This window comes from Pygocentrus nattereri, chromosome 4 (assembly GCF_015220715.1).
Source record: "Pygocentrus nattereri isolate fPygNat1 chromosome 4, fPygNat1.pri, whole genome shotgun sequence".
Lineage (NCBI taxonomy): Eukaryota > Metazoa > Chordata > Actinopteri > Characiformes > Serrasalmidae > Pygocentrus > Pygocentrus nattereri.
Window position 1 is genome coordinate 31,328,959 of NC_051214.1, and position 55,354 is coordinate 31,384,312.

General features: G+C 40.0%; 2 protein-coding genes across 2 annotated transcripts; both read left to right on the forward strand.

Annotated features, from left to right (window-relative positions):
• Positions 1-2,267: 2,267 nt before the first annotated feature.
• On the forward strand, positions 2,268-30,294 carry pinx1 (PIN2 (TERF1) interacting telomerase inhibitor 1). The gene is made up of 7 exons (XM_017710514.2): positions 2,268-2,332; positions 4,321-4,430; positions 6,041-6,133; positions 6,269-6,350; positions 8,259-8,348; positions 12,918-13,000; positions 29,320-30,294. Exons 1-7 carry the CDS (start codon positions 2,314-2,316, stop codon positions 30,010-30,012), a joined length of 1,170 nt encoding a protein of 389 aa, XP_017566003.1. The 5' UTR covers positions 2,268-2,313; the 3' UTR covers positions 30,013-30,294.
• Positions 30,295-39,866: 9,572 nt separating this feature from the next.
• Positions 39,867-43,533, forward strand: sox7 (SRY-box transcription factor 7). Its single transcript, XM_017710513.2, has 2 exons — positions 39,867-40,411; positions 41,701-43,533. The coding sequence occupies exons 1-2, from the start codon at positions 40,177-40,179 to the stop codon at positions 42,660-42,662; spliced, it is 1,197 nt and encodes a 398-aa protein (XP_017566002.1). The 5' UTR covers positions 39,867-40,176; the 3' UTR covers positions 42,663-43,533.
• Positions 43,534-55,354: the final 11,821 nt, after the last annotated feature.

A 55,354-nucleotide genomic window follows, 5' to 3' on the forward strand; every position in this document is an offset into this window, starting at 1 on the left:
TCTAGACACAGGGCAGATGGATCTTATCACAGTACATTAAGTCTGGTGTAAGGATATTCAAGGTTGCAGCTAGATGTGTGTGCAGTCTCCAGATCTTGGCACAGAAACTGGCATGTTGGGTCTGTTCCTACTTTATTTACAATTAAGAGAAAACAATTAAGAAAAAATATAAGTCATTACACTGACAGTATTTGTCCATCACAAAGTTCACCTCATTACTGCTGTTCCGCATGCCAGTCTTTGGGTCATTCTACCACTGAAGTGACAAACCGGGTATCATTTGTTTCAAAATGTTGACGTGTAACGTTTAATAGTCTGATATATTCAGCAACATTTCATCATGGTAGATCTAGAAAGAGGGGAGACTACCCCACACAATGATGCACCTACATCATATCCATACAAGCAAATATGGAACAGCTAAAACAACCTCCACAAGGCTTTCCACAAGATTTTGGAAAGTGTGCCCATTCAGTTAAAATAGTATTTGTAAAGTCAGACACTGATGTTGGATGAGAAGGCCTGGGTTGCCATCAATATTCCAATCAGTTTCAAAGGTGTTTAATGTGGTTCAGTTCAAGGCTCTGTGCAGGCCCCTAGACTTCCTCTACATCAAATCTCTGTCTGAGCACAGGTGTACAGTCATGCTATAAGAGGCATTACGCCTCCTCCAGCACACTTTACTGTTGGCTCTATGCATTTCAGCAGGTATCATTCAGCCACCAATTACCAATCCCTCATACGTCCAGAAGACTTGAATTCATCACTCCAGTAAAACATTTCCACTGCTCCAGAGTCCAGTTTGGAACTCTGTAGTGACTGATGCAGAGGATAGGCACTACGCACTTCAGCAGTCAGTGGTCCTGCTCTGTGAGTTTGTGTGGTCTTTGTGGTTGAGCTGTTGTTGCTTTTAGTTTTTCTTCTCCAGTTGAGAATAATAGCACTTACAGTTGAGCAAGGGAGATCGAGTCAAACAGAAATTTCACAATCAAGCTTGTGGAAAAGGTGACATCTTATGACAATATCATGTTCAAAGTTACTGAGCTCTTCAGCACAACCCATTGTACTGCAGTCTATGGCATTGCTTGGCTGAAACACTTGACCTCAATAATAATATTTACATCTATCAATTGTTTGCACATGGAAAAAGCAATATTTTTAATTAATCAAATTGTTGTTTTACATAATTAATGCTACAGTGTCTGTGACATGCTGTTTTTCAACTGTTGGTTTTCAATTTTTAACAAAATAACAATTACTAAAATTACAGTCCAAAGAAAATGGTTCATTTAGGATAACAGAACAAAAATGCATATAATTCAGCAATATGTGGCTCACAACATACAAATACAAGATTTTATAACTGCAAACTAGAATCTTAAGATTAAGGTTTGTTTACATTAACCTCTGAACTATGCAGACATTTTGAAAAAGTCAGTGGAAATCCCCTTTAAGGTTTACTTAAAAATAGCATTTATGTTTAATGCCTGCCTCAGAAATGCAGCTTTTAATTAATGATGCCTTTTAATAATTATTATTATTATCATTATTATTATCATTATTTATTTTTATATAGCACTTTATCAAGGACCCAAAGACACTTACAATTCAAAGTACATAGATAACACACTTAACACAGACAACAAGAGCACAGTAATACATACAAAAAGACAAGGCGGTATATGGGCCGGTCTAATGAAGGAGCATAACTGGGGGCAGGTTATGAGTGTGGTGAGGCAGAGCAGTTTACATAAGAAATGCTGTACAATAGCAGGGTCAGACACTGAAGGTATGAGGGAGGTTATAGGCAAAATATAAGATTTCAGGTTAGATTTGAATATGGAGAGTGAATTGGATTGTTGGACCAGTAGTGGAAGAGAGTTCCAGAGTCTAGGGGCAGATCTTGAGAAGGCTCGGTCACCAAAGCCTTGGAGGTTAGATGGAGGCCTTTTAAGATTAAGATTCGAATAAACCAAAGCAAAGTTAAAGTAGCAAACTGAATCTTTCTTAAGGAACTATATGAGTATGAACTGCCAGGCGCAGGCTGCAGAAAATAAAACGCTACTATGGCGCCCTCTAGTGATACCACGTTTACCGTAAATATAAAGGTAATTCTCTAAAATATCTTTAAATTGGTTAGTCCATGTGAACAATATTTGAATACGATACATGTTATACATGCATCTTACATATTATATACATATCTAATATATAAACGTATTTTTGTCAGTTGCAAGAAAAGTAACAGCCAATGCTGCGCAGGCAGGGGAAGGGCAGTCCAGCGGCTCCTGCCACGTGTTGCAGGACCCCAAGATGTCCATGCTTGCTGAACGTGAGTAAATAGTCTGCTTTACTTTATTTTAGTGTTTGCTGATATTTGTGTTTTATTACCAGTATAGAACGTGTGTGTGTGTGGTGACATGCTTTAGTCGAATCGGTTTCCTTTTAAAAACCATTCAATCTGTCCGTCTGTTCAGGTTAGCCTGATATGCTAACCTAGCTAGCTAGCGAGAAGTAGAGCTGTCTGTCTTTCTTTCCTGAGCATTTCGTGCTTTTTGTCTATGCGAGTATCTTAGTTTGTACAACGTCTGCTTTACTTTGTTCTACTCGAATTTACTAGTCATGCTTTAGTCCAGAGCTGACGAGCTCATCCCGCATGGCAGCAGTGCTGAGTTTGCACGGCTGGATCGACTCATGAACGCGTAGAGTTTAAAGGGGTAATCCGTCCATGTAGGTTAACAAAAAGTCTGCGTAACTCACTTGTCGAGATGTAAACAAAGACGTTCAGATTGGCTGATGTGAAATGGTTCACTATAAAGTAACTTCCCCAGTCAGATTTCTTTACAGTGGTAGTGATGAGAACCAGGAGTCGTGATTAATACAACGCAAATGTAGCCATTTTGTTTACTATCCGAACCGACCGGTGAACCCGTCTTGAGTTTTTACTGTAACGACAGTGACTGGGTACTGGTTTGCCCTACGGCGCGCCTCATGTACCTCACAGACCACAGTCTTGAACCTTGACGAGATGACCTAAGATTTGTTTTTCTCGAGTTAATTATCTCAAGATAATGAGAAATTATCTACAGATACACTGTATTGCCACACTGTATTCACTCACCCATCCATGCAAATAATTGAACTCAAGTGTTCCATTCACTTCCATGGCCGCAGGTGTATAAAACTGAGAACCTAGGCCTGCAGGCTGCTACTACAAACATTTGTGAAAGAATAGCTCAGGAGCTGAGTGAATTCCGGTGAGGTACCGTGACAGGATGCCACCTGTGCAACAAGTCCAGTCTTGGAATTTCCTTGCTACTAAATGTTCCACAGTCAACTGTCAGTGGTATACTTTCAGTGGGCTTTACCCATTCCGCCTCTGCCCTGCCATTCAGGTAGCATTCCACTCACCATCTCCTCAAGTCCCACTGTTCGTGTTTTCTAGTGCTGAAAGTTGTAGATCATGATTGGACCTATTTTAATGGAAACTGACTGCAATATACCACTTTATTTTGAGCTTGGTCTCAAATATAAAACATTTGTTTCAGGAATTTATCTGGAGAAAACTCATATCGCATGCAAGAACTTTTAAAATAATTTTTTTTAAAATGTCATTTTTTCCCCCCATGTTCTTTCAGAGGGCTTTATAACTTTCTGTGAGGTAGATTTCAGAGGCATTAAACTCTTTCAAATGTATGGTTTCTGTCGTGACCTCTGAACAGTTTTGATTCTGTAGGTTTTGTACAATGGACTATTTTGTATCAAACTGCTCTTATTTTTTTTTTACATCTTGCTTACATCTTAAGGATTTAATTTTGGAGAGATTATGAAAAAATCTTGGAATTCCCATTTAAATTAAGGATGTCAAAATTGGAACAAGTGGGTTTGAGCTTTAGGGAGGGGTGAATGTGCATTGCTGTAAAGGAAAGGGGCACGCAGGACTTTTAACACCAGACAAACGAGAGCATCATTACAAAGTGTGAGGCACCGTAGTTGTTATATCTCAGTTGTTTTATCTCAATTGTCTTGTTTTTGTACTTGGAAACCAAAGTCAGCATCGAAAATGAAATTCGATTAGTTGTTCTCCTCTAGTTTGAGCAGTGACAAACTGTGCTGTACACTGACCTGAGTACTGGGACTGACATTTCCTCCTGTCTGATAACTTGACATGATTTAGGTTGCAGTTGCATCTGATCTAAACAAACTTGGAAGTTTCAGAAGTTTCTTGCTGTAGTCAGCTGTTTATAGGTACATATCTTGCCCAGTTACGCAATGGTTATTAAACTGAGACTGCTAGCTACTCATCTCTGTTTTTATCAGCTCGCCGTAAGCAGAAGTGGTCTGTGGACCCGAGGAACAGCGCATGGAGCAAAGATGAGTCCAAGTTTGGCCAGAAGATGCTGGAGCGAATGGGCTGGTCTAAAGGAAAGGTAATATATATTTGCTTATAACATCACCTTAATCTACACAGTAACTGCTGTTTCTTTTAACACACTACATTATGCATTATATACGCATAAACTTGTAGACACCTGCTTATCCAGCATTTCTCCTGAAAGCAAGGACCCTTTACAGCAGTAACAGCCTCTGCTCCTCTGGGAAGGTTTAAACTAGATTTTGGAACATTTGCTATGAGGACTGATTGCATTTAGGCACAAGAGCATCAGTGAGGCCAGGTTTTGATAGCAGTATAGCACTATAGCAGTTTTCCCATGAGTTGTCTGGGAAGAAATTTGAAGCTGGTTTCTCAGTATTATTGAACCAAATTGTTTGCCCATTATTGCCTGCAGGTTGTAACTGTTCAGTTACAGAATATATAAATTATAAATTGGTTAAAGAGACTCCGCAGCAGCTAACAATGCTTGACTGACAGTTCTTTATTTAGTGGTATTTTATAGACAAGGAATTCATAAATAATGACAGGATTTTTCACAAAGTGAAATGAAGTACAGTGAAATACATATGTTGAGATCAAGTTTACTAATAATTCTGTGAGTTTTATTATTTAAAAATGGTTTTTAAAATCACTTTCATCTAACGTAGGGGTGGGAAACTTTTCCTGGAGGGCTGGTGACCAGCACAGTTTGGTGATTATGCCCTTCAGTAGAACAAATCGCTATTCCAAATCTTTTATTCCTTCTGCTATCAAGCTATTAAATGCAGATAATAGTCTTTTAAAATGATTGTTATATTGTTTTTGTGTGTATATATGTATAGTTGTGTGTGTGGACGAGAAGGCTGCAAATGAATTGCCCTTTTGGGACTAATAAAGTACTGTGAACTGAACTGATGTACATGCTCTTAACACACCTGGCAAATAACTACTGAGTTGAAACAGGTTTGCTTAAGTAGAAAAATCTAATATAATTGCCTTTTTTATATTTATTTTATTTGTTTGTATGCTGGAAAACAGTATTTTTCATATGATTGGTTGTTCAGCCAATACATCACCAAGGGGTAGCTAAGTGGTTGCTGTGGCCTTCTTGGTTGGTATGTTGATTGCAGATTATAAAAATAGTTATACTATAAAACAATTTAATAGCTGATGAATAAAGTTTTCAAAAGCTATTCTAAACCTTCACTGAAAGCATGGCCCTGATTGGTTTGAGCTGTCTCCAGTCTAAAATTAATCTGCCCCTTAGAAAATTAGGCATGCTGCATACGTTGCTGTGGCAGTGTATCCTGGTAAAAAGTAATCCACTGTTGCATGACACAAAATCTGGCCTTCGATTGAACCATGCTTAAGGTTATGTGGCAAAGCAAGAAATTTTGCTGTGTGAAACCTTGACCGGTCAAATTCACTGTTGGTCTACAGAGTTTATTGCTTACCCTGCTCCAACATGGCCACTTTTTCACAAGAACTTCATAGCTAATGAATTGACTCACTTGCTTTGCATAACTGAAAGTTAAGATAAATGCTAATTTATTTGTTTAATCAGAAAACAAGCTCTTGCTCAATCTGCTCAGATGAAGACCATTAACTGTGTAAGGCAGTGATGTAATATGGATAATATTGTTGTGTTCTTTGTTGATCTTATAGGGTCTTGGCAAAAATGAACAGGGTGAGACAGAACACGTCAAAGTTAAAGTGAAGAACAACAGTTTGGGTGTAGGTGCCACAGTCTACAATGAGGTGAGATTCTGTGAATCTTCTGTAAATCCTGATTCTTGTATTTTTTTTCTAAGCATTTTAATCACATCAATAATTTAATTTTAAGGCTGATTACTATTTAGGCTGATTAATATTAAAGCTGATTGTGGTTTCTAGGATAACTGGATTGCCCATCAGGATGATTTTAATCTGCTTCTTGCTGAACTCAACAACTGCCATGGCCAGAACAACGCTGAAGGTAGCTCATTTATGGCATTTTGGCTAACTCCTGTTGTCAAGTCATCATGAAGATTATAAAGAAAAATATTAATAAAAGATGCATGATCCATCCATCCATCCATCCATTTCCTAAGCCGCTTCTCCCTCAGGTTCGCGGGGGGTGCTGGAGCCTATCCCAGCAGTCTTCGGGCATGATATTTGATTTAAAACGGTTACATGTTATTTTTTTAAAGGATTATATTTTTGTTTATTTCTCCCACATTCTCAGTCTGCCACTTGGTGGTGCTGTTGTAACGCATGGGACTCGGTGGATGGGGTCATTTACTGTGCATCACGCTGTGAACTGTTTTACGGTCTAGTTATTAAAATTAATAATTCAGTCAAAACAGATTTGCAAACTCCTAATTACCATTCAGTTTAATGTTCAGCCTGCTCTTTTCCTCTTGGTTTAGTTTATTAGGCAGTTCTCAGGACCTTGAGATGAAATCAAGGTTTTTTCTCTTCAGTGCTGCACTATGACACTTGAAGTAATGAATAATGCCAAATACAGTCCCTTGAAAAGGATTCAACCACCTAAAGAGACAGATTTATTTTGATTACAAATGATGCACTGATTGTTCCAGCTGGTATTAGAATTGCAAACCGATATGCTCTTAAAGTTTAAAAGTCAAAAAATTCATTTTGTCCTCAGGCTAAAAAATAATACACTTGAAAATGCAGCTTGCTTAAGTGTTTAAACCCTTCAGACTGGTACTTGATAGAACTTCTTTTGCTGCAAAAACAGCAACTTATTGGGGTTTCTACCAGTTTTTGCACACTTTCAGCAGTAATGTTTACTCGTCTCCCCCCCCCCCCCCCTTCAGGATTTACTTTGGGTTGTTCAGGTTAGTTGACTGCTGCTTGTAGACTCGATTTTCAAAGTGCTGTAAATTCCTGATTGAATTGAGATCCAGACTCTAACTTAACCATTGTAAAACATTTCACTTTTTGGTTGTTCATTGTTGTTGTCATCCACTCTTGTGCTTCTTTAGCTTAGTGCCTGTGATCGTTCACTCAAAAGTGGAGTTCTTCCAAGTTTTAGTTTTTTAGCAGACCAAACCAGGTCGCATTCTAGTGTCTCCCTGTGTTTTGCACAATTAATTTGTTCTTAAGTTGTAACATTGCCCAGTCCTGTCTGTGGAAAAGCATCCCCACAGCATGATGCTGCCACCTTCATGCTTCACTTTTGGGATGTTTACTGAGCAATGGGCTGTTTTTATCACACACAGCATTTAGAATTTTGGCTTAATTCTTGTCTCATCTGACCCTAAAGCCTTATCCCACATTTTAGCTGGGTCACTCTGGTACTTTATGGCAAGCTCCAGACGTTGCCTTCCTTCAGCAGTTGCTTCTTTCTAGCCACCCTCCCATACTGGCCAGTTTTATGCTGAGCTCTTGATATCATTGACTGGTGCACATTTACTCCAGTCCCTTCTTCCTCTCATGGTGAGTTTTGAGGTACAGCCGTGCTTGGGCAGTGCCTGGGTGATATGGTGGAGCTTCCTTTTCACACAGTTGAACCAGCAATGCTCACTGGGATATCCAAACACTTGGATGTTATTTTATAACCTTTCCATATCTTGTGCATGTCTATAACTTGATTTCTGTTTCTATCTATTGTAAGCCTACTGTGTCCTTGTTAGGACAATATCTTCCATCTGTGAAAACGTGGAGCTTCCACAGCACAATGATTGAATAATTATGCAAACAGCATTTTTCAGAAGTACTTTCAAAATGAAAATTACAGCACAAAATGTCATGGTGTCCGTTGTAATCCAGATAATGCTGATGGCTTAAGAGTTGCATACATGTGCTAGTCATTATGTATTTACTTATTGTGACAGCACAGTTCAATTTTGCATAATACAGTGTCATATTCTGTGTTTAGAAGCTGCCAAGGAACAGACACAAGGATTCAATCTGGAGGAGAAATCCAAGACCTCCAGAAAAAGGGTCCATTATATGAAATTTACCAAAGGTATGACAATCATACTGTCTGTATTATCAGTGCACTTGGCCTATATTAATGAGCATTGTTTTGCTGGGCCCAAAGATTGAGGGTTTTTTTTTTTTTTTTTTTTTAACCCTTTTACCTGCAGGTTTGCTTTTCAAGTCCTAACAAAACATCCTACTCAGTCTTTTTCCTTCAGTAAGTACTAGGCCTTGGTGATATCTTAAAATAATTAGCCCAGTATTTTCTAGTTAAAAATCGCTATCGCCATCATGCTGCTTGTCCATTATCATTGATTATGTGATTTCATCAGCCTATCACCCAGGCTTTCTGATTGCTATGAATTATTTGGTAACTACTGTGAAAATATGTAGCTGTGAGAGTGAGGACTTATAAGCCTATTCCTCATATAAACTGAAATATAAGATGTTAGGACATGTTTTTAGTGAATAATAAAATTGCTGGCTTTGTGAAATGGGTGTATCTTGTAGTAGGGGAGTTCTCATAATTCCATCTGTATGTAGACACTAGAAGTGTATGAGGTGCGAAGTTTATAAGACAACAAGAGCAAGTAACCTGAACAGAATGGAGGCTGTAATAAAGGTAAAGGATGGGCATACTGAATACAAAAAAAAGTTTAGTTGTTGGCTTCTGTGTAATTTTGTTCAGTGTTAACATTGTCAGAACTAAACCTTAAATCTCCACTACTGTTGTTTTTTTACTGTTGCATTTTAATTATGCAATATATGTAAATGTTAGACTTTGAAAATGCCAGCTGCTCTTTGTCTTGATATTTCAAGATGAATGGAAATCCTCTAACATAATGCTTTAATAAATCTTATGTTCAAAAGAATGATTTTACTTCTCCTGTACAGTACTGTGCAGCACTCACCTCTGACTAAACCTTTTTGGTTAATGACCTGCCCCTTCTCCCTCCTTCTGTGCGTGTGAGAGCTTGAACCTGGAGTTCTTTGGCAGCAGTAGGAGCAGCTCATGGGTCAGTGCTGCAGTAGGTCAACTTGCCAGCACTGTGCGGTCAGCTTAACCAGAGAACAACCTCTGGAATAGAGAGTGGCTTACAACCCACCTGGACAATTAGCTTGGAACGTGCCAGGAGCTTCTAACCTTCACCAGTTGCATAATGATAAACACACTTGTGGTGTTCCATTAATTTGAATGTTTAAAATTGCTGCGCTTGGTGATGCATAAGTGTGTCTGTCTTCATGACAGACATGATTTTCACTGGTCATATTTTTAGTGACTTTTTTTTTTTTTTTTTTTTTTAAATCCCAGGAATGTGGGGAAAAGTGCTCTCATCTCTTATCACCTGACAAGTTACTGTTGCACAAGGCTTAAAAGCATGACTTCCTGTTTCCTGTGAGGAGTGCTGGCCGATACATTTGCAGCTCAAAATGGCCTCAATCAGTGCCTGATGAGTCTTGCAGATAATGCAGAGCATGGGTGCATGCTGCTGTTGTTGTCTGTGTGATTTCAGGTCCTTTATTTAGCTGAGAGACGGAATGTTGTTGTCCCTGCAGACAGGGTGAACGTGGATGTCCCCAGAAATAGATAACTCATACACACGAGTGCATGTCCTCGGACAAACCTGTATCCTTGACCTTAGTCTTGGACGAGCTCACTGACCTTGGTGCACTCTTAACTCGTAGTGATCGCAGTCTTTCATATTTGTAGGACAAAAAAAAAACATATGCGGAAGTTCATGCACAAAACACTTTGTTGTTGTTTGTTTTTTTTTCTTTCTCCTGCTTTACTAATTCTTAGTTATGACGAGATGAGAAAAGGAAAGAGATTTTAAGGGGTCTAATGTCCTGAAAGAGCTACTACTCAAGTTTCATGTTGCCTTTGTTGCCCCATCTCTGGTGACATGATGTCAGTCTGTTTGACCTGCTTCTGGGATTAAAACTAGCAAGTAGAACCAGAACTTCAGCTTTTTGTCTCTTGGTTACCAGTGGAAATACACAGATGCTAATATAGTTACTTAGCAATCAGTGTCTAACAAAAGCTGTACTAACCGACTAATAGCTGTGTGTAATGTAAGTCTGACTCACTAACTCAAGGTTGCATGTTTCTTGAAATATGAAGAGAGCAGCATTAGTTACCAGGTCTATGTGTCATCACATAAGGTTCCTCGTTGAGATTGACCCTTGTGAAGGCATTAGGGTCTTATCCAAGGCTCTTGGTATTGTTCTGTGACCTGCAGAATTCCTGGACTTGTAATTGTGCCAGGTGTGCCTCGTTTCACCCACAGCCAGGAGAAGGATTTAGAGATAAACCAGTTACATATTCAAGTAGTTGAAGGCAGCCTGTGTTCAGCAGGTGCTTATGCAAGGCTATATCTGCTGAGGCTTAGAGGGGCTCTGCAATGCATAGACATGTAACCTATTTCAAGTTGACACAAAAAGCGGGGGACCAGTAAGCTCTTGCCGGCTATCCTGATTCATAACCAGAGTATCATGCCGATACTCTGAGATATGCCTCTCAAGGCCAGTAAAGACTGAAACATCACAGTGTAGCAAAATCTAGCTATAGTACTATTCAAAAGGAATTAGTTTTACATGGGAAGGTGGCCTAATGCAATTTTTACTGCCGTTTCTCAATGATTTTGGTACTGTTACAGTCCACCACATCAATAATTTTTAGTTGCCTTTAAAAAAAAAAAGGTTTGAATTTTAAAGATGACCTCTATAAAGTGAAGGATATACATGACCCTAGCTTGATTGTTGGGATAAAGGAAATAATGGCTAAATTAAATGTTTTGACATGTATTGTACTCTTTTCTGGGATAAAGGCAAATCAAATAGCCACTCCCATCTCTCACTTAGACAAGGATTCTTATCCAATTCTAGCTGTTCTCAAACGTTAGGTGTCCTGTTTATAAAATAACATTTATTCCCCCACCTCCCTGTGGAGAAGTAATCCTCTTCAAAATAGTACTTATGTGTCATGAATGAAAAGCAGGTAATCATTGCAGAAAGCCTGCTACCTGCAGCACTGTCTCTCTTGCCCTGTTCCAACTGGCTTTCACCCATGCAGTTCGCGTCACAGATTGATGGCCTTCAGTGTTGGGGATAGGCACTCATGTCTCCGCTGCCCACCCTAGGCACTAGCAATGTAAACCAGTAACCCAGTTTTAATTGGATGCCCATTTATCAACAGATCCAGAAGTTCTTGATGTGCATTGAACTGCAGTACTTCATCATTTATGTGGCTGAGTAGGTCAATCCATTACGCACTAGATGCATAAACCAGTTTTGGACTCTTTGCCAAATAATTGCCCTTTATTTTTTGAAGAGCTTAGTAGGTCGTTATCATATCTGAGGAATGATACATTACAGCTCGCTACATTGTTGTTGGCTGCTCGTACAGTTCCTTCAGTTAAAGGAACACCTACACTCGAACGTGATCGTTTTCTGTCAGTAGAGAAAGTACCACAAATGCTTAAGGGAAAGATTTGTGTTTCAGAAAGATTTTTTTCCTTTTCTTTGAAATGAGAGAGTGAAAGCTTTGATCCTGTCCGGGTGTCTTCTAAGGCAGTCAATTAGTTTGTTGGTTGTCAGATTAGCAAGTTGATCCAAAAAAGCCTCTGTGATTGCTAATCTGGTTTGGCCGGAGTTCCATGGCACTCATCGCCATCTCAACGGTGACCTTGACAACTGCTCCCAACAGGATTTCCATAGCACCTCAACTGCACCAGCATACCAACATATCCTGCCAACAACCCACAGCCACTTTGGAAAAAATCTGAAAAACCAGACTTAAAGCCACTTGGTGGCCCTGATACATACCCCACAAAGCCTGCACAAGCTGATGGATGCCTGAAAGAAATGCGAAAAAGATGTTTTTGGACAACATTTGATTTCCACTGGATCAATAGGCAGTCTGTGTGAGCTAGCCTTTTGTTTAGCCTCCTTACAGGATAACTTGTTACGGGGAGGCAAGGTCTCCCCCTTTGAAAGGCAGAGAGAAAAAGAGCTTAGAGCAATAAATAACCCGCCGTTATCAGGGGCTGCTTGGAGGAAGAGGATGCAGCTGGACGAACAGGCCTGTAGGCCGAGACGGGCGCCCGGGCTCTCCTGGAGCCTTTGAGCTGCTGGAAAGCGGGAGGCGCGAGGCGGGGCCGTCCCTGCATCGTTTGTTTTTCTTCGTCCGTTTTATCCCCTGTGACCACGCAGCGCGCCCTCTTTTGCCTTTAAAACCTTTCCTCTCGGCAGGAGTTCAAAACTGTCCTGCGACCCTTATTTAAATCACTAATTTACAGACTAGAACCCCCTTAGAAAAATATTCATTTGTCAACAGGTTGAGGCCGGAGACATTTTCTTTTCATGTTACAGAAAGTGCCATAAACAATGACTCTTTTAACTACAAGAGGTTGTTGTTCAGCAAGACCTACCAGCGTTACCTTCCATGCCCACCTCAGAATTTGACAGTGTTATTTATTCATGGAAGCCAGTGAATTGAGTTGTATCAAAACATGTAGAAAGCAAATTTTATCTTCCAGAGTTAGACCAGCACAGACAAAGAAGTGAGATGTAAGAAGTCTATAAAAGTTTCTCTCTTTTGAATGTTTTCTTACAGGAAAGGACCTGTCTAATCGCAGTGAGACAGACCTCGCTTGCATCTTTGGGAAAAGATCAAAGCAGGCCAGAAATGAAGATGAGGTAAAGTGTTCTTTGTAACTCGTCTACTGTTTTCACAAGTGATTGATTTGACTTGGCTTTTTTTGCCTTAAAACACCAGTAACCCAACATTTCAGTCCTTTAAAACAGATGTATGGGGAAATTGTTGAGTATGATACAGGCTGTCTAAGAGGCGTTAAAACTTTTGACCATGAATGATTGCTCTGCAGTATTCCTGACAACTGCTCACTCCAGTTTATTCTACCTGTAAACACCACTGACCATCTCTGGGTCACGTGAGCTGCCCGCGGCAGGATGTGAGCTGGTGATTAGCCATGTCATGGCGTGCGGTTGGAATGGCCTACGCGGGGAAAGCGCAGAAATCCCATTAACGGATTAACACCCCCACTCTCCGCCACCCTCCCCCCACTCGCCCCCACTGTGGTCACATCATGTACCGTTCTTTAGTCAGCGTGCTATCCGTTACTTTCCCCGGACGTTTGTTGCCTGCTGTCCTTCAGGGCATGGGAAATGATGAAATGAGAAAAAGGAATTTCTGATGACACTTAAATCCCTGGAAAGTTAGTTTAAAGTTTGGGAGGCTTACACTGCCAAGTTGTTTTTGGCTTATGTGGCTCTTTGGCTCAGTAGAGTTAACTTGGTCTGGTGGTTATAATGTGTCACAACCTATAGAGGTCCTTATTTGTTACAGGTTCTGTTCAACTTGACTTTGTGCCTCGTACTTGTGGCTTGTGAAGAAGCATGCTGATGTATTTGCCCTTAGATGATTTAGCATTAACTCTTTTTATTGCTCAGGCTTTGTTTTGGGTAAATTCTTTGATTATAAGAACATGGTTTGTTGTTTTTTCCTTTTGTGGTTTTATTTCTTAATTAAAGTAATTCCTTCATGTATGGGGTACTTGGCAGCGAACATATAGCACAGGCAAATGCCAGGTTGTGAAAAATTAAGGCTATTGATATCTCTGCTTGGGTGTTGGTTACAGGTGCTTTTCGACATCTTCTGTTTTGATTTCAGCTGTTCAGTTGCTAAGTGCCGGTGTTTACTCAAGGAAGACAGGCACATAAATCTTAGCATGTCTGTTGTGTGTGTTTAATTATTTGGATAAATCTGGTAAGTTGGATCCGTTGATTCTTGCAGTCAGATATTTGCACATTGAATGCTGAAAGGAGGGCTTTCATTATAAGAAAGATGCCTATGGACTGTTAACTAAAGGGTATCTAATTTGTTAGGTACATAGAGAAATTATCATGTTAATAAAGTTGAAGGGAAAAAAGGTTTGTTCTAAAATCTAAGATGTATATTGGAGCTTTTTAACCATCAACCAGCTGGAAAAAATTTGTTTCAAATTCTTAGTTTGTGCTAAACACCCTCCTTACTGAGCAAAACTCCACACAATAGCCATCGTTCCTTCTCTGCCCAAAATTGGAAATGTTAGCAGCATGTAATTTTTTTTTTGTTCCCAGTAATCGTTTTGTTCCGGTTTGTTATTGTGCTGTTCAGGAGGGACTTCATTGACCAGATCGAAAACCAATCTGAGCAGAATCACAATGGTATCCCAAGAGGCTATGCGGCGAGGGCTGGTGGCAAGCCCAGGAAAAGAGCAGGCTGTAAGGCCTGCAGAGGAAGTGTGGATGAGGAGGAGGTTGTATTATGCTGTGTACTTGCAAGGCATCAAGGCCAAATGAGGTGTTACTTTTTTATTTATTTTTTACTGTGGCTAGTGTGGGAGCTGTATCATTGAGTAAGCAGTGTGCACCCTGAGGCTGATATCTTATAAGAAATAGTTTCGGGAAATGTTAGCGGAATAATTCTCGAAGCGGTGAGTCACATCTTCAGCTTTCGTCTGAAGGGATGTGTTGAGCGTTGTGGTAACGCACTAAAGCAATTAGCATATTGAGTCATTATTCTGCTTTTTGGTGTAGAATAGGTAGCAAATAAGGAAAATGGGACTGTGAAGGCTGATTAAGGTATGGCTGTGCGACTGCTTGCTCCAGGTTTTGGCAGCATTCTTTTCCACCTCTTGCACCAGGGGTTTTCCTCTCTCTTCGCTCAGCTTCCTGCCAGCCCCTTATCTCTTGTCACAATGCTCCCTGACACACACACACACCACACGCACGCACATGCACAGACTCACAAAAGGCTGTCCCAACTCACCCCTCGTCTGCCGGACACCCTGTTACTTTATTTAAGAAAGCCTGTGCAGAGAGGAGATGTGTGAACCACAAGGAAATCATGTTTTAGGTTAGGGCCTGGTCAATATATTGCCTGGCCAATAGTAATTGGCAAAATTGATTTCTTGAAGTTTTAACCAGTATCTGCAAAATTCCGGCTGATAATTATTGACGACCTAGTATGATCATGATTCTCTGATGTGAATAGAGCTATCAGAAAAATTAATAGCATGAACTGACCTTTCAGATAATGCTGCTCCTGTATAAACTCAAAGTATCAAATTAGCCATTGCTCCTTCTGCTTTTTCCCCCCTTTTGTATTCTAATATTTTGTACTAATGCTGTTTGCTGTCCGGTGTCGACCAGAGTAGGATGGGTTCCCCTTTTGAGTCTTGGTTACTCAGTTTCTTCCTCTAACTCTTAGGGAGTTTTCCTTGTGACGTTCACCACTGGCGACATTCATGGGGGCTTGGACCTGGATTTTTGTGTAAAGTTGCTTTGTGACAACACCTGTTGTTAAAAGTGCTATATAAATAAACTTGACTTAATTGCTACATGTCTGTGTGAATAACAGTGATGCACGTTGAACTGATTCTTTGGAACTCAAAACACCATCATAAACACCAAAATCGCCAGTCATTTAGACACCGGTCATTTAAAGCTATTGGTACTGATTGATATCAGTATCAGACTGATATCAGTAGAACGCTAGATTGGATATCTGAGGGGGAGAATAATAAATCTAATCCCATCCTGCAATAGATCTGTGAAAATATCACGCCTTCAGCTGTGTATTTTTTCCTTGTGGGGTAATGGTGTTTGAGTGGTTTAGCATGATGTCCTGCTTTACTTAAAATTTAAGTGTTTCAGTTTAGAACAGCTTGTTTTAAGGTTTAGTTGTTTTTGGAGGAAAAATATTGAATCTGTATTAATATCAGCTGATATTCAATTTTGGTAAAACAGTGTTCACATGCCATCTCTGTTCAAAATGCATCCAAACCTAATGCACGAGGATAACTTATTATAACACTAAAAAAAGCTTCACTGACCATTTCATTGACGGTGACAAATAAGAAGCGTTAAACAGAAACCAAAACTGCAAAAAATTGAGAAGGTCTCCCCATTCAGCATTATTTATGTATATGAATTGTCCATTCACATTTGGCAACTGATAACAGCCAGAGAAGCACTGTATACCGTTTAAGTGTAGCCTATAAATGTAAAATATAAAATGACATCAAGTAATGCTATCAGTTATGTGTTTTTATCATCTTTGTGACCACTTAATATTCACAAAATTGTCATGTCTTAGACCCTAGTTTGGGTAGCACTGTTTAGTTTGCTTTTGTTTCCTCACAAAGTTGATTTTAATGATACTTAATCTTGCCTTTTCCCAAACTGTGTAAACAATTAAGCTTTGCATGACGCAATTTTGCAAACATGGAATCTCTTAATCATAGTTCCTTGAGTGAGGCTCAGGCAGAAATGCAGTCTTTGTGGTGGGCTTGGAAGGCCTGGCTTGGCATTAGAGGCGTCAGTGTACGCTGGCTGCAGTAACCATGTGACTGCAAAAATGTAGAAGCTGTCCATCTGCAGGCCGAACTGCGATCCATCACTGTCATACTCAGCACACCGCAATACAAAGATGACGGAGAGACGGACTCCTCTGGAAGGAGCCAAACGGGGTGCTTGGTGGCAGAACATTTTCTGTTTTACAGGCAGAGAGAGGGAGAGAGAGCGCCTGTTTCTTTTTTTTTTTTTTTTTCTTCTTCTAGGGGATAAAAGGGAAACTCATTATTTTTATCTGATATTTTGTAAAAATATCAGATACACAGTGTAGTGTGCAGTGAAATCCTCATACGACGGTCTGATTATTTGAAAAATACAATGTAGGAATATTTTGAAATGCAGAGGCAGGGATGAGGTTGTCAAAGTTAAAGAAGGACTGTAGGCTTTTTTTTTTTCTTTTCAAGGTGAAAGCCCAGTAATTAATTAGGAGGCAAAGACAATTAGTAGCATTATTGTATGTTATTGTATTGCATTGAATGGCACAGAGTTCTGCGTTCAACTCTGTTTCTTTTTCTCTTGGTGTCTGCAGTGACATATTTGTTTCTAGCAGTATCTGAGCCCAGGACTGTCTTTTTCTCTAAGCTATTGGTAACTAGCAAAGATACTTTCTCTAAATTGACAAAGCACTTCTTGTAAGTCGCTCTGGATAAGAGCGCCTGCTAAATGCTGTAAATGTAGTAGCACTAACTTAAACGCATGCTGAGGAGAACCCAGGCATGAGCTGACCATGCTGTCTTTCCTCCTACTCACATTCTTATTAACATGCTCACATTAAATCACTTATGTTTTCTAGTAGCGAGGTACATAACATGCACTTTTTTGCTAGTGCAAGTAAAACTGTCATTTTCTGTCCCATTAAAGCATAAAATCATTGATGGCCTGTATATTTTCTGTTTTCATGCAGTGAAACAAAGTGATGCAACTGACATGGAAAATTATTGGTCAAAACTAAATTCAGGTTCACTTGCCTGAGAACCAAACCAAAAACTGAGAAAGCTGACAAATATACTAAGGTTATTATAGCATGATATTTATTTCCAGTGACGTTTTAAGAACAGAGAGCAGTTGGTCATCCAAGGCAGTGAATTATGCTATTTTTGTTATGGTTTGTTTGCTTGCTTGTTTATTTATTCATTTATTTATTTATTCTTAATTTATATTTTGCAATTTTGTCTTTTTTCATTTTGGCTGACACCCAAAAAAGTGTGTTTGACAGATTTTGGCTGAAATATTTCTGTGGTCAAAATGTAGGTGCATCCATAATAGGGAATACATGAACAGTGAATTCAGGAGTTGCGTACCTGTACGTTGAATGTGCACATCCCTAGTGGATAACACCACAGCCACACGTGATTCATTTCCTAGTCCACTGTATACTAACAAGAGTGTTTGGGTTAGGCTTCCAGTGTTGCATCCACCTGCTTGTGTGAATAGCTCTAGATAATGGCTGTGTCCGCTAATTAATGTCTCATCTTACATAAAATAATGTTAAAGGTCGCAGTAATGGGCTCGTTCGGTTAGCTGTGTCATTGTTATTTCGAATTGATCAGTGATCCCACTCCCTTCACTTCATATGTGGATTATACATAGTAAAGGGAATGTTTCTGTTTAACACTGTTATATATCCTATATTGAGACATTTAATGCCTGCATAGTTTTCTGCTTGGTAAAATGATTATTCAGATGGAGAATGTGTTATATGGTTTATGTAAAACCCTTTTGAAAAGGGTTCTGTATAGCACCAAAAAGTGTCCTTATATTGTTCTACAGTTCATGTCTGTGTTTTAAATGAAATAAGTTGATATGGTAAGTTTGTGGAAATATGTTAGTATTTGAATTTTATTTATTTCGTTTTTTCTCTTCTATTTAGTTTTTTCAGCTGAGGATGTGTAGGGGAATCATAGAACTTTTACAGGATGAAGTGTGGCTGTCTCTTATTCATGATATCTATATTTCATGCTATATTTGATTTTATTCTCTCCCTCTCTCGCTCTCGCTCTCTCTCGCTCTCTCTCTCCCCCACCAAGCCCTTAGGGGGTTTAGTTAGGCTGCAGGGTGGGGTATATGAGTGTAGGTGTGGGTTTGATTTATCTCTCGTGCCCCCTCTGCAGCCCCCTCCGCTCTAGCAGGCCTGAAAGAAAGAGCCGAGTTTGCTTGAACGTAGCTCAGTTATCCAAGCCCCAGCATTAGCTGAAATAAACCCTCCTGCCGCTGGTGAAAAATGTCCTGTGATTGGCTAATTAATCAGTCAAAAGGAGAGCGTCGCGGCCTGTGACTTGAGGGACCCTAGCGGGCGACCACTGAGGGCCTGCTGATAAATGGACTCCCGCCTGCTTCATACATCAACCAAACTTAGTCATTTTTTACCACTGCTGCGCACGTCAAAGGTGGATCACCAAGGCCTACACTTTTGGATTTTTTTTTGCCTGCAATTTTATCTGTTTGTGGAATTTCTTTGTCACTTCATCCATGCATTTGAAATAGATTTTCTGCTTTATTAAGTAAGCAATGGTGAAATACTGTTTATTTTTGGCAAAACTGGACAAGCATCAGATTTAATTGCTCTGGTGTTCACTGGGTGTTGAAGCCTCTATGAAGTCCCACAATACATAAATTAAAATATACGTAAAAAAATATTCTGTAAAGGATTGTAAATTTAAACAGTTGACGCTGTGGTTGTTGAGACATACCATTAACTATAATTACATATACAGTTATTTGGGATGATATGAGTGTTAAGCTTTGTGCATTCTGTTTATTTTTCTTATTTATTATTATTATTTTTTTAAAATATTTTTTTATCATGACCTGTTGCTGAGTTTCAGATAACTGTTATGGTCATGTTGTATGGTCCTATTAGTGTTAAAGAAGTTATTTCTCTGTTGAATAGAGTGGTTTGTCATACAGTTCAGAGATTGATGAAATACTTTGCCTGATAATTGTTATTAATTTTAATAAGATTAATATTAGTAACTTCTAGTGAATAGTTTAATTGTTCTAGAAACTAGTTTAAACACTTGAAACTGCTGCTGATGGAGGAATCTCAGCTTTGAAACAGTGATTAGATAATTCAGGTTTAGAGATCTAGTTGGTTGAAAATCAAGTTTGGCTGAAATACAGATCCGTTTCTTTATTAACGTGATCGTCAGTAAGACGTATTTGATCTAAGATTTGCTCCTCTTGCTAGTTCCTAGGTATTTTCACGTCTCAGTTGAATTTGCTCTCAGGGGTTGTTGTAACCCTTGGCGCCCTCTCTCACTCCCACACCAGTGCTGACACAAAGCCGCAGGATCAGCGGGTGGCACCTGTAGCCACTCAGGATCTACCCACGCCCGTCTTCATGAAGAATCGCTCGGTCGCCCATTCCCCTGATGCAGCCTCCTCTCCAAATGAGGAGCTATCAAATCAGCCTGGTTCTTTGGCAGATGTGGCATAGGGACAAGGGGCAGCACCATCATGGGACACCAGGGAGGACCCGTGGGCAGGGTGGAATACTGAATCGTTGCTGACGACGCATAACTTCATTTCCTCTGAAAGCTTAGGTCAGTGGAGCACCCATAGCATCACTATGAAAAACCTGCATTCAGGGTAATGCTATGTGAAGACCATGTTTTAGGAATCAGTCATACAGGATTTAATGCTGCGAACAAGCCCATTCGAAATAATCAATTCTAGCATAAGTTCAGCTTTAAGTGTGTGTGTATGTATCGCATTTCATTTTCGAGTTTATTACTCAGGTGACAATGGATGGAAGTTGTCTTTTACGCTGAAATGCAATCACCACCTCCTACTTGCATCAATGAAAGAATTTTTGGCCGAAACGAAAACCAAAATTCATGATAACAGTTTACATGAAAAATTATTACAGTATGTAGGCTGCATTGTTTACCCCAAAATCCAACATCATTAATGATCGCGATCCGGTAGTCATCCAACCCAGTGAGTTCCATATTTTTACTACTTTTTTTTTTGTTGTTTTTGTTTTTTGCTTTTTTTTTTTCTTCTTCTTTGCACTTTGGCTGTGTCAATTTTTCATGATGTCAGAAACTGTGGCAGATGGTGTTACCATGTTAGCAAGGAACCTTCTTTGAGTTTCTGCTGTTGTGTATTCTGTGTATCACTGTTGTGGTTTTAAATGGTATCAAATCTGTAGAGGAGAAATTCTTGGGTGTGACGGTCGGTAAGCTCACAGATTGATTGTCTAATGTCCCCGTTAGAAAGTGGGATACAGTTTCACACGACCAGTGTTTTCACTGTTAATCTGATCAAACACCTTTGCTGATTCTAATCACCATGAAATGATTTGTGAAGTGTTAAATTTGTTAAAGACCTGTTTAATCAGTGTTTTTTCAGTCAAAATGTATGGCTGTTTTTCTCTTTCAGCTGAAAATCCAGTATACCATTTGGGCTGAAATTTAGGCGTATCTTCCATTTATTTATATATATTATGGTTAATAATTTATACAATTCTTGCTCTGTGGGTGTAGAGAAATTTGTGCATGCGCATTTCTCTACACTCAGAATTATTTCATAGTTCTATTGACTGGAAGTTCACGTTCCCTTGACAGTAGTTTTAAGCAGCTGGAGAGAGATTCTTACGTTCTCATAGAGAGGCTGACCCATTCCAAAAGAGGTTAAATGTACGACACATGGTTATTAGCTAAATTGTCAAGAGTTTATGTTGTGGTGTCCTTATTTAACTTATTTCAGTGTTGCATTGTGCAGGCATGCTGTATCGGCAGCAATTTCTTGCTAGCGTGTTTTTTTTTTTTTTGTTTTGTTTTTTTTTCTTCTTTTTTTGCAGACCTATTTATTTTATATTGTCTAAATACAAGCTACCATGTAATTGTCATTATCTGGCCTGGAAAAAAAAATTGATGACCAATCAGTCTGAGAGCATAATGCGGTGTTGTAGGCTTATGAGTGGGCGGTAAAGTAAATTTGCGCGACCATGTGATCTGGCGTGTTTAGCTTGTGCTGTAATGCGGTAACCAACCACTTATGCTCAAAAAGCATGTTTTGTTTGAAGTCAGGGAGCCTTAATTCGCTATCCGATAACATCTAATTGCCTCAAACAAAAGCGCGGCCTCCCTCACGCTGTTGACAGGGCGCTGTTGCTGCCGCCACAGAATAATAGAGAAACGGGCCAAAGTGACAACCGCCCTGCCCTCCTCTTCCCTCCTCTCCCCTTCCACACCCCCCTACCTCCAGTAGCTCACTCTGTGGCTGTCTGACTGTGCCAGCCTGCTGACATGTACAGATTAGTGCTGTTGAAGTAGAAGGGAGGGGGAGGAGGCGCACGGTAAAAGAAATGGCCGTGTGGCGCGGTTGCTGCAGGCCTGGGCAGGACTGCCCTGGCAGGGTGATTACAGCACAGCGAAGGAAGCTAACTGCCTGCCGTTCCTCTGAGCTGCTGCTGTTGCGGAGGCCCCGGCTCATGTTTAATCACTGCCCTTTTTAATCGAATAAATCACAGCCGGTGTGGAGAGTAAACGGCGCCTCCTCCATCTTGGGGCTGACACATCAGCTCCTCGGGGGGCACGGAAAGGCAAGCACTTTACAATGTAAAGCAAGCAGAGTTTAGCGATGATGCCCTATGCAGAGTGTTGTCGCCATTTGTTTCTTGTGATAAGTAATGCATGCAGCTTCTGCGGAGGCCTGCCTCATAGACGCGCCACCTGAGCTAAGTGCTCATGTTTTCCTCATTCTTTACTTACTATTTCTTTATTTATTTATTTTCCCCCCCAGACCTCTTTGGTTCAATGGGTGCTAAACAGCCTTTTAAGCGTTCTTTCGAACAGTAAGTGTAGTTCTTTGTGAAACAATTTTGTTTTCTTTATTGTTTTTTTAATTTAAGCTGTGAAGGTGATGTGGCAAATCAGTGTTGCTGAATCGGGAGCCTAATTGTGATTGTTATACTGTCGTGTCATTTAATGTGAAGCAGAATCACTTTCCATGCATTATCCCTACCATTGTTGGATGGTACCCTAGAGAGCTCGTCCATTATTCTGATCTTCTATATCCTTCATTTAAATTCTTTTCCTAAGGATGGCCATTTTACATGGCTTATAGGAAATGCATATTCTGATTATGACTGTGATGCGCCTCAAGATTCCTCTGAGGAAGCGAAAGTACTGCAGTGTACAAAATTAGATAGGGTAATTGAGTCTGTTGGTTTTCTCTGTCTGGTAATTTCAGGGTCATTTAGTATCTTGTAATATCAGATGTTAAGGTCCCAATTAAACCACGCAGAGCACAGTATTGCGTGGGAGCCACCTGTTTTGCTGTCCACCCACATGACTGGTATGAAGGATGGTGCGGCAGCCCCTCATCCTCATCAGGGAGGGGCAGCTGGGTAATCTTGCACCCAATCCATACGCCCAGGCCACCGCCAAATTTATAATCGTGGCAGGACAATGAGAACATTCTCGCACCCAATATTGGCCCAATATTAGCTATCGGCCAGTGTCCGTAATGGGCACTGTCCAGGTTTGTTTAGCATGCGGTTAGTATAACTCGGGACCCTCAGAGGACGTTAGTGCTGGCTTCCTTCTTTATTTTTCAGGTAGTTGATGATTAATTGGACAGTCAGTATTTCAACCGCAGAATAAAGTGGAGTGAGGATATCTACTGTGAGTAAATCTACTGTTTCAGCAGTAGACATACTGGCCTCTTTGTGTCTGATTAGGACAGCTTTACCCATGGTAGTTAGTGGCTGGCTTCACATGAGTTGGAGGAAGCTTGTGCTAACCTTCACCCGCCTAATGCTGGTAGTATAATTTGATTTGGGAGAAATCTAACATATTACATTTCTAACCAAATTGGGGAGAAAATTGGAAAAATACCACGAAGAATGACATTGCATGAGCTCAAATAAACACGTTGCTCACCGCAGCCCTCTAAAGGTGTTAAACCACCAGCTTTCAGTAGAGCTTTTTCTTGGTAAAACCTGAGGCATCTCTTTCTCATTCTTTCTTCTATTCCTATGCGTTTGCCTCAAGACAGTGGATGGAAATGCACATTTATAGTCAGCGTAAAGCTCCTGTATGCAGAAATGGCCCATTTTGAATTCATTGTTTTTGTGAGCTCACAAAATCCAAAGCATTTTCATATGTCCATGTTTTCAGGTTGCAGCAATTTAGCTCGAAGTTAGCATTTCAGCAGTCAGAGCAGAGATGATTTACACAGATCCGTTTTAAAGAAGAAAAAAATTGTGTGTAAGAGCAAGATGTTGAAAAATAGTCGTGTGTTAAAAAAAAAAAAAAAGTGGTTGTTTTATGTATGTAAACATTTGATCAACTATAAATGGACCTCAGGGGTAAAAAATAAAATACAAGAAAAAATTTTGAATGTAATTGTGGTCAGAAAGTATTCTGTATATAAAAAATAGCAGGTGAGTGGAATTTATGAAGATGCTTATACAATATATGCCTTATGAAGATACTTATTCTGTTTAAAAATGGTGCTGTTTTTACTTGTCCACCTTGGCATCTTCCTGTTAGTTTCTGTGAGTTTGTTTATTTGTATATTTTAATTAATTTTAGTGAAGACAATATCCAGCTTCATCTTCATATAAAGTGTGAGCTCTCTCTCTCTCTCTCTCTCTCTCTCTCTCTCTCTCTCTCTCTCTCTCTCTCTCTCTCTCTCTCTCTCTCTCTCTCTCTCTCTCTCTCTCTCTCTCTCTCTCTACCTGGTGATACTCTTAAATATAGCACCATATCGTTGCGCTAGTTCCCCACCATATGCAGTCTTTAGTCCCTGGACACTGGAAGTTCTCATTGCTGACGCAGCATTCGCAATGCTAAACTAGCATAGTCTTTATGCAGCGAGGAATATTGCTTCTCTTTCATAAATTAGGGAGACGGTGTGACAGCACGGAGTTGGAGAAATTTGTTGCCGTTTTCAGCAGCAAATTACGGAGTACTGTACTACCAATTGTATTTATTTATTTTTTTAAATAAAATGCATCCAGTTGCATTTCATCATAATAGCATTCAGTTCTTTCTGGTGCTGCAAGTCGACATGGTCCTGTTTTTCGGCCTTTAAAATGTCCTTTTGCTCCTCCGTCTTCTCTGTCCCAAGTCCCAGAGCTACTGCTTTGGACCCCCTCCCGCCCCCCTGAAAGACCTGTGTCTGGGGATCAGCGAGCAGGAAAGAACTGGTGGCCTGCGCTGCTGGGGCCTTATCTGAACCCTGCACACGGCATCAGGGAACGTATCCTCTTCCTGGGGCCTCTCCTGCTGCCTGGAGGAACGTGAAAGGGAGACAGGGAGGAGAAATGGGGAGAAGGAACAGAAGGAGAAGACAGAGTGGACAGTGAGTAGAAGTGAAAGGCAGATAGGGTCTATGGAACATTCTTCTTGTTTGTTTGTCAATGGGGACCTCTTAGTCACTTAAGCGCAGTCATGTAAGGTGGTCTTACACCTTCTGTGTGTTAGCGTGACTGCACGTTTGCACTTTTGTTTGTGTGGTGGTCCCCCGTGTGTGTGTGTGTGTGCGTGCTAGTGTGTGTGGGGCACAAGCTGGTCCCTGCTCAGCAATGCTGAGGGAGCGCTACCAACAGCACTCCACTCGCCACGTTAGAGAGATAAGGCTAATGGAGGTCCCCAGGCGAACCCCAGCGTGCAACCACACACACAGAGCACATCACTACGGCTCTGATGAAGAGGATTTCCCCTCTCACTCCATCTCTCTTCATCTCTTCCCTCTCCCTCCTTTTTCCCCCTCCTGAGAGTAATTCACAGTTCACTCCTAAAATGCCCCCCAGACGTTCCACTAAGCCCCAGCTACATGCTGCCTGCCTAGCCCATCACTTCTACACCTCTCTCACACTCTGCAACTGACCAAACCAGAGGGAATGCTATTGTGCAGGAACTGGGAATTATAGATTTTTTTTTTTCTTTTTTCTGGAGAAAAAGTGGGAAAGTTTTCTTTTAATGAGCCTACATCTGCAGTTCTCCAGTTCCAGGCCTTGCAACTGGACAACTTTCAGGGCGAGATCTGAACCAGCAGCTTTTAATGGAGATGACTTGAGTATTCAGCACAAAGATTATGTTGAATCGAGTAATACACTGTGTGCACAATTATTAGACAAGTCTTATTTTTGAGGATTATTTTTATTAATGACCAACTACAGTGCTCTCGGTTAATCCAAAATGTTAATAAACCTCAAACATGAATGTTTAAGAAAAATAAAGTGAAGTTTTGGCTTTCTTAGGAGAATATCTATGTGCACATTTATTGGGCAACTATAATGGTGCAGGATTATTACACAGCTAAATGAAAAACACACATTTTCCCATCTCACGTTTTTTATTTTCATCTGTTCAAGTGAGAATTATAAACAAACAACTCGAAGCTTTCCAATGAACATTTCTGAGAAAAAAAAATAGTGACCAGTATAGCGACCCTTCTTTTCAATAACAGTAATAATCCTTCCATTCATGGAGTCTGTCAGTTTCTTGATCTGTTGATGATCAACTTTTTGTGCACAGCCTCCCAGACCCTGTTCAGAGAGGTGTACTGTGTTCCTTCACTGTAAATCTCCCGTTTAAGAATTGCCCACAAGTTCTCAGTTGGGTTCAGGTCAGGTGAGGAAGGGGGCCATGTCATAAGTTTTTCATCTTTAATGCCTTTACTGGTGAGCCATGCAGAGGAGTACTTGGATGCATGTGATGGAGCATTGTCCTGCATAAAAATCATTGTCTTTTTGAAAGATGCAGATTCTTCCTGTACCACTGCTTAAAGAAAGTGTCTTCTAAAAACTGGCAGTAGGCTTGGGAGTTGATTTTGAGCCCATCTTCAACCCAAAAAGGTCCAACCAGCTCATCTTTAATAATACCAGCCCATACCAGTATACCCACCTTGCTGGCATCTGACTCGAAGTGGAGCTCTGTCCCGTTACTGATCTGGCCCGGGCCCATCCATCTGGTCCGTCAAGTCACCCTCATTTCATCAGTCCATAAAACCTTTGAAAAATCTGTCTTCAGATTCTTCTTGGACCAGTCTAGACAGTTCAGCTTATGTGTCTTGTTCAGTGGTGGTCGAGTTTCAGCCTTCCTTACCTTGGCCATGTCTCGGAGCACTGAACATCTTGTACTTCTTGATACTCCAGCTAGGTTGCAGTTCTGGAATATGACAGAACTGGAAGATAATGGGTTCCTGGTAGCTTCACGCTTGATTCTTCTCAAATCCTTGGCAGTTATTTTGCGTCTTTTTTTCTCAGCACGTTTCTTGCGACCCTGTTGACTATTTGCAACAAAACGTTTGATGGTTCTGTGATCACACCCCAATATCTCAGCAATTTCAAGAGTTTTGCATCCCTCTGAGAGACTTTTGGTAATTTTTAACTTTTCAGAGTCAGTTCAATCTCTTTTTTGGCCCATTTTGCTTAAAGAAAAAAGCTGCCTAATAATTATGCACACCTTGATATAGGGTGTTGACCTCCTTAGGCCACACCCTCCCTCATTACACAGATACACATCACCTGCTATGCTTAAATCCATTAAGGATTCAAGTTTATCCAGCTTGGAGTTAGAGAATATGCCTAAAAATGATATGGTCAAAATACTCACTTGCCTAATAATTGTGCACACAGTGTACAGGCATTCCGTGTCTTCTAGTACAGATGCATTCATAGTAGGCCAGCAGATCAAACAATTCCTCACATACATGCTTAAAAATAAAGATGGTAAAAAGCATTCTGTAGAGCAATGCCATACAGCACTGTACAAACGTTAGAGACCACCCTTTCATTTATTTACATTATAGTTAAAATGGCCATTTAACGCGAGTTTTTTGCTCTTTAACTTTGGACTTGGCAGTTGTTTTAGAAGTTACCACTTGCTCCTCAGCCCAGAAAACTTTACCTCAGATGTCTAATTTTTCAGAGCAATGGCTTCTTAACAGCTGCACATCCTTTCAGACCCATATCACCAAGCTGTTTTGTTTGCTGTTTAACTGGTATGTTAAATGCTTGAAAGAAAAATGGTGGCACGAAACATGAATCAGATAGTGATTTAATTGAAAGAGGCAATTGATTATTTAGCAGAATGAGTTACATGAGAAATATTTTGGTATAGGTTTTGCAGCACATGAGTTCAATAGGTCACTCGCCTGCTCATGTTAATTATGTCATAAGATTATAACACAGAAGGGTCAGATAAATGTCATAAACTGACAGATTGGCAGGCGCATGTTTGCGGTCTTAGCCAATTTCAATCATGCGTCCCAATTCTAAGATGTACAATGTGTTGTACATTGACATTTGTGACGTAAGCTGTGTAAGTGTACTAGTCAATAAGATTGAGTGAGGCATGGAAAGATGTTTTCATTTGTTACACTGATGTTCCAGAAGAAACACAAACAACCTTTTTTTTTTTTTTTTTTTTGTTTAGCACAGGATTCAGAGTGGGTATTCTTCACCCCAAATCATTATGCATTGAGCAGCCCATTAGCAAAATGAAGATGAATGGGGCGGAGGTGCTGCAGTGACTAAGTGCTGGCTGAGTTCACTTTAATCTAAAGTGTGCCTCTGTGGTCTTTTCAACATAGTCGCCGTCTACTCTCTTGTGGTCTGCTGTGATGGGGCAAACGTTTGTGCTACATGGATCACTGTGCATGCTCCACTCAAATGCTGATGCATGCTCATCAGTCAGATTTCTTCTACAAACTGTTTCAAAAGCAAAAAGATAAAGTAATACAATTAAGAAGAATAGTAATGCAGTTAATTAAAAAAAGACATTTTGTGCCACAGCAACAGTCTCCATGCTTTTGTACATTTTAGCATTTACATTTAGTCCATATATATATTTTTTTAACATATTCATTCCGTCAGTAATTGCTTTAAAAACGTGTTGGCTTAAGCTAAAAGATCTCTTGGGTTGTTTAATTCCACTTTTGTTGCACTTGAGCCAACAAGGGAAATTTAAAAAAAAAAAAAAAAAAAAAAAAAAAAATATATATATATATATATATATATATATATATATATATATATATAATTTTATTTATTTATTTATTTTATGTGAAAAGCTGTGGTAGATGGAAGATTCAGAGAGTGCAAATAAAATTGATGAGTATAATGATGCAGAACACAGTGTAGCGGGCATCTTGACACATCTTGACACTTTGTGATTCAGAAATAATCATTCAACATCAGTACCTGACTTCACTAATGCTCTTGAGTCTGAGTGCAGTAAAATTCTCACAGCAGTATTCCATCGGTGTGTTCTTAGAGGTGGTTACATTTTGATTTCTGAAGAAATGGTTGAATGAACATGTGTCTGCAAACCTTTTTAAACCTACTGTTGACTAGTGAGATTTAATATTTAATAAGGACTAATAACATTAAATTCCAATTTGATGGCTTCAGGTCTTTATAAAGTAAGAAAACATGCTGGCCTTTATAGTGGTACAAGGGACTTTCCCTTTCTTATTTAAATGGATTTACTTATCTAATTTCCTCAGAATGTATCGCCTGGAAGAACTTGACTATTCTGACTGTAAATTAAATGTGTGGTCTCTTGACTTTTCCACAAGTATTGCAGATCAAACTTTAGTTTCACTGATTAAACTTCTATCTGTCTTGGTTTCTGTAGGCAATTCGTGGTCCGAATTCTCAGGAGGAGAAAGAACCAGATGACTGTGACCAGGACAGGACGTCCAGTCCAGAGCTGCATGTGACCAGCGCACTGACCATGCAAGAATACTTTGCACAGCGGATGGCTCAGTTAAAGAAAGGCCAGTCTGCTGCCTCCTCTCCAGCAGCGAGTAGCAACCCACCATCTCCGGGCACATCTGCATCCATTGATGATTCTCCCAACACCACCAATGTGGATCAGCGGAAGAAGAAGAAAAAAATTAAGAAGGGTAATGAACAGGAGGATGAGGAAAAGGTGAAGGAAGCAGAAAAACCTCCATTGACAGACATGGTTGTTGACACAGAGCAGGGTGATTCGGAGAGGAAGAAGAAAAAGAAGAAAAAACGAGAAGCTAGAGAGGAGGATGCAGCAGTGGAGTGCGGCATCCTGACGGCTATAGATGATGCAGCTGGAGATATGGCTGCCTTTTCTACAGGCAAGAAGAAGAAAAAGAGGAAAGACAAAGATGCGCCTACTCACGCACCTACAGATTCAGCCAGTGAACGTGATGAAACAGAAAAAGCAATGGATACTGAGATTTCTAGTACAAAGAAAAGAAAGAGGAGTGAACAGTTAGGGGAACAGGTAGAAGTATTAATTAAGGAAAAGAAACTCAAAAAGGACAAGAAAAAGAAGAAAACTGACAGTTAAGGCATTATACTGAGTACTTTGGTATCTCCATGAATTTTAAAGTATCTAAAATAAATGAAAATGATGCTCACATGCTTTTTTTTTGTACATTCTTGATCTGTTTGAATATTATACCATCAAAAATGTAACCGATAGAAAAACTGAAAAGCCAAGTATTTGCATGTGAGAATGTTTCTACTGGTAAATTGACACACAGGCACATTTTATAATATTTTGCCCTGTAAGCGCTTCAAACTTTTGTCTAGAGGAATAAATCACTGTCTTCTCAGTGTGAAGTTTCTATAAGGACGTCTGTACACATAAAGGAAGATTTATAGAGTCTGGCTTCTCATTTGATAGTCACATTTTTAGTGATGCCAAAAATTTGACCCAGCGATGCAGTTTTGTTTTTCCGTGCTTATAAAATAGTGCTGCATCTTCTTGCTGTCATGGTTTTGTTCTTCCTAGTGTACTGTGTAAAGCATTGTAGCACACACCTTAAAAACTCGCCGTTAGTCTTAAAACAAGGCATTTTGTTTTTGCACTTGTGCAATGTTGTCAAACCTGCTCGTACACAGACATGAACACTCAATACTGCCGTTTCTAGTGGGTTTTTTTCCTTAACATGAAATTTCCCAGAGTGAGTGAGCTCGTTGCCGAAGTCATGATGGAGGACGCAGATGTAGTGCTGCTTTATAGCTAACGAAGCTAACCAGTCTAGCTAGCTCCATAAACTGTGAAAATGTGTCTGAAAAACTAACATGTTGGCACTTTGTCCACTGAGGGCCTCATGTAAGACTGGTCCTCATCAGCAGCCAGTGTTGTACCAGGTATCTGTAGTTTTAGCTCATAGATGGATAGATAGATGATTCATCAACTGTTGCATGGAAAACATCACGCAACTTTTTTTATTAGTTTTTTAATTATTATTATTAATTAACCACTTTTTCAAATATTTTCCTCTACTTCCTCCTTTTCAGTAACATCACCTAAAACACTAAGCCTATGTATGTTTCAGCCAAAGCTAACTTTTTCACAAGTCATCTGTTCGTTACATAAACTTCAATATCAAAATTATTTGAACTGTACATGCCATGAATTCAGATTCAGATTCACTGTTGGTATTTCGTAGAAAGTCTATATTGTCCCCATAACTTAAGATGTCAGCTCTGTTTACATTTATTAATACAGTTTACACTGAGAAAATAGACTTTTCCCTGTCGGATATGACCTTTGACAAGCCTGTCACAGTGTTTTGTTACTAGTAATTTGTAAATATGCCCTGGATCTTAAATTTCAAACATACCTATTATAAAACGACCCTCATCCGCAGTGCTAAACACACACAATTTCTTTCTCTTTGGAGGATTGATGGTATAGTGTGGTCTGTTTGCCTTGGTGGACTGTGCCATGTGGCTTAGAAGTGTTTTCGTAGAGATTGTGTAGCTTACCTGACAAAGCGTATGTCATGTGTCTAAAGTCTTTTCTGCTAAATATAGCTGCAGTCTTATTTAGTGCAGGACGGCTAGTAACAAAGACGGTGTGGAAGCTTGATGACTTTGCCGAATGGTCAATATTGGTCCTCCAGTTATCCTCTATACAAGAGGATGTCCTAGTTTACGAGCTTAATTGAATTCAAGGGAGCCATAGCTTTCAGCTATAACGGTTATTCATACCATCCTCTGGTTAATACTCATTTAAATGGACAGCCTGTCCTGAGCCCAGACAAAGGCTTTTTTTGACGTAAATAACGAAGGACTAGACTAAATTATGCAAGGCGCAATGTATAAAAGAGTCACTCAAGATGACAACAGAAATCCCAACAAGATAATCTTGTTTACAGTTTAAGTGGGAGTCTCTGAGCACAAAATAGGGAAAAGGAAGCATGTGCTGCTTATATTACTGAAAATAATGACTGTCACACTCACAGCAGAGCAACAGCTTAGTCAGTTTGTCACCATTCCCAATTATATTAACCTTGGAGAGTAAATAGAGAGGAAATCTCTGAGCTGAGTGATTGGAATAATGGTATTAACATCCCACCTCTTCTCACTGTGTTTTCCTTTTTCATTTTAAAGGACAAGGAATAGCTTGGATTTACTCTCAAGGCAAATAGGACTCTTCATGTAGAAGAGTTTAAACTGAATAGAGCTGGGAAAATTGGATTTGCTCAGCAGAATGCTCATCTCTTTTTCCCTTCTGCTTTTATTATTTTTTCATGATTCTTACGCTCTTTCTGATAACTTTAAAACAAGTTTGCACAGGCCCCTTTCTTGGAATTGGATAATTACTCATTTATCTGACTTGGCGGGTTATCTGGGGCGAGGCAGAGGCCTTTTTTGTGAATTTCGCTGAGCTACAGTACTGTGGAAAATTCAGAGACCACCCTTTCACTTTTCCCAGTCAAAATGGCCATTAACCTCATTTTTCTTTGTGAATTAATGCTTAGTGATATACTACCAGCGACCCAATCAGGGTCAACACATTGTCCCTACATCTGTTGCTGTGCAACATGTAAATAAAACAAAATGCAATGATGGGCAAATCATTTAAACCCTATATTTCATTTAAAATAGTACAAAGACAACATGTCAAATGTCGAAACTGAGAAATTTTGTTTTTGGAAAATATATGCCCATCTTGAATTTGATGCCAACAAAATGTTCCAAAACGTTGGAATGGGGGCAACAAAAGGCTGGTAAAGTTGTGTAATGCTAAAACACCAGGTGGTTAATTGGCAACAGTTCAGTAAGTTCACTGGGTATAAAAAGCATCACAGAGATGCTGAGTCTTTCAGAGGTAACAAATTAATTCAAGAATAAGGTTTCTCCACATAAAACAGCAAATAACATTTTATTTTCATCATCTATGGTACATAATACCAATAAAAGATTGAGGAGAAATCTCTGTTTGCAAGGGACAAGGCCAAAAACCAGGCCATGATATTTGGGCCCTCAGGTGGCAGTGAATTAAAAACAGAAATGATTCTGTAGTGGAAATCACTGCATGGGCTCAGGAACATTTCTGAGAACCACTGTCTGTGAACACAGTTTGTTGATGTATCCACAAATGCATCCACAAATGAATGAACTCTAAAACACAAAGACAAAGCCATATATAAATAGGATCCAGAAACACTGCCACCTTCTCTGGGCCTAAGCTAATTTAAAATGGACTGACGGGAAGTAGAAAGTGTCTTTTAGATTGACAAATCAACATTTGAAATTCTTTTTGTAAATCAAAGACCATCAGATTTGTTACAAGCACACAGTTCAAATGCCAGTATGGTATAAGGGAACATTAGTGCACATGACATGGATGACGTGCATATCTGTGAAGGCACCTTTAATGCTGAATGATATGTACGTGTTTTGGCGACATGTGCTGCCATTCAGATGATGTCTTTTACAGGGAAGGCCTTACTTATTTCACCAAGACAATGTAAAACCATATTCTCAGAATTAAAACAGCCCATGTGCTAAACTGACCTGCCTGCAGTCCAGAACTGTCACCCACTGATAACATCTGGCGCATTATGAAATGAAAAATATGACAAAGGAGACCCGCAGTTGAAATCCTATATATAAAGAATGGGAACCACATCACTACAGCGGTTGGTATTCTCAGGTCTCAAATTCTTACAGAGTGCCTTTAGAAGAAGAGGTGATGAAACACAATGGTAAACATGCCCCCATCCCAACTTTTTGGGAATGTGATATTGGCATCAAATTCAAAATAGTCGTATATTTTTCTCAAAAACAGTAAAGATCTCTCAGTTTAAACATTTGATATGTTGTCTTTGTAGTATTGTACTTCAAAAATATGGTTCACATGATTTGCATATCATTGCATTCTATTTTTACTTAGATTTTGCACAGCGTCCCAACTTCTTTGGAAATGGGGTTGTACTTTACTCAATTTTTTATACACTGTGGCAACTTTAGATACAACTTGGCTGAACTTATTCATTTTTTGTGTCAGGAAAATGGCTGGAAACATATTTAACAGGATCTTAAACAAAAGCCTCCAACACTAAGCATTAAATATCAAATCTCAATATTTAATTTGTCTACACTTCTTTTGTGCAGGCTACTGTCACTTTAACTCTTCCATCCTTCCCATCTTAAAACCACTGAGCTGTGTCCTCCCAACAAAAGCTGTTTCCCAAATATATCACTGACATTTTACCCTTCAAAATGACACTAAAATTCACATCATCTACCCAACACACTTAACTGTGTTTGCTGATTTCTTTTTCAAGTAAAATGACTAAAGGAGATATTTCTGAGATCAGATACAAGGTAATCAACTTGCATAGCCAATGGAAATAAATATAAAGTGTGATGTTTATGTACATAAAAAAGAATTTAAGAGCCTGGGGCCTTACTGAATGCTCTGAACTTTATTGATGCCAAAATTGTAATCTGTGCTGTATTGAAAGATATTTTACTTGTATTCTGTGCTTTTAAAATAGTGCTGCATCTTGTTACTGTCATGGATTTCTTCCTGGTGTCATATGTAAGGTATGGTACCCCACACCTTCAAAACTCACCATGAGTCTTAAAATAAGTCATTTTTACTCACACCACTTGTGCAAGGTGAATGTTGAGGAAAAACCTGGTGTTTCCTTGAGTTAAAAAAAAATAATATTGTAAAATATACAGGGAAAATGGGGTAACCCTGCAAGACCTGGTAGACCCCCAAACTGTCACCATCAGATAAACAGTACTTAAAAGCTTTCATCTTTGACAGAAAAGAGACATTCAAGCTTCACTTTTACTTCAGATCTGATAAAATCCACAGGTGTTTCTGTCCATCCTTGCACTGTGAGAAGACAACTCGGCACTGTGGATCTGAAAAGAGAGTGTATCTATCAAGAAGCCATTACCAAGAAAAGAAAATACAAGCTTATTTCTAGTTTGGACGCTGTGCAAAATGTAAATAAAAACAATACATTGATGATTTTGTTTTTTGAAAAATATATGTCCATTTTTAATTTGATGCCAGCAACACATTTCAAAATATTTGGGACAGGACCGTGTTTTAGTGGATTTTAGCACAGATTTACCGGTTTGTTGCTCCTGTCCGAACTTTTTAAAGACATGTTGCTGGCAGCAAACTCAAAATGAACATATATTTCTCAAAAAAAAAAAAAACTCACCATTTGACATGACTTTGTATTATATTCAAGTGCATTCTGTTTTTATTTACATTTTGCACAGAATCCCAACTTTTTTGGAAATGGCTTCGTAGACAAAGTTTTCATTTATACTAAAACACTGACATTGGACAACTGAAATGAGGAGTATGGTTTAATAGAGTGATGAGTCTGACTTTGAGACTCATAGTGTCAATAATGGTAGTATCTAAGCATCTGAAGCATTAAAAGACTCAAAATGTGTACAACTATCACTCAGGCATGGTGCACTGTCAAAAAAATGGGTTTTCACCCTAAAAAATGTTTTGGTGATAAGCAGTTGAACTGGTGTTATTCAACTCAGACAGTGTGTGACAGAAAACCTGTTGTGTACGGTTCTTTAAAGAATCTTTCAAAAGAGCACTTCTTTGTTGCAAGTCATAAAACCATAATTGCTACTTTATAGAACTGTTTTTGTGTGGTGAGTGTGGTGCTTGATGTGCATTACGGGCAATGTCTGCATAGTGTGTCTAGCCCCTTAGGGCATAGCCTATTAGAATGTGAGATGAGTCCTCCGCAGGACCAGGAAGAGGAGCTTGGTGTCCCAGATTGTGTAAATTTGCCACAGAATTCAGCCTTTTACTTCCTGCTCTCATTCCACTGCCTAGAAATGACAGTCTGGCAGTGCATATGTGAATGTATGTGTGCCTATTTGGGTGCTGAGAGATTTCAGTCTCACGTGTGACTAATTATTCTTTTTGCTGTTTGCTGTTTTGGAGCTGCTCTCCTCTCGAGTTTGACCTGAGTTGATCACAAACAGGTCTGCCTGTTTGGGACTTTGTAGGAGGTGCATTTATCTGTGGCCTGTTATCTATTTACAGTTCAGTTCCTCAGATGTGCATGTGGTGGATATTGTGATCACTTGCAGGCTGAAGCTGTTGTTTTGAGGTACGTTACTTTGCAAAGGTCAGAGACCACCCTTCATTTATTTAATTTCCTGTCAAAGCAGCTGTTAAGCCAACGTTTAAATTGTTCACTTTTCAGCATTAGGTCAAAAAAAAAGCAGAAAATTCATATTTAAAAACAAAATGACATAAAAGCCTCAATAACTAAATATAATATTCAGTGTTTCAGTATTTTGTATATCTACCCTTTGCCTTTTATTACTTCTATTCATTTCAGGAGACTTGCTTTCAGTTTGTCAGGAAATCTGTCCGGATATTTTTGCACAACTCCAAAGTTTAGTCATAGAAGTTGGTTGCATTTTCTGTCGGGGGCAGTCGTGGGCTGGAGGTTAGGGAACCAGCCCTGTGACCGGAAGGTTGCTGGTTTGATCCCCTTGGCTGACAGTCAATGACTGAAGTACCCTTGAGCAAGGCACCTAACCCCCAGTTGCTCCCCGGGCGCTGTGGATAGGGCTGCCCACTTCTCTGGGCAAGTGTGCTCACTGCCCCCTAGTGTGTGTGTTCACTAGCATGCATGTATGTGCGTGTTTCACTGCACAGATGGGTTAGATGCAGAGGTCTAATTTCACAGTGACAAATGGTTGTAAATTCTAATTCTATTCTTTATCACAATCCAAGCAATCCTAAACACATCAAGTGATGTTGAGGTCTGGACTCTGGGATGGTCGGTCTGTTGTTCTGAGAACATCAGCAGCTTCTGTATTTGATAAAGATGTCTTGTTCGGCAGCATGTTTGAGATCTTTATCTTGGAAATCCATATTTCTTCCTGATCAAATGTTTTCCAGGTTCTAAAAAGGGTTGTTTGCTATAGAAGAAAGCACTTTAGGTTTTCTAAACAAACAGCTTTGAAAACAGATTTGTAAGGACTTGAAGGCTTGAAGAACCTTCACATAATACAAATGTTCTTATTTTGAGATCCCACAGGGTAAAATGTTAATGTTTGTATGATATTAAATGCATGTTACATTAAACATTCAGTAAAGCGTGACTGAAAAGTATAAGATTTATATAATAAAACATCTGTTAATAACCTTTGAACAGACATAGCTGAAAACTGTGTGGGCGTGGCGAATGACCAGCTTGATTGACAGCTCTCCACACTCCCAGCCTGTTCCGTCACTCACACAGAACTAAAATCATTGTCCAGCTTTTATGTGACAGTAACTGGACGAAAAAGGTAACGTGCTGACGGATGGACGGACGAAACATCGCGTGAAAGAAGGAACAGAAGAAGGAACAGAAGAAGGAACAGAAGAAGGAACAGTGTCCATGGGAAGGAATGAACGGGCGACAGGCAGCTACAGGTGGTCTAGCTGGCTAACTTTTGGTTAAGCTAGGTTAGCTTTAGCTCGCGAAGTTTCTCTGCCTCAAACTGATCTGTGTGGGCGGGACGAGAGACGTCAGCCTCGTGATTGGTCAGGGGGATGTTTACGGGCGCGTTACCCAGAATCAGCACAGTTTTACCAGTGGACGGACACATGGTGAAATGTGTCGGTCATTTATTGGTCAGTGAAACATCACTCAAAGGGTGAACTTAGTGCATGTTTACTGTTTGCCTGCAAGAACAAGATTTACATTTACAGCATTTGGCTGACGCTCTTATCCAGAGATAAGAGCATCAGCCAATTTGATCATTTTACACAGGGAGGCCAAGGTGGTGTTAGGAGTCTTGCCCAAGGACTCTTATTGGTATAGTGTAGGGTGCTTGCCCTGGTGGGGGATTGAACCGCAGTTTAGATCAACCTAATTAGAAACAAAGCCCAGATATAAGTTCCCTGGGTCTTTAAGGGTTCTTCATAGAACCTTAACATATTGTAGAGTTTTTTCAGAACATGCTTCACACTTCACACTTATTCACAATAATGGTTCACCAAAGAAGCACCAATTAAAACAATTTTTAGGGAAGCAAAAGTGCTGCTTCTATGATTTTGTGCGACTCACCTTTTCTGGTACCATCATTTACAAGAGTGTGGTACTCTTGTAAATTACTAGAGCCCCCCTGCCCTGCACGTTTCAGTGAATTCTGTGTTTTAGAGAAAAAACTTATTAAAAAGCTTTTCCTGGTTTAAAATGTTTTTTCTGTTTTTGCTACTGCTCTAAAGAGTCTTACCCTGGTCCTGGACTGTCCCTGGTCCTGGACTGTCCCTGCCCTGCACAGAGCCTTTTTAGGACACCAGCACCACTGACTGAACTGATCAGCTCATGATTTATCTTGGTGTGCTGAGGCAGTGCAGGACAGTGGATTTCCAGGACTGAGAACCACTGCTCTAGAACCAGGGTTAGAGGCCACTCTGCTCGCACTCTCTCCTGCTGGACTATAGTTTTCTCCCAGCTCTTCCTGTCTCTCCCACAGCTTCCATGGGGGCGGTCGTCAGTGGAAGGTTCTGTCAACAGGAACCCTCTGTCTGATAGGGACCCGCTCTGCTGACTGTGGGGAAACCACCTCCACACGGAGGCCCTGCAGCACATGCTTGTGATCATCTAGAGCCAAGATTTTGCTCCAGGTCAGAGGATGGCGAGGCGAAGGTGCTTTTCTGTTAGGCATATGCTTAAACCCTAAATGATGAGGTGGTGCTAAAAAGCATCTGGGCCTTAAACAACGTGAGTCATCTCGCCTTTGCGAACGGCTCATAAATTGTTTCTGTGTGAAAGGGGGAAAAACAAGCTGCTGTTCCCGCCACTTCTCACTGAATTCACGGTCACAACTGTGGAGGGCGCGTGACGTCACCCGCTTGCTGGACCTTGCGCAAAGGCCTACAACTCGAAAGTAGGCTAGGCTAGGTGAAACCAACCACCCTGACTATTTGTGTATCCAGCCTTCAATTGTGCCATCAATCATCATGTTTAGTGTAAGAATCACTCTAAAGGCCCTAAAGGAAATAATGACATAATAAGTATTGTGATGATATAATTCTACTGTCATAATTAGTTGGTGCTTCAGTTTGTCCTTGGAGATACAGCTTTACAATTACAATTTTAATGTTTAACTGTGTGCCTTTATTTTTTGGGGAGAAAAGTATGTATTTGTAAATTTTTATAACCTAATGTTTTTTTTAAAAGAACAATAAAATAAAAGGCTGGAGATCAGACAGGGTATATGGAGTCAAAGCATCGTAAAAAAAGATTCATTGCATTGAAATGTGGTAAATTATGTTCCCTAACTAAAGGTACTGAGACGTACCCTTGGGGGTGCCACCCCAGTCACAGTTTAGTACCTGTTTTGTTCATTTAGGCCACTAAGCATATTTGGTGTAAAAGTCAGAGTGGATAATACTGATATAGCACTTAGAATAATTATAGAATTACACAGTTATAATTATTTGGTTATCCGTTCTTCAGGCCACCACTCACTACATTTGGGGTAAGAATCACTCTAAATGCCCTAAAAAGAGTCTTTAAAATACCTGCCTCCAAGTTTTCAGACTGATTTCATAGGTTGTACTGAATGCTTTAATAACAGCAATCGTTCACTGAGAGAAACAACTTGTTTGTGTAATAAGTGTTTGTTTGGCTAACAAATTAATGCAGCAAATAGGAAACTGGCTGTGAAACAATAGCGTCTGTCATTAGGCTTCCATAATCAAAATAGTGAGGCATGAAATCGCAAAACCAGCGGCTAATGACGTGACTCTGTAGTAAGCGGTGTTGAAATATTTTCCTCTCCTGTTTTTTTTTCTTCTTTTGTCGCAGGTCTCAGGTTGCAATCAAGGAGGAGCTGAGAGCCCTGCGGGGCCTCGAGCTGGAAGCTGCTGCTCTCATATAAAGCGCTTCCCCCCAGCACGCGGGGAAAGAGTGAATCACTGCTTTCGAGGACGACTCGCTCGCTCTCCCTTCCTCTCTCATGCGCGCGCGCTCTCTCTTCCCCTCTTCTCCAGACACTAAAAAAGAGAAAGAACTCCCGATCATTCGCAGCAGCTCCTCTTTAGCTCGCCGTCGCTCCTCTTTCGTGCTCCGTGCTCAACTTTGTCCGTTAAGCTTTGTGCCTCTGTCTTAGCGCAAGGGTTGAGCGCACCTGAGCGCAGGTGCTCCAGACACGCGCACGCACAGTCCTGAGTTTGGCGGACCGCAGCGTGAGCGCGCACATGGCCGCGCTGATCACCTCTTACTCCTCGTGGCCCGAGAGCTTCGAGTGTCCCGCCGCGGGAGACGGAGACGGCGTGGACGCGCGTGTTGGGCAGCGCGCTCCCGCGGACAGGGCGCCGGAGCCACGCATCCGCAGACCCATGAACGCGTTTATGGTGTGGGCCAAGGATGAGCGCAAGAGGCTGGCGGTCCAGAACCCGGACCTACACAACGCAGAGCTCAGCAAGATGCTGGGTAAGAGAGGAAATACACTGATGCTCTTCTTCTTCTTCTTCTTCTTCTTCTTCTTCTTCTTCTTTCTTTCTTTCTTTCTTTCTTTTCTTCTCATTATTATTATTATTATTATTATTATTATTATTATTATGGATCTGTTCTTTGTATTATCCTTATTACCATCTTTAGCAAAAGTTTGAATTAAAGTTCGTAGAGCAGCCAAAGAAAGATGCTAAATTGAAAATAGTCGATCAGATAATAATAATAATAATAATATGTTAATACAATATGTTAATATGATATGTATTATTATTATGATGATGATTATTATTATTATTAACCAATACAATACCTCTATTACAACGCGTATTTATATTTATTCTCAAAAGCTTGATAAATATTTATTCCGAAAATCTGAGGCTTTAATAAAGCACTTACTGCGTTTCGTCCGGGTCGTTTCTCACCCTGAGAGAAAAAGTTTGTCAGATTAAAAGCTGAAAAATTCCTGCAGCTATGCGGGTCCTTTTCATTCAGACAGCTGTGGTGAGCTTTAGATCCAAGGAAATCTGTGGATAGTTCATCTTAATTCTAAACGGCAAAATGAATTTTTGTGGTCAAATAGCGGGAACAGTGAGGTGAAGACTTGCCTTTTCTACCAGGCAGAACCAGCCAGTAATCACTAAGAGAACTTCAATTAGGTGCGCCAAAATCAAGTACACAAAAAATAAAAAATAATCTACTTAATTAAAAGCTTTTTAATTTCAAAGAATTTAGGTCCTTCCTGTGTTTCTGCCTGGTCTGTTTATTGCTGCTAAACGTTTGAGTTTTTTCTTCTTAGTATGAATTCCGCTGACTTCTCTCACAGCAGTAATTACTACTTTGCTAATACTAATGTGTATTAGAATAAAATCTACTCTTCATTAGTAGACTATAAGTCTAAATCCAAATTCATAAGAGTAGTTAAATAGAACATTGGAAAACAGCCAGCACAAAACAACATTTCATACAGTTAATACAGACTCCTTTCCTGATTTTTTGGGCTTTAATTTTAGATGCTTTATTTTAATGTTTTAATAAATTTAGTGAAATGGACAAGGTAAAAAATAACACTGAAGGAATTCATTAGCTGCAAATGCTCTTTACATCTGTCTTTATTATCAAGTGTAATTATCAGTATAAAATATAATTTTTAGTAAGTGTGAATAAAACACACAAACAATTGCTGACACACCTTTTCCAGTTGATAGAATTCTAGTGTGATAATTCCAAGGAGAGAGTGTAACATTTCCACTTTTTTCCATGTGTCACAGGAAAGTCCTGGAAGGCCCTGACTCCCACGCAGAAAAGGCCGTATGTGGAGGAGGCAGAAAGGCTACGGGTGCAGCACATGCAGGACTACCCGAACTACAAGTACCGTCCCCGTCGGAAGAAGCAGCTGAAGCGTATCTGTAAGCGTGTGGACCCTGGCTTCCTGCTGACTGGCCTGGGCCCTGACCAGAACTCTCTCTCAGACCCGCGTGGTTGCTGTCACCCAATGGACAAAGAGGATGAAGGTGGAGTGGGTGGCAGTGGTAGATTCTCCTCACCCAGTGCAACTCTGCCCGGTGTGAGGGTCTTCAGGGACCCCGCAAACTCCAGCAACAACTTTGACACATATCCTTATGGTCTGCCCACTCCACCTGAGATGTCCCCTCTGGATGCGGTGGACCACGAGCACTCTTCATACTACACCTCCAACAACTCCATCACCAACAGCTCCTGCTCGTCCTCCAGTTCCGGCCCAGAGGATCGACGCCCCACACCGGCTCACATGAGCAGCCCTCCGCCATACCACCCCGATTACTCCCATCAGCCACCTCTCCACTGTGGCAGCACCCATCTGGGCCACATCCCCATGTCCCACCAAGGTAGTGGACCCACCCTTATTCCCACTCCTCCACTCTCATACTACAGTGCTTCGTTCCCTCAGGTATCTGTCCACCACGGCCTCCAGGGCCACTTAGGCCAGCTTTCGCCGCCACCTGAGCAGGGCCACCTAGAGAATTTGGACCAGCTTAGCCAGGCTGAACTTTTGGGAGAGGTGGACCGTGATGAGTTTGACCAGTACCTGAACTCCACCAGCTATCACCCTGAACAGGGCGGGATGACCGTGACGGGACACATCCAGGTAACGGCGGCATCTACCTGCCCCAGCAGCAGCTCAGAAACCAGTCTCATCTCCGTACTGGCCGACGCAACGGCCGCCTACTACAACAACTACGGCATTTCTTAAAGAACGAGACAAAGACACTATGTGTGGACAGAGACCATGGGTTGTAAATGGGCCACCGATGTGATTGGCAGGTAAACAAGGGAGGACTGAAGTAGGGGAGGAAAAGAGAAGCTACAGGATGTCAAGGGACACCTCAGGGATGCATAGATAAAGCTCTAAACTTCATTCCCATCTTTGTTTCAAAAAAAGAAAGGAAGAGAATAGAGCAACTGGACAAACTGTCAGTCCTGCTGAAATGTTCTCAGACATTGCCACAGATACTTGTACATTTGCTCTACATCTTATTTATGTATCTAAATGTTTTTTTGGCATTAATCCATATTGTAATGCTGTTTTTTTCTGTTCTAATAATCATGCCTTTATGACAAACCTCAGTTGTTTTACCTCAAAGCACTGTATTTAAATGAGGCTGGACTCTTCCACAAGATCTTCAGGACTCATGAAGGAAATCTCCTTTTTTCTATCAACACCCATATGAATATATATATATATATTGTACTTATAAATTGCTACCAAGAAAATAATAATGATGAATATTATTGTATGCTGATTTAGGTTTGTGACCTTAATTTAATTCAAATAAAATACCAAATTTCTACCTTGATATCTCCACGGATATGCGTGTCATATGGATGACCATGAGGAAAAAAAAGAGGAAAACCAGTAAAACTGAAGATCATTCAGGGGATCATTATGAAGGACATGCTCTGACGTTTTTTCGTGACGATCTGCATTGTGTTTAAATAAGGACCGCACAGTCACACAGCCTGTTGTCTCGGACAAGCTGAAAATAAGGCTTTGTAGATGTTTTGTGAAATGAATGTTCTGGGAAGCTGAACCAGGCGCCAGAAAATAAAAGCAACTTTAAACACATTTTATTTTGGCTAATAATAGCTGCCAGCTTTGGGTCGTCTTGGATAGAACAGTGCTTTTTCTGCACGTTTGGTTTGTGCTGCATGTTTTATGCCTCTTTTCAACACCCAAATCCGCCATGGATTTCCCTTTTTCTCAGTAAATTGCTAAAACGCGCACAACAGTTTTGGAGTCATTTGCAAGCGAGTCAAGTTCTAAAAACCAAACAAACGTATTCAAAATGTCATTTTCTCACTTTTTAAAGCTTTTCTGGCAAATTACACAAACATTTGTCTCAGTTATTAGTGCTGTCGTGACAATGGCTCACAGAACGTGCCTGAGCTTTCTGCCGGGCGCTTTGATGGCATATTACGCGCTGTGCTGGGAGCTGGTGGGAGATACCCACCCACCCACCTCGCGTTCCCGCGGCTAACACCCCGTCTCGCGCTCAGTTTCACTCCTCCACAGTTCAGGGGATTAGTGTTAGAACAGGCTCGGCTGCCGCTGCCTCCCCGCCTCCATCTCTGCTGGCCTTTTGTTCGGCCCTGTCTTATTCTGGGTGCGTGTCTTAAACAGCATGCCCAAACCCCCCCTACCCCTTTAACCCCCCCCCCCCCCCACCCTCCATCCCATATCCACCCCCCGCTCCCCCTTTCCTATCTTGCTGATGCAGACTTTCATAATCTCCGCGAAATAAATAAATACACCTCGGCCCGTCGACGTTCGTCGTTTTTCTTTTTCTCCCTTTCTTTTCTTTTCTTCTCTCTTTTTTTCCTTCTAAAATTCTTCTCCTTTTTCGATAAAAGGACTCTGGAAAGAGAGAGGGGGGTTAGAGGGAGAGAAAGCGGGTGGTGGCGGGCGTTTGACAAATCCTGGAGTCTGGCTTGGTCTTCCTGCGTTTTTTGGGAACGGTTGAGTCGCGTTCCTTGTAAAGAGGATGTGGCGGAGGAGCAGTGTTTCCTGCCTGATAAGGGTAAAGCCTCTCTCCGTCAGGATGTTTGGGCCCCGGCCGGTCCCCGCATTAAAAGAGCCCGTGGCGAGGGAAAAGAGAACCTGCTGTTCGTTTTAGCAGGGAGGAAACATGCCTCTCACTGATTAATATCTCACACAGCGGTTTTTAGGGCTCTTAATTTGACCCTTCTCTGGAATGACCACACACATACTGGGTTCAGCACAGATTCTCCTAAAGGATTCTCCTAATCTCTCTCTCTCTCTCTCTCTCTGCTCACTTAAAGACACGCGGCCCTCCTGAGTGTGATATTATCTTGGAGAACCGCACTTGTGGTTTTGATTCACATCTCTCATTTTGCTCACCTCTGGTCAGTCTGACCAGCGTGAATGAAATGATAACATTCATCATGTGCCACCGTTTGAGAGCAGTTAACACTGAGGGAGATTGGTGTCCCTCTTCCCCACAGCCATATATATGCTTGATGGCGTTTGGGAGAAAGGGGCTATAGACCGCTGGGTCAGGCAGCCCCCAGGCCTGGGTCTCACTTGTGCCTTCTGACTTAAGCAGGCCTCTCCATGATCAGGGCCCACACTTCAGCCCACAGCCCTCAGGGTAGGGCATGGTGACATACTAAAGAGCAGTTGTTTACCAAAATCTCGGTGGGGTGTACATCCACCCATCCCTCCCTCCCTCCCTCCCTCCCTCCCTCCCTCCCTCCCTCCCTCCATCCATCTATCCATCCATCCATCCATCCATCTATCTATCTATCTATCTATCTATCTATCTATCTATCTATCTATCTGTAACCTAACCCTCATTCATCAGTAACAACTATGTAACTAATACATAAGTTTTATATATATTAAAATTAAAATTAAAAATTTAAATGAAATGTTAGGTGTCTTACAATACACTCACATTTCATATATATATATATATGAATGTGTGTGTGTGTGTGTGGGTGCGTGTACATATATATATATATATATATATATATATATATATATATATGTACACGCACCCACACACACACATTCATATATATATATGAAATGTGAGTGTATTGTAAGACACCTAACATTTCATTTAAATTTTTAATTAAGCATATAAAGCATTTCATGATGTAAGTTTTTATATAGTTGAATTACATACAGCTAATTAGGATATTGTCACTGTCGAAAGAAAAATTTGTATCTCCAAAATAGTTCATGTAAATGAATGCAAAGAGGCTTTATTCCAAGTCATTTTGGAGCATTTCTGTCGGACCACTCATCATGTCATTTTCTCACAACACAAAGGACAACTGCTATGTTCAAATGCTGTTGAAAAATAAAAATGAAAAGTGACAGTATATATTTTTACTTCATCATGTTTATGCATTCAAAGGGCAAAACGCCCAATGACACCCAATGCGGCCACTCATGAACATATCGGTGATGCTCAGTTGGGCTTGATACAAAGGAGACTGTTGACTCTGAGGAAATGAGGGCAAACATTCTGCTCATCTGCTCCAGTCTTTTCCTGTGTGAGACTTGAATCATTCTCAGCTTGAGCTAAGAATACACCACTCAAAGAGTGTCATCTAAAGAGTGGCCCCTATTTCCACTCTGCTCCTTAAATAGGCCAAAGTGATAGGTTGATCTCAACAAGGTTGCGGAAAAACATATTAAATGCTTGAGGATTTTCTAAAAGTGTACTGTGCCAAATTACCACAGCCAGGAAAAAAGAATATACACTGTCATGTGCAAAAGTGTGGGCACCCCAGTCAAGCTACGTTTGTTGATTTCTCTAAGTAAAAATAAGTTAACACATCCTCTACAGTGAACACACATTTTAGTGCACAATTACTGTTTAATTGCTCAATTTAAAACACACACACACACACACACACACACACACACACACACATAGTTCTTCTAAGCTGCTTATCCCCTTGGGTCATGGGGGGAGCTGGAGTCAATTTAACATATTTTGGGAAATAAATAAAACATAAAACGTGGCCTGTGCAAAATGTTTGTTTTTGTTTTTCACATTTTTAAAATACTTGGCACATACAAAGAACTGTGCACTAAATTGTCAGATTATACTTATTTTCACTTGCCACTTGACTGGGGCGCCAAGACTTTTGCCTACGACTCTATATATATTCTGTCATGTAAGATAACTAATATTTGCATTCATGTTTATATTTGTATTACTCATGTTGTGTATGTTGCTTTTACTGGAATCCTCAAGATGCACAGCATTTGTCTCCACAGGAAACAGGCTGAGTAAACAAATTTCCCTTTTTTTAATGGCCTCTTCTTGTTTTTTTGTCCGTGATTGCTCCCTGGATTGGGTCCAGTCTCAGGTCAGCTCTGTGGAACGCGGTCGTCAGGTAGTCTCAACTATTTCCTGTTTCCCCTTTGGTGACGTCACATCACCCAGCAAATAAACAAGCTAACCTTTGCAGAGTGAACCGTCCCTCTCATGGCAGGTATATGATGCTGTGACAGTGTGTGGGCGGCATTAGTGAGCACATCTGGCTAAAGTATTAAGCATCCTCAGGGAGAGGCGATTATACTTAGTGACGTCCCTGATGGAGCCACACTGGCTTGGGCTCTGATCAGTAAGCCTGCCCGGGTGTGGACAAAAGCTGCACCATTACGTCAGACTGTGTGAGGAAATGAGTATGATAAACATCATATAGTGCCAATCTTAAGGGAAGTCTGGAACTTAAAGGAAGTAACTTATTGGAGGTACGTGTCATGAGTGTTGTAGCTTGGCTCCCTGCAGATATTGGCAATCATGACCGGTGCTTATGACCAAATAATTCATCTAGCAAACCTGGACACTGTGGGGCACCTTGGTTTACCTTCATTTTTTGCCCTAACGACCAAATATCTGAAAAGAGCAAAGGATGCTTTACTGAATTACATCACAGACTCCAAAGTTCTATTACAAACCAATGTTACTCTGTCTCTTTTGGTCCATAATAGCACAATGACATTCTATGCAATCACTCCAGTATGACATATCTCTGTGTCCAAACCTTCCTAACAGAACTGTAGCCGGCCCGCTGTGGTCACTTCGCAGACCAACACATTCAGCCAACTGGGATACAGAGCAATAATAACCTGCTTACTATTCATACTTGGCATCGATTACTGGTGGCTGGGGATTATAGGTCTAGCTATTCTCCCACTCATTGTGGTGGAACAACAGACTCGGCAAGCAGTGGTGGTGCAGGCGTGGTGCAGGGTTGGTTGAAGAATGGAGCAGACCCGGCCCAGGGCCCTGTGCCATGTGGTGGAGCCAGCACACCCCTACAGATGGGGACCCCTGGAAAACTTAAGGGACGCTGCAGCCAGCCAATGGCCACCCACCTGTACCTGCATATGAATACGCCAGCAGTATGGAGTACGACACCTGTTTTCTGCAGATACCGAGGGGTGCCATTAACTGGGAAAATGGGGTTGGTTTTCTCTTGCCAGGCTTGCAAATGGGAATGCAGCTCTTCATTTACCTTTTCAGGGAAAAGTGATTCCAACATTAACATTGTATACACCTTGTTTGATACTGTTTATCCACTAGCCTTGCCATGCATATTAATAATGGCATTATTCTGACTTAAATTTAACTATATATATGTATGGAGGAGCATGCATATGTGATTATCAAGGAAAATGCAGTGAATGTTTTACAAACTAAGCAATTAATTAAGCCAAAATTGGATTTGGAAACAGGTTTTACTAATTCCAACTAAACCTAGTTTTGACCTAATGCTTAAAATAGTTCTATATGACATGTATGCCAGGATCTTCTTCACTTGAGATCTGAAACACACATGATGAAATGATGTGCGTAGATAATTAGTGGCTCTGAGCCATACACATGGCAAATGACTGATAATACTAATGTGCACCTCCTATCAGGGTCAGTGTGAGTAAGCAGCACAGGCTGTGGGTTTGTTTTTGTGCAGTAATGGAGCTCCCCGGGGTGTCATAACTCTTAACCCCAATGTGGAGGAGGATGTTCCTATTGTGCTTCCTAATTGCAATGTGGATCTTTCATTTAGTCTGTGCAAAAGTCTCGTCACATCCTGTTCTACCATTGGCAAAAGGTCTTGGTGGAAACCCAAATGCAGTGAAATGTCATTGAATTGCTGGCATTGCAAACATAACGGTGCTTCTTTTCAGATCTTTCAAAACACAATTTATCTGTTCACCAGTTTGCATCACCAACAAGAACATGTACCGCTACTAATGAGTTGCAAATGAATTGTGTTGAGGGAAAAAACGAATTCAACTTACTGCCTTTCCAATATGGCATGATGTTTTATTAAATGAAAAAAAGTGGATGTTTATATCCTAAGCCTGTGGAAGAAGACTGAAGACATTCATAACGTTGGTTAGCAGTGCTTCTGGATAGCATTTCATTACTATTAATAGAAATCATTGCAGGAAATGATTTGAAAAAAAATGTTGAAGTGTCCCTGTCCTTCTGCTGAGCTCTTCTATTGTGCTTTTGAGCAAGGTGCTTTGACCCAAACTTTCCCTGCAGCATGCTGGCCTTAAAATACAGCCTGGCTGCATTCTTAAGAACAAAAGCTCCTAAGTGGTTTATGGGTTGAATATTTGGTTTCAAAATAAAATAAAAAGAAAAAAAAAACATTAATTTCTTAAATGTTAATATTACTAACACAATTATATGCAAAGGTGGTTTGAATGTATGCAAAAATACTGTAAAACAAAACCAAAGTAAAACAGACTATAAAATGTGCCAAAACTTCTGCACAAGCCACATATTATGTTTTATTTTTTCTCCAATATGTTAAACTCTACAAATAAACAGTAACTGTGCATTCAAATGTGTAGCTATGTGTTCTCTGTAGAGGATGTGTTCACTTATTCCCTTAGAAAACTGACAAAAGGTGTAATTTGAAGGGTTGCCCAAACTTTTGCATATGTCCATATCATTTACAAAAATTAGTTCTTTGAGGAACTTGATTCAGACAAAACAGCCTCAAATTGTGTGCACAAATGTGTCATAATCAGAAGGCAGAAAAACAATAAAATATATTTTAGGGCATCCATTTCAGCTGTATATTTATTTTTTATTTGAAAGGTTTTTTTATTGTTGCTGTTTTTTTAACCCAATTATTATTACTGCAATCCAGAAATCTGTTTCTGAAGACTTGGGAATATTTTTAGCTGCAGAATTTCTCAACTTTAGGGTCTTCCTTAAAACCTGTAAGTGAACCAAAAGAGCATGTTATGTGACATAAGTAAAAATTAAAAACTTCAATGGCTGTCAATGTTTTATATTAATGAGATAACATTGTAAAATACTGCACTTATACAGTCATGTGCAAAAGTTTAGGAACCCTGATCAAGTGACATAATTTGTTGATTTTGTAAGCACAATTAAAAATAAAAAAATAAAATCAAATAAAACAGTATCCTGTGACTTTTGACTCACCCTGTATGTTCACACACACACACACACACACACACACACACACACACACACACACACACACACACACACATATATATATATATATTAAATTCAGCAACTATATAGAAACCGTGCACTAAAATTTGAAGAAAATGTGATACATTTCTTCTCTGTAGATTTCTGTAATTTTCATTTAGAAAATCAAGAAAACGTAATTTGACCAGGGGTATTCAAACTTTTGCATATGACTTTATATGTTCTAAAAAACTACTTTTAAATATTATATTTAAACCCTTTTTGGCACCTTTATGTTTTAAAGAGAGTGCTTACTAGATTAAAATGGAAAACAAAAACACAATGCTCTGCACCATCCTGTTTTAAAAAAGGAAAGAAAACGAGCTTTTGTTTACTCAACTAATTTCCTGAAATGTTGGTAATGGCTATGATGAGTGAACTTAAAGTGTTCCATCCTGCTGTCTGTGTATAGTGGGCAGTGCCACTTCTTGTAGACACATCAAACTCCCAATGTGACCTAAGTGCTAAATAAGTGTCTCATTTACTTATTTGCCTCTGAAGTTTGTAGAAATCAGATCAGTTAAGTCTGAGCAGAACGTGGCTCAGAGGAAACAGGCACTAACTGCAGCTCGAGATATTTTGAGCAAATACCCCTTCACAGCCAGTCTATCCCAACATCAAACATCGAGAAATGTTCACATCACAATTTGTTAGCCTGGTAAAAAAGCAACGTCCAGTGCCTTGATCCTAGGTGTTTATGTGTGGCAACAGCGGGAGAACCAGTAGCATGCTGACCTTGGCCACTGCACAAAGTAGCCGCACTTCCCCACATGTGTGCAGTCATTTTTGTATGGATGTTGTTGATGTCTGGATGTTGTTGATGTCTGTTAGGAATCTCTTCCTGGTGGATGCTCAGCCTCGTTTCCTTTAAGACTTCACATCAAATGAAACTCCTGGAAATGACTCATATATCCCTAAAGCCTGACAGTGTACCATGACAGCATCTCGACAGGTGCAAAACAGGATGTTAACTTCTCAGTACATGTTGTGATCACCATATGTTGGAATATTTCTTGCAGGAGTGTGACAAGTTAGTGGCAATATTCAGTGAATGTCTTATAATGAGTGAACTAGCTGATTAAAAATTATAACTCTGAATTGGGTGCACTGCCTGAGGGTTCTGCTGATGGCCTGGAAGCTTCTCATTCAAACTTCCCTTTTCTGCCATCGTAATAATGTTGGGTGGAATCCTGCATCTGGATTTTTTTGCCTGATTTTCAAATTGGTGAACGAACAGAAGCTCATCATGCAGTTTACAGCATCTGCAAGACCACTGACTAGCTTACTAGCACAAGCTTACTTGATGAATCAGAGAAGAACTACCAAAGATATGATAAGAATACACTGCAGTACAAGAGGGTAAAGCAGATGTGTTGCTGCCTCATTTAACATGTGATTCAGCTTATCACTGAGGTCTTCATTAGTTCAATTCAGAGTATTAGAAGATAGAGTTTAACACCACTGATGTAAGTTATTAGTCTGCTGCAGTCCAGGACAGAGCACAAGCTAGATAAACAGATACTAAACAGTACAGTGCTGAAGTCCACACTTCATTTATTTAATTTCCATTCATAATGGCTGCTAAGTACTGAAGTCTGGAGAGGCCATAACTGTTGCTATAATTTTCTGGATTCTTCTCTTGAGATCATGACTTAATTATCTTGTGATCTCAAGATAAATGTCATGATTTCATGATAACAACTTTTGTTATCTTGAGTTCACAACTCAAGAACTCAAGATCAAAACTTCTGTTATTTTGATATCACAAGATAATTAAGAGGCAATCTCAAGATCCAGAAAATTGTAACTACCTCATGGCCTCTCTGGACTTCCGTACCGTCAGGAAAAAGGCACAAAACATATATTTAACAGAAAACTATACAGAACTTCCACACAGAAATTACATCAACATCTAAATTTAACATAAATTACGATACATTAAAATAGTATTTAGAGTGTCCACCCTTTTAATACAGCTTGCATTCTTTTTCGAAGACTTGCTTTCAGTTTTTCAAAGACGTCTGCAGGAATATTTTCCCCATCTCCAAAGTTTGGACTTAGTATTTGGTTGCATTTCCTGCTTCTCCTGATCCAAGTTATCCCTATGCAAGTTCTCCTTCAGCTTCCTGACAGCTACACATCCTTTCAGACCCATAGCCTTGAGACATCTTTTTACAGTGGAAAGATGGACAGAAAAACTCACCGTAAGAGCCTGATTTTCTCCTCTATTATTTAAAAAATGAAAGAGAGCTTTAAGTACTGTTTATCTGATGGTGACAGTTTTGGTGGTCTACACTGCAAAAATGGCTCATCAGAAGGACCTAAAAAAATTATTTAACTAGTTTTATTCACACTAAATAAATACTTTCAATGGAAGATTTATTCAATCAATCAATTTTTGAGTTGAATAAATTTAGTTCAATTGCTTCTTACCAAAGACATGCAGTTAGGCCAACTGGACATGCTAAATTGCCCCTGGGTGTGAGTGTGTGAGTGACTGTCTGTCTGCCCTGCGATGGACTGGCGACCTGTCCAGGGTGTATCCTGCCTTCTGCCCTATGACTACTGGGATAGGCTCCAGCATCCCCCCGTGACCCTGACGGAGAAGCGGCTTGGAAAATGGATGGATGGATGGATGGATGCTTCTTACCACTTACACTAATTCTTTACATTTATCTGACAAGCCATTTTTTACAGTGTACTATGTCTTGCAGGTTTGCAAATCTGGAGTCCCCTTTTCTCTATAGGTAATAATTGTAATTAGGTAATATTGTTTTGTAATAGGTAATATTGTTTTGAACTCCCGTTTTGGAACTATTTTTTTTCACTTATTTTTGACTTTTCCCTTCAATATGTGAATGACCTAATCTCTTCATATCTCCTGAATAAATCAATAATTTGTACTATGGCTTCTTTGACTTGAAATTAAACATGAATTTATGAATAAATGTCTCTGACTTTAGCACAGTAATGTATGCCTTCAGCTCACACATCACCTTTTGACACAGTGCTTATAATGATATCTCAGCATAAAAGGGTGAGGTGAGCACTGGAACATCCCAAAACCCAGTGAAATATTGTATGAAGATTTTATGACTTTTCAGTGGTTAAATATGCCAGTGGCTAAGTAAATAATACTAAATCTAACCGTGGATGAGTGAAATATATCAGTAAGTTAACTGAGTTAAATCTGCTGGTGGCTGAAGGAAATAACCTTTTGGAATACTATCTGTAAACTGTGCCTTTAAGACCTCATTACTTTCAAAAAAATTACATGATTTTTAATTCCTTTGAATATTCATCATAGTTATAACTGTAACTGTAGACTACTAAAATACCAGTGACAAGCTTAAACTTTTCTTTTACCCTGTCATAGACAAAAACAATATATATATAAAGTACTCTTTTAAAGTAATGTAGCAACTATAGTGTCATTTTCAGGTATACAACATTTCCCCTTTTCAACAGTAATTCTTATGGCCCTTCAAATCTTTCTGAGTTATGGATTTTGTTACATAATTATTTTCTTTCCTCACTGCATCTACATCAGACCTCATTTTTTCCCCAAATAAAAGTAACAGCAAATATCTTTGAAGAAAAACTGGAATGAACTTACCTGACCCACTGTTTTATATAATAAATAATGGTAATAATGATTTATTTACCTGTAAAGAATTACTGATTTATTTGAATAAAACACGCAGATGGCAGGGTGGACAAGGACATGACAGGCTAGAGCAGGATATGACCGGGTGGACTAGAACATTTCATATATACATAAATGGCACATTTGTGTAAATATTTAACTAAACATTTAGCAGTGTGTCCATAATACATAGCTAAGCTCATATTGGACAGTGGAAAGTGCCTTTGGGTGTGTGAGTGAGTGACTGAATGTTTCTGTGTTTTGGTCATGCTTACTGTATACCTTAACCTGTTTGCAAACTTTGCAAAAATAATTAGCCTTTCTAACATGTGCAAGAGACATCTTCTAGATGCGCTGGGACACATCATCAGTGATGTATCCTGGGATCCTCGGGTGTTTCAGGCCTCTCAATATCAGACACCCTCACCCAGGCGACCCAGCCGGGGTTGGTCAGGCCCCGACTTGTGTCCCCTGGTGTCTTCAGTCCACTGAAGATAAAATGATGTATGAAAGTTGTGATGTCACTAATGTCAAAGGTCACTTTCCCATATGGGCAGTTATCCGAAGATGACAGGGTAGACACCAATTCTTAGAAATGTAGTTTAATTTATATATAATATTAAAAAACCTTCAAGAGAATATAGTACACACTATAATGGAAACATAAAACCTCTTTAAGGAGTCATTAAGCTTAACCATGCAGCACCTTGGACATGTCAAAATCCCCATCTCCACATCAAATAGCACTGTCTAAAATGTACAGTGTATTTTGAAGTAAAGGTTAATGTTCCTATATATTTGTAACAATGTGTTCATTCAGAGATTCAGAGTAAACCTTAAAACCAATTGTTTCACACTATTTGTATGAAACTTCTACCAAAGGCACATTATACTTGATACACCTGATACTGACTCTTTTGTAAACTGCACATGGGCTTCGAGTGACTTGAAAATCCTGACCTACTTAAAGGAACAGGCACTTCAGCCTCACACCAGCTTGGAAGAAGTCTGTGAACACAAGAGGAGGGAACATTAGCATGTCCAGATCACTACTCCACTCGTTTGGGAGATTGTGTGGATCCAGACTGTCAATAAGGTTAGTTTTATCACTATACAGTTGTTTGTTGATATACACTCCCATTTCATTTGAATCAACATGAGACGTAACAAGACTGAAAAAAACACAATAAAACAGCAAACTCTTTAAGCTGCACATTGTATGGGAGTATTTGCAGAATGTAAACAAAGAATGAACCCTGTGAACACTGTGGAATGATCCCATAATGCAGCGTGACCTGACATATATTCCCAAACGCAAATGCAGTCTTTAGTAAAACAACCTGTGCGAGAAAGCCATGTCTTCTTCAACAGCATATAACACTCCAATATTATCGTTAAATTGTTTACTAATTCACAAAAGAAAACAAAAGAAAAAAAGAAATGAAGGAAAAGTAAGTAAATTGGGATATAAGTGCAAAATGGGTGCTGAAAAATGGAATTTGGTCTAACACTCTTAATCACCAGTGGGCTGCCAGCTTGGCCATCAGTGGGCCAACAGAGGCCCACTGTCCTCTTGCTATAGGAGCGTTTGTGTCATGACTGTATTCTCAAGACTTTCCATGCTGTGCTACAAAGCAGCTTCTACTTATTTTATTACTTATATTAATTACCAGCTATTTAAACATATGCAGTTTTACTCCTATAATGTAAATATAATTGTGGTGAGGA

Coding starts and splice junctions, on each gene's coding strand:
- sox7 (XM_017710513.2), top strand. CDS start 40,177: ATGGCCGCGCTGATCACCTCTTACTCCTCGTGGCCCGAGAGCTTCGAG. Junction 40,412..41,700: donor AGAGCTCAGCAAGATGCTGG/GTAAGAGAGGAA, acceptor CATGTGTCACAG/GAAAGTCCTGGAAGGCCCTG.
- pinx1 (XM_017710514.2), top strand. Junction 4,431..6,040: donor TGGGCTGGTCTAAAGGAAAG/GTAATATATATT, acceptor TTGATCTTATAG/GGTCTTGGCAAAAATGAACA. Junction 6,351..8,258: donor TGGCCAGAACAACGCTGAAG/GTAGCTCATTTA, acceptor TTCTGTGTTTAG/AAGCTGCCAAGGAACAGACA.